We start from the raw sequence: 53,448 nt of genomic DNA, 5'->3' as shown, positions 1-53,448 counted from the left end.
AATATTAGCATATATAGACAAATCACATGTCACCTGAGAGAATGTATTGTCTACTGACTAATAAGAGGGGTGGCATTTTCTTCACTTAAACATATGTTTAAACAAGGACTAACGATAACATCCGTGGATATGCTAATTTTAAAAAAAAAATTTATTAGTGATCACTTTTTATATATATAAATTATGTAAACATTTCAGTGCAAGATCAAGCCTGGTGTAAACTTTACACAGAATCATCGCCCATCGCTATTTGTATTTATGTCTGAGAGATTTTTAAATGCCTATGCGTTTAAAGAAACTTGGTACGTTAAAATAATGAGGAATTTGTAAAGTTTCATATTTCCATTTTTGGATGAATATAATTTAAAAGTTGTTCTATTTATCTCAGTATCAGAAAAACGTAGTAACATACATGGCGCATAGCGTTTGTAGTGATGCTAGTAAGAAGTATCCCTGGCTATTATGAAGCCGAAATGACAAATAATAAAGACTTTAACGCGAGTCATGTCAAAAAACCCTTTCCATATTCATAAAAAATCCGACCCGTGAAGATCCGGGGTAGAATAGGTCTTCAGCAACCCATGCTTGCCGTAAAAGGCGATTATGCTTGTCGTAAGAGGCGACTAACGGGATCGGGTGGTCAGGCTTGCTGACTTGGTTGATGCATGTCATCGATCCCAATTACGTGGATCGGTGCTCATGATGTAAATCACTGGATTGTCTGGTCCAGACTCGATTATTTACAAACCGCCGTCATACAGCTAGAATATTGCTGAGTGCGGCGTTAAACAACAAACCAAGCAACCAAATCATAAGAAATCTCTACTAAAAGCAGAGTAAATTATACGATTCCGACTATGTCATGAGCATGTGGTTATGAATCACTATCAAATTGTGATGCAACCAGATGTTCGCGAAACGATGAGCGTATCCTTCCCTGCTCACAAACACATGCAAAGGCAAGTCAAGTGTTCACTTAAAAAACACGGGAACATATAGTACAAGTCTAAAAATAAAAGCCCGTGACAACTAACTTACAACAAGCAGGGCCCGTGAAGATCCGGGGTAGAATAGGTCTTCAGCAACCCATGCTTGCCGTAAAAGGCGACTATGCTTGTCGTAAGAGGCGACTAACGGGATCGGGTGGTCAGGCTCGCTGACTTGGTTGATGCATGTCATCGATCCCAATTGCATGGATCGATGCTCATGTTATCAATCACTGGATTGTCTGGTCCAGACTCGATTATTTACAGACCGCCGTCATATAGCTGGAATATTGCTGAGTGCGGCGTTAAACAACAAAAAAAACAAAACAAAAAATACAACAAGCAGACTGTCACATGTTGGCACCATTGTGTTGTTGGAAGAACAAGGTTTGGCATAGCACCTGGTAACTGTTTGTTCGTCAGTGAATTGAAATGTTACCTTAAGCATACTGAAAAACCAGCTGCTACTCAAAGGCTTTTACAAAAAACAAAAGTGTACCTGTTCTTGAAGGTAAGCTTAGCAATCCCAGCATGTATACTCTTAAGATGACGGTTTGACTAAGTCCGTTTCCTTATCAGATAAATAAAGAGGTTCAAACACACAACAGTTGAAAGAACAAGGACATACTATTTTGGGTGAATACAGAATTGTTTTTCACGAGGAGCGGATTTTCTTTTGTTCGTATCTAATTTGAATTTAAAACAAAATCAACCTGACACATTCTTGCATGGTTTATTTAAACCAAGGCTTGTCAAAGCACCTGACAAATGTATGTTCGTACGTGTACCTAAATGGAACGTATGCACTTAAACGAAGAGTTTCTTTGCCGTTTAACCATCACGAATCATGTACCATGTTCTTGACGTCAAACCAAGCAAACAGGAGGTTAAATGCATAAATGTCGTGCTATTCTCTAAAGGTAACAGTTGCACTGAGGTGTATCTACCTACGTTTGTCCAAGGATGTATCTTTTAAAACGAGAAAATGAGGATGATGATATGTTTTAGCTCAAAAGGAGTCCCAAAAAGTGAAAGTAACTATTTTGAAAAGCATAGTTTGGTTCACGTTTCAGAGAGAGTGAACATGGCCAAATTCGCGAAGCTCCGAGACAATGTCATATCATAAATCAATACTGCGGAAAGTGGCATTATCTGGTGTTAGAATCCCGCTGAAAAATAGAAGCATTGGCAGAGGATGACATTTCGGATATCCATGTTAATACGGCGGATCCAGACCACATAACTATAGTGTTGAGTGAGATGGTGTGACACAGACAGAGATATTGTCAAGAAGATCACAGTGCCGTGTCCTTGCTAAACCTTCAGCTTTTAATGGGATCTTACATTACAATTTGTCCCACACGTTTTCTCTGCAGGACATGTCTGGAAAGGATTTGACGTGTACCATATGTTCCCGTGTTGTGTTCAGGTGCACAACAGACTTGCCCTTACACGTGTTTGTGTCGGATGGGGCAGGGTACGCTCACCCTTTCGCTTGTTTGTTTGTTGTTTAACGCCGCACTCAGCAATATTACAACTATACGACGGCGGTTTGTAAATAATCTAGTATGGACCAGACAATCAAGTGATTGACATCATGAGCTTCGATCCACGCAATTCGGATACGATGACATGCATCTACCGAGTCAGCGAGGCTGACCACACGATCCCGTTAGTCGCTTCTTACGACAAGCAATGGTTGTGGAGACCTATTCTACCCCAATCTTCACGGGTGCTCACCTGTTTGATAGTGATTTAAAAACATATGCTTGTGATATAGTCGTACAATGGACTCTGCTTTTAACAGTGATTTCTTATTATTATGGAAAGGGGTTTTACCTAAATCTAGATGTGATTCAAGAATTATCTCCGCTATTGGCGGAGACTTCTTATGATTATGTTTCCATCATATTATAATTTAAATGAGGACAAATTTCTATCATGGTTTTCAATGTGCACACAAGTGTGGCTTACCGTGGCTTAACATGGCTTTGGACGCTTATGCTAACGAAATCTAACATTTGGTTTCATATTACCTGCTTAGAGTGTGAGTGCATATTTAGATGAACACCAACATTCAATGAGAATGGTTGAGTTTTGAAAAAAAGGATTGAAGTTTTGTCTAAAGTGTAAATTTCATGATGAAACAAAGTCGTAGAGGTTTTCTTCTTTGGTAAAACTCAATACTTTCATGTGCATATTGACACTGTGCGAGATTTTCCCCCCACAAAAGTTATTAAAGTTTTTATTTCGTCTTGTTCTGCGCTTAGCGCATGGAAAACAGCGATTGTTATTTAATTGGATTTAAATTAAATTGTTAGGATTTTTAAAATGCCTATTAAGAAAAAAACTCTTAACACAGATCACCGGACATCCTGAATACATAGTTCGAAAATTAAAATTTGAGTTTACTTTGGCAAACATTTTCTGATGTCAAGCTAAGCTGCTGATCCGAAAGAGAGGCGAAACAAATAAATTGACTTTTTCTTTAGTAATTCCTATTTGATTAACAATGTTTACACGGTCTTACAAACACTAAACAATGATGCTCAAAGAGCGCACTAAAAGGAATAGATGTTCATTAGATAAATATAAAAATGCAACGCCTGAGAATAATCAGTATGGAATATCTGCCGAAACAGAATCCAAAGGCAAAATATCTGTGAAGAATTATGCGAATGGATCACTGTAAATTATTGATAACACCAGGTGTTCCCATATTACAATGTGCACAAAGAAGTAAGTCTTGAGACACCTTGTTGTCTGAATGCACACAACAGAACTTCTGCCATGTGACGGAAGCCAGTAAACTACCGAGTCTTGACCAGACAACCAAGTGATGGACGAGACAATCCAGTGACACAGTAGCGCATTTGCTGATTTTATTCAAATTTGAAAACGATACGTTAACTTAGAATTTCGTCTTCTGTGTACAAGTGCAAAAATGTACGAAATCTGATAATTGATCATTAGTTATGGTATAAACTGTAATAAAAAATAAGCACAAGGACATTCGGTATGGAACTCAACAGTTGTACTAAAACAGATGGTCACTTCATTGTTCAAATACTAACTTCTTTATGTAAAGCGTCCTAAAACTATGGCAAAAACACTCGATAAAATCGTTAGTTAAGAAACTTGGAATCTGCAACAAACTACTCGATTGTCCCACGTGTGCAGACAGGAATGTTGTGGTTCGCCTTTCATAAAAAACGTTAGTTCACTAAGTCCGGCCAGGACTGAGCAAGTGCAATTTACCGGAGAGCATTTTTGTTTATACACGTTTCAGATGACGAATGGTGGTGACAAGATGTCCAGCGACCTTGACCTCTGACGGACACGATGTGCGATGATTCGTATTAACAGTTCATACCTGTTTATAGCGTATGATACTTTTTAAAATAAGATTAATCAACAAGATGTTCACGTTATTTGTTTAAAGCATTGTAATATTACACTTAACATTAACTGTAACCTGTTTCAGACCAATTTATTTAAAGCAATGTAATGTTACACTTAACATATAATTGTAACCTGTTTCAGATGTGCAAATCAGTTGGAGTCAGTGTTGAATAAATGAATTAATTGATATAGATTGGGAAGGAAATATATGTACTAGTTTCTATCGTGTTTAATATACTTACTTGTCTCAGGTATGCTATATCTTTTACAGTTTTAAAGACGCTGGATTTTCAATAAATGATATAAAACAGACAGATTTGTTATAATTTTAGCTATGTCTGGCGTAAATATGTATGCAAAACGCCTGAACAAATTCAATATAGTTATATGACATGGTTCTTCGATTGTTATAGACGTAATGGATAGTTAACAGGGGTGAAATATTGTGAAGTCGAATATTATCTTTTGTGACTGTTAAGAGATGAAGCATCAGTATTGTTTTCTGTGTTTCGGGAAATCTTAAATCATTAATATGCATTACAGTAAACTACGGTTATAACGAACTCAAAGGGACTACTAATTTTAGTTTGTTGTAACCGTAGTTCGTTATAAGCATATATACTGCATAACTACAGCAAATAGTCGGGACCAAAAAATAAGTTCGTTATAAGCGTGTTCGATATAACCGTAGTTTACTCTATTTGAAAACACTGGATTTGTCACATAGAAATTCACAACGACATGAACCGATCTGTTAACCGAAAGACATTTCATACCAAAGATGAATGTAATATTTTTAGAGCTTATATTAATTAATATTTTTTGATTACATTTCCCATCATATCTTATATATATATTTATATTATACAGCTTATATTTAATGCTAGGTTGACATAAGGGTGTCTTTGGTCATAAAACGCCACCCAGATGGGGATACCCGGATAAAATATATCCACACCAACAAAGTTTAATCCATAGATTATTATGGGTCGGGTGGCCAAGCTTGGTAACGTGGCTGACGGCGTGTCATCGAACCCTGTCCTTGATCGTAGCTTAGCAACAAAATATACAGAGCCTGTTCACCCGTGTACGCTTTAAGTGAGTGAGTGAGTCGGGCCGCTTCGTAAAACAATTTAGTTACAACTGAATCTGACAAAACTGGACTTATGTCTGATCGAAGGTTTAGTCTGGTTTAGACAGAGGTCAAGATTTGTAAGACTTTAGCAGGAGTCCTTTGCTCTAACGATATGACCACACAAGATCAGAGACAATATTTAGTGAAAAAGATGAGTTTAAATGATGTATCATGGCGTGTCAGCCGAATGTGTGAAGTAAACAATTGCTGGATGTTTACCACTTTCGTGAAATCCATGACCTCATGTTTGACATGACCAAGAATCACAATCGTGCAGAATCTTGAATTCGAATTTATCACAGCACAGCACAGCACAGCACAGCACAGCACAGCACAGCACAGCCTACCACAGCTAGGAAACGCATCCGTATCTTATCAGCAGAAACTCCAGACAATCGTTTCACGAGTTTGTTTGCTTGTTCATTAACACCTAACTCCAGCTATATGACGGCGGTTTGTACATAATCAAATTTGGACCTGACGAGCAAATGATTGATATTATGAGCAACGTCCTAGGCCGTTCGGGTAGAATTGTATGCACTCAGCCGAGTCTGACCGCCCGATCTAATTAATCGCCTCGTACGACAAACATAGATGGCCTACTTTAAACCGGAATCCCCGACAGGGGGCGTTTGCCACACAAACACGATGATAAAAAAACTTTTCATGCGTAGTGCCGCATACTATATACACTAAATCAAACACTGGTCGTTTTTTCAGTTTTGAAGGGACAAATGTATACAAAGAGAAAACATTTTGTTATTTAAGCTTTTGCAACGTTTCGAAATGAGCTTCTGTAAGCAGACCCAGGCTGCCAGGAGAGCGGAAGGTTGGGGGTACGATCCCCGGCCGCGGCATACCAAACGACGTTAATAGATGGTACTTGTTGTTACCCTGCCTTGCCCTCGTCAGTAAGGGACTTGTACAAGCAGCCTGAGACACACGTACACACGCACGCACGCGTCGCTGTATAAAAACAATAATCTGTAACGTGACGTTAAACCCCATTTCACCTCACCTCACCTCCTGTGAGCTAGAGTTGGTTTAAGACACATCCATGTCTGTGTCTGCTGATACAGATACTTAATTAAGAAATACAACAGGTTTTGCGCACACATTGCGCCTAGTAAGTATAGAATAACTACCACCAACCTTTAAACCAAGAGCACGTGTAAAAGATGTCTCGGATCTTCTGAAGCGAAACGCGGAATGAAGGAAACACGACAGTGGCTCTGCTATACACTTAACCTATGTTGACTTTGAACCCGGGCCAATTCCACATGACAATTCCAGTTGTAAGAAAAGCCAGTATTCCTCTCACATCCACAGCTTGAGGATAAAAAACGAGTTTCACAGGATTATGGGGATAAGCCACGCTGTAACGTGACTGGGAATGAAGACGGAACTTGTGTTTACATGGCGACCGTACACGCCGGCATTTTGATTTCCTCTAGGCTAAAGCTGCCATTCCGGTCAATTTTTAGGATTGTATTATAAACCAAATTGACGTTAAGGAGATAAGGGTGAATGTGTTCATTGCATTGTGAAAGGTTTAGCGTGCAATTATTAATTATGAACTTCAACGTCTCGCTGAAACAGACGTAATAGATACAGAAAAAAACGTTCTTCAAATAAACATCTTTGTTCAGTGTCGTCTGTTGAAATGCACTTCTAGTTATTTGCGTGGGAAGCGTAAGAGATTTTTGTGTGATTTTTTGTGTGTGTAGAACAGAACACTGTGACGTTACATAAATGTGTGCATCAATCAAATTAATAGCGCTCTGTCACTAATCCTAAAAGTAATAGCATAATAAGAGAGAGGATAAATTATTTATGGATGTCAACTTCATGGAACACAAGACCCGTGAAGATTCTGGGGTAGAATAGGTCTTCAGCAACCCACGCTTGCCGTAAAAGGTGACCATGCTTGTCGTAAAGGCGACTAACGGGATCGGGTAGTCAGGCTCGCTGACTTGGTTGATTGTCTGGTCCAGACTCGATTATATTACAGACCGCCGTCATATAGCTGGAATATTGCTGAGTGCGGCGTTAAACAACAAACCAACCAACAAAATCATGGAACACAAGGTTTCGGAGATTTTGCTAACTCCTTCACAAGGTGAGTGTTGAATGAAGGAGAAAGCATATACTCCGAAACCTTGTGTTCCTCATAATAAAGAAGTTGACATCGATGAATTATCTTCTTATGTGTATCACTACTAAATGTCATATAAAGACTTAATAGCATAATGATGTTGTAGTGAGTGAGTTGGTTTTAACACCGCTTTTAACATTATTCCAGTTATATCACGGCGTGTCAGCTTAATGTGGGAGGAAAGCCCGAAGTGATGCAGGTCTAAGACGTTTACCACTTCGGTGAAACCCACGAGCACGGTTATGGTGCTGACAAGCCTAGAAACATAATCAGGTCGAATCGGGATTCGAACCCACAATCCTAGGTTTCTGGCGTGCCCAAGGGACGCAATTCCGCACAGCGAATCGCGGCGCCTTAGACGACTGGACCACCCATGCCCCGACTGTAGGAGGAGAGTTACACAGACTTAGGTGAATTCAAAGAACACGGACAGGTGTTGACAAATCAATGCTCATGATCAGGGATAATCTACGATTCGGACCTACGATAAGCAGATCCTGGCACGTTAAAGGGGCGCTATAGTGCACAACGAATAGCGGTGCTTGGCCAAAAGTGCCACGTCGATAAATATATTTTGGCATGGATACACGGAGACAGATATGACTTGCTGACACAAGAATATGTCAAAACTTCAAATTATGTTATAAGTGTATATATCTAGTGTATGACTATATACTAGTATATGTCGGTACCCACAAAGATCCGAGTTAGAATTGATCGTCAGTTACCCATGCTTATGGTAAGAGGCGACTAACGGGATCGGGTGGTCAGGTTCACTGACTTGGTTGATGCATGTCATCGTATCCCAATTGCGTGGATCGATGCTCATGATGCCAATCACTGGATTGTCAGGACCTTATATTTGATATTTCGTGCTTCCTAAAAGATTTAATTATTTATTACTAGAATTGAACTGGTTTTCAAAGAGTAATATATGTCTTGGTTTGTCAAATTCAGAGCATATTAACAAATAGTGGTATCCGTCATCGATGCCTTTTAGACCATTAAGTGCATATTCTTTCATTATATGGAGTACATTTCAATGGGCATAGGGTAATTACCTCATCCATACGTAAGACGATAAAGCCAATATAATTCTTTCAATAATGATAAATAATCCAGTGGAAACATTTATGTTACATTTCTGTAAACATAGGTGTGTTAACGTAAGCTTGAAGCTCCTTCTGACATGTTTTACTGACAAATGATAGGTTGTCCCAAACGTAGTTTTGTCTTTTAAAGTCTGTTGGTATGAAGGGGCCGAACCCCTGAAGTGAAATGGGGTTTAACGTCGCGTCCAAGATTATTGCACTTATATAGGGACGTGCATGCACGTGTATGTATGTGTGTGGCTGCTTGTACTAGTCCGGACTGATGCCGATTTATAGTGCTAGCTCACTGAGATACCATGCCGCAGTTTAACATGAATACCCCACTCAGACACAGTATACTGACCCCGAGCCGACCAGTCCTTGTTTTAGCCCCTTAATGCCGAGCGTCAGACAGGGTAACAACAAGTACCATCTTTTAACGTCTTTTGGTATGACGCGGTCGGGGATCGAGCCCCGGACCTTCCGCTCCCCGGGCGGACGCTCTACCATTAGACCACGGAGGCGGTCCCGATCTCTTTAGTAAACATGATAAAGTAAAGACGTGACCTGTCTTTCTTGTTCACACTGTAAACGTATTCAATACTTAATCATGTAACTATTTACATCAATAGATGTTACGGTTTTTCCAGTCCCCATTGTTGAGTAGTGAGTGAGTATGGTTTTACGCCGCTTTTAGCAATATCCCAGAAATGGGCTTCACACATTGTACCCATGTCGGGAATCGAACTTGGGTCTTCGGCGTGACGAGCGAACGCTTTAACCACTAGGCTCCCCGGCCGCCCCGTATCCCCATTGTTAAAGCATAGAGGTCACTTAGCGGTGATAATGAACAATAGGGGGGATAACGATAGTCTAATGCTGAATGAGATGCTAAATTGTTTTATATTTGTGTCGCAAGCATCCACCTTATGATTATTTGACTGACTTTCTAGAAGTTGGTGAGTGAGTGAGTGAGTGAGTTTGGTTTAACGCCGCTTTTAGCAATATATTAGCAATATCACGGCGGATGACACCAGAAATGGGCTTCACACATTGTACCCATGTCGGGAATCGAACTCGGGTCTTCGGCATGATGAGCGAACGCTTTAACCACTTGGCTACCCGACCGCCCCTGAGTACATTAGAAAACGTACAACTTTCTTGATAACAACTTCTGTTTTGTTGCATTTAGCAACGTTTTGATGTAGTTTCTTACACTATTATATCATGAGAATGTGTTTATAGAACACTCTCAAAGAGTGATGCTACCAGGAGCTCGCGAAAAGATGAGCGTATCCTGATCCACTGATGGCAACCGTCACAAACACACGCAGTGGCAAGTCATATATTCACCTTAAAAAACACACGGGAACATACGGTACAAGTCCAAATAGAGAATTGCATCGGACATAATCTTTGTCACTAATGCGTCAATTTTGGAAAAGTCATCCACATGTCTACCATAAACATTTTCTAAAGCTTTACCGAGGCCTTGAATGTTGTAACCTTGATCACACATCTTCTGAGCAAGTCGTATGGCGCTCTTTGAAATCTTGATAGAAGGTAACACTGAGATAATTGGATGAAGTCAGATGTACAGTAAGCATGACAAATAGCACACAGGTAATGAAGCCATGTGTACAGTGGGGTATGGATTAAAAAGATTAAACAGTTGTGGCAAGCTGATTAGATACTAAGTAAAAAAAGCCATTGCTTGATCAGATCTTCATAGGCAGACGGGATGCAATGCCCTTGATCTCTGTTGATCAAAGGTTTGTGATGGCGGATTTCTGTAACGTCTGCGAGTTTTCTTTTGGTGAAGTCTTGATGTTTGGTTGAGAGGATTTGGACTTTGCCAACCTGAATTTGAAAGCTAGGGAAGTTGTGCTGGTTGTCTGAGAGGGCTGATTGTCTGTCTGCATTGGCTGTTGAAGTCTTATGTTCTTTGATACGGGTATCTACTGGGCGGGGTATTTTACCAATGTTCGAGCCACCACAGTCAAAGTTAATCTTACGGATCACTCATTTATGGATCAAACATTAGTGTCATACAATGTACAACATCAAACATTACGCATTTATATTCATACGTAACAGTACTTGTTAGACCCGTGAAGACCCGGGTCAGAATAGGTCTTCAGCAACCTATGCTTGCCGTAAAAGGCGACTAGGCTTGTCGTAGGAGGCGACTAACGGGATCGGGTGGCTCGCTGACTTGGTTGATGCATGTCATCGATCCCAATTGCGTGGATCGATGCTCATGATATTAATCACTGGATAGCTGAAATATTGCTGTGTGCGGCGTTAAACAACAAACCAACCAACCAACTAGTTTTTAAAAAAAACTGTATTATTGTGGTAAATCGGAAGTGCCTGACATATTGACAAATATTGGTTTACGCGTAAATCAGATAATTCACTGCAGGTTAAGACAAGGATGCAGTTATCTGAACGGCCACAAATTTGAAAGATTTATTAGTGATAATGTTTACACTACCTATCAACTGGTCCAAATTACACTGAGATTTGATCTGAAAGCTATGTTTATAGCTATGACCTTCGAACCATCCTGTCAACACGTCGCTATATAAGTGCAATAATCTTGGACGCGACGTTAAACCCTATTCCACCACCACATCCTGTCAACATAGACAAAGAAATACTTCTTGCTAATCGATTCTGTGTACCATTTCCTCACTATGACCATAACATTGTATGAACACGAACTCTTATATATATTTCACCAACAACTGTTTACCTTTGATGTACCTTTGATGGCACAATATCAATATTACTACCGTATAACATATATACTACTGCTGTTTGTTCGAACTTCAGCGGGGAGAGATATTTATACAGGCTTTGCCTATTTATCAATCCCCTTTCATTGTACTAAATGGGTGGGTTAGAATAGGTCTTCAGCAACCCATGTTTGTTGAAACAGGCGACTGTGCTTGTCGTAAGAGGCGACTAACAGGACTGGGTGGTCAGGCTCGTTGACTTTGTTGAGGCATTTCATCTTATTCCAATCGATGCTCATGATGTCAATCACTGAATTTTCTGGTCTAGGCTCGATTATTTACAGACCGCCGTGATAAAGCTGGAATATTGCTCAGTGCGGCGTTAAACAACAAACCAAACCAAAACAAGTGGAAATCGATATTGTTTGAAAAAGATACTGATGATGCAAGATATTCGGGAAAGGCTTTGCATCCTGCCCCACCGGTGGCACCCGTTACAAACACATGCAAAGGCAAGTTAATTGTTCGCCAGCAAAAAACACGGGACCATATGGAACAAGTAAAAAAAGGGAAATAAAATGAGTTCTTCAACCGACTGCGTGATTGTCACGCACGAACAACGAGTATATCTCAATTAAAACTGTTCACAAAATACAACAAGGAGAGAACAGTACAGTGATCACAACTCCGTTCTGTCTACTGGTAAAATGGGAACAAATCCTTACAAGGATTAAGTCGGAACTACAATTTACATCGTCTTAAATACAAATATATTAACAGTGGAATTCGAGTCAATGGGTTTGATTGTATTATAATACTTGACATTGACATGATAGTTGGAAGGTTAACACAAAGGCAAGACTGATCGTTTCAAATAATCACATTGTTCAAAGCATACAGTTCACGAGAGTGCTTATTCGGCTCCAACCATCGAGATTTGAGACCAAATATAAAATATCATACCCTTCTGCAGTTAAGTCTCGCTCTTTTCTGTTTGCATTACGCGTCCTCCCTAAATCGTTTTTAAAACTCACATTTCTGATTTCTTTCATTGGGGCTCACATTTCAACAATCCTTGAAGTAGTGACCCACAAGATGTACTTGTCAATTTCCAAATAAGATTTACATTTCTGTCATTTATATAAAAAAGCGACAGATGAGATGTATTACTTGAGTTCCAGTAGAAGTACGTGACATTAATTAGAACAAATATTCGCAAAACTGATCATTTTTTATTTAACACAACATCCCCTATTCTTTATTGACAAATAGCGGAACATGTTTTTGAGAGTTATGTTAGGATAAGCCAGGCATGCAGTTATATTTTGGATGAGATGAGCTTTTTATTCAAACACGTGCCATTTTTGTTTGGCAATGTATCACGGTTTTTAAATGACAAATGCATAGCAATGCACGAGCTTAAAGTAAAAAATATGTGAGATAAAAAGTGTGTTCTATAAACGTCATAACCTTCATCTTAAGTGCATATATAGCATGTGAGAGGCATAGTGATGAACGATGACAAACATGTTTTAGGCGTTCAACGACACATGGCAGGGTGATAATAATAATAATAATAATAATAATAATAATAATAATAATAATAATAATAATGATAATATTAATAATAATAATAATAATAATAATACGACCCAGAATATGTACAGGGCGTCATGGAAAATGATAAATACAAAATTCTTTGGAACAGGCCCGTATACAGCCTCAGACATATCCAGGCCAACAAACCTGATCTTGTCATTTTTTGATAAATCCAAGGAAATCATTTATATCACTGAATGTACTGTACCTTTTGACACTAATGTGAGTGACAAGATTGAGGAAAAACAAGGCAAATATGCAGACCTCGCCTTCGAAATTTCACGCCTGCATCCCAAGTACCAAGTTGTCCGACTCTTCATTGTTCTTGGTGCCTTAGGTTTGGAACCACCCAAATCTTTTGACTAACATTAGGAGAGTCGCCGGGTTTGCTACCAGGAATACAGCCCTTCTGACAATCTGGGTAATGCAGAATGCTGTAGTGTTGGGGAGTCGTCACACTTTCCGGACAGTTCTGGGTGGGTTTGACTAGGCAGCGCTTCCTGGGAGAAGTCACATTCGCTGTCTGGGCTGCGTGTAGAGGGGGCAAAGGCCCTGAGCTGATGATGAGCCTAACCAGACTGACCGTGCCAGCATCACCCAGACCCTCTGCTGCATTTATTAATTTTAATCTGTATATGGGCATGAAAGGCACAATTCCTAATTGAACAGGAAGAAAATACATTGAGGTGGGATAATCCTTACATGATAATAATAATAATAATAATAATAATAACAACAACAACAACAACAATAATAATAATAATAATAACAATAATAAAGCGACAAAACCCTTTATATATCCAATAAAAATATTTGCATAGAGCAGAGCCGATTGTACGATTCCGACTATATCATGAGCATATATCATGAATCTGTATCAAATAGTAATGCGAAAAGCAACGTGAAGAATACGCATTTCACAAACGTGCACTGTACATTCGTTGTGTGAGACATGTCCAACAAATAGTCATTGTTTACACTTCAAATCAGTTTGTTTGAAATCTTTCCATTCATATAAGTAAATGGAATATTATTTTTTTATGATCCATATTTCCTAAAAACACCTAGCGAACATCAAAACACTAAACAAAAAAGAATTACGCCCTGATGTTTCTATTTCGGCAGAAATTCAGAGTAATTAGTCTCTGGCGTTGACGTTTTGAATGCAAATAATGTGGGAAAAGAATCTTCAAAGTTAACACAATATGTTTAATAAAAAATGCGCACTAGATATATATAGACCCGTGAAGATTCGGGGTAGAATAGGTCTTCATCAACCCATACGTGCCGTAAAAGGCGACTATGCTTGTCGTAAAAGGCGACTAACGGGATCGGGTGGTCAGGCTCGCTGACTTGGTTGATACATGTCTGAGACCTGCATCACTTCGGGCTTTCCTCCCACATTAAGCTCACACCGTGATATAACTGGAGTACTGTTAAAAGTGGCTTTAAACCAAACACATTCTTGACGTTCTATATAAAACAGGACTATAAGCTTCGTCACATCAAATGTGTGAAATTCTGAATGAACTCGACCGTACATACATGAACATAGAAAAAATTATACCTTTGGGCGAAACCACACGTGTCGTATGTGGCAATCAAACATTACTACCTCGTAACACCTTTTGATTATTTCCCCACGCGGAATTATTCAAACGCAATGCTGAAGCAGGTGTGTGAAGAGGCGGCTCGTGCATTCAGTATCACTCCGCCATGTCAACACTCAAGTGTACAGTCGAACTTTCCAAGTTAAAACTATTTCGAGTGTGTCACGTGATACAAGTCAGACGAACCTGTAAAATAAACGTATGCAGAGCTCCAGTGTCTACTTCAGCAAGTTAAGTTGCCAACGTTGTGTTTAAAGTGTTTAAAATGCATCACAGTGATTTTTGATTTCACACGAGAGTGTTGAACCTCCTCTTCACTTTTCCTGTGTAAGTTGAAAATGCTTGATTTTTTTTACCGGTGATTTACAACTAATTCTTTTCTCGCGCGCGTTTACACACAGTTGACTAAATACTACGACATGGTGACACGCTGTGAAGGTGTTAAAATATGCTGTACACATACAGCTTGTCTTTCTTTGCATTACGATTTGAATAGTTTAAAGGAATTAATTCCACGAATCGCGAAAAATCAACAGTTCCCCCACACATCGGGCAATTAAGTTAAAGTTGAATCATGGAACAGGGACGGGTCCAGCATTTTTAAAAGGGAGGTGTCCAATATATCAAACTCCTCTCTCAGTCAATTTTACTGCCTACAACATAATACATTTGGTTTTGACAAGGATGGTGGTGGTGGTGGTGGTGGTGGTGGTGGTGGTGGTGTGTGTGTGTGTGTGTGTGTGTGTGTGTGTGTGTGTGTGTGTGTGTGTGTGTGTGTGTGGCACACGACGAGGCAGGCGATCGAACCATCGACAAACAGGTCAAACGTTCTATCCACTAGACCACGGAGGCGGTCTAACCAATATGTCATTACTGGTATTCATGATTCGTTCACCAGTGTTGAAAGGCGACCCGATCCGCTGTACAGAATTACATCCCTTCGTCGTGCCAGGATCTGCTGGTCATGATTTCCAATTCCCGATTCACACAAGTTACAATATGTCGTGCTCGTGGGTTTCATAAGTGCGACAGTTCAAAGCTGGTTTAAACCCAGTACATATAAGCAGTAAAACACTTCCATATTCACCAGACATCTCTGCTGAAATCGATTGTACGATCCCGACTTTATCATGAGCATCAAATAGTGAATCACTATCAAATTGTGAGGATACCAGGTGTTCGCGAAAAGGTGAGCTCATCCTGTCCCACAGGTGGCTTTCGTCATAAACACATGCAAATGCAAGTCAATCGTGCACCTGGGAACAATTGGTTTATTAACTTCACAACGCCCAAAAGTCTCCTGGTACATGATCTATCAACTAGAAAGTTATGAGGTGTATTTGACTTCGTTTCCAGGCTCTCGTAAAACAGATTTCGTGATATAACTATCAGAAATACTGTTCTTATCGGCGTTAACACAGACTCGCTCACTCACTCACTCACTCACTCACAATGACTATCAGGCCAGACTGAACGGGACAAAAACATACGCCAATATACTCTTTACACTTTTTTTACAATGAATTCAGACCGATTCATGTCTATTGTGTATTTACTCGTGATTCGTTAGTAGATTCCATCTAGGTGCTGCCGGTATGTCAGGACATACTGACCCTTTTCGCGAAAACCTGGTGTCCTCGATTGTTTTCAATGATCCATTCGTATATTGTTTATCACAATTTCTCATTCTTCGCAAAATGGAATCTGTTTCGGTAGACTTCCACGACTGCTTATTCTCTGGCGTTGTCGTTTTGAATCTACATGAGACACATTCTTGAGTTAAAGTAGGAGGGGTGGTCAAAAAGTTCTAAGCCTAACAAACAAAACCAACAATTGTTAAAGTGTTTTTAATATAAAAATTCAACATAATCTCCCTGCTTTTTAATACACCTCTCATATCGATAGTGAAGCTCTTCAATTCCAGCCAGGAAGAAGTTTTCTGAAGCCACCCTGAAAAACCCATTCACGGCCTCTTTGAGGTCATCGTTGTCGTCACAACGCTTTCCACGAAGGTGTTCTTTCAGTTTAGGAAACAGGTGGAAATCACTTGGAGCCAGGCCCGGCGAGTATGGAGAGTGGGGAAGCTCTTCGAACCCACATTGTTTCACAGAAGCATTTGCAAGTCGAGAGGTGTGAGAAGAGGCATTGTCATAAAGTAGTAGAATTCCAGGAATCAGCATTTCTCGCCGTTTTCTTTGATATAATCTCTCAGGCGATGAAGCAAATCAGCATTGTAGGCATCGGTAATCGTCTTTTGACTCTCAACAAGGATCGCATCCTTTGCATCCAATAATACAATGGCCATAATCTTCTTCACTAATCTAGAAGACTAGAATTTCTTTGGTGACGGAGAAGTGGAATGGTGCCATTCCATGGACTGACGTTTTGACTCGGGATCATACTGGTAGACCCATGTTTCATCACCAGTTACTAATCTCATTGTGAATTTGACGAAATCCTCCTCAGTTAGCTCTTAATTTTCTCTGGCAATTTCTTCTTTCCTTAAGAACAGGAAATGAGTAAGAATGAGTAGGTAGATATCTTATTCATCTGTAAATGTTCATGATTAATAGTTTCAATGGATCCATGGTTTATACCCGTGTCTTCCAATGTTCAGCAATGGTAATGCGTCTATCTGACAGTATATGTTTAATCTCCTTGACTGAATCAAGTTGAGGGACGTCCAGACCTAGGGTCATCATCAAGGCTTGTTCTCCCAGCCTTACACAGAGCAGTCCAACGTGTAACAGTGGAATAGCTAGGGGACTCTTCCCCATACACTTGTGACATGCAGTAATGAATTTCTTGGGGACTACTTTTCTCTGAAGTAAAAAAAACTTGATGACTGCTCGGTACTCGTTCGTTTCCATTTCTGTGTCCATTTGGACACTTATCACGTTCAACTGGCTGTCACTTATATACAACAGCCTGATCAGACCAAATACACTTGCAATGAACTACTCAAACAATGCACTACATTGACTAGTTCACTTTGTTATGGCCCATAGTTAAAAGTTAGTCAGGCTTAAGCCTTTTTTACCAGCCCTCGTAAATGCCGTTTCGGCATTTATTTAGCCATATATCGAAGGGCATAGTTTCAGATAAACCTTCGTCTTCTTCCTGTTTTCTTTGACGAGGAAGCGACTCCGGTATTAGGAAGCTACAACACACAAGGGACTTAAGTCCTGCAACCACAGACACAGGAAGTAAAACGTCAGGATCAGAACAGCTTCAGTTTAAACTCGCGTCAAAACTAGGTAAATCTCGCAATCTTTTCTGTTTCATTTGCCACCTCTGCACCTTTCAGGCGTTAAACGCATCTGTGTCAAACAAAGTTGTGTGTTTACCGTACCGGATGATCAGACGGAACGGGGCATTTGAAGTTGGGTCGCCCAAACAAGGACAAGGTATGATACGGCCCCTTTTAGTCCAAATGATCTGCACTATCTAAGAAATGAGGATACTAACCTGACGGGCCAAAGAAAGTATACACTTGAAAACTGAATTTGACCAAAACGTTTTTACAAACGCTTTTAAAACGCTACGAGGCCGCAAAACAGTCGCCGAAACACTGCAAACGTAAGGTCCGAAACACTGAAACGTAAGGTCCGAAACACTGAAACGTAAGGTCCGAAACACTGAAACGTAAGGTCCGAAACCCTGAAACGTAAGGTCCGAAACCCTGAAACGTAAGGTCCGAAACACTGAAACGTAAGGTCCGAAACAAAACTGTGATACCCTTCAAGTAGATCGCGATCGAATGACCATTTCTTGTTTGGGTCATTTTCAGCGCCACCATCAAACAAGGCAGTTTATTTATAAATTGTTATGCTCGTTACCAGCTGTGTTCATATGAATGAGGAGAAGACTTTGTTCTTTTCAACACCTGCCTGCTTTGATCTTACAGAAATACTACATGTTAATTTAAGGATAAATATGTCAGAGAAGGTGTCTTTTAAATGTGTTCAGGAACACTTTGTTAACAAACAAAATACTATAGACTCTGTTTTATGCAGAGATTTCTATTGCATATGGAAAGGGTTTCCTCGCTTTATCAACTACAGTAAATTACGGTTATAGCGAACACAAAGGGACTGCTAATTTTAGTTCGTGATAACCGTAGTTCGTTATAAGCATATATACAGCAAATAGTCGGGACCAAAAAAGTAAGTTCGTTATATCCGTCAGTTCGTTATAAGCGTGTTCGTTATAACCGTAGTTTACTGTTTTCAAGTCTGTCGCCTAATCTGGTCTTCTTCGGAGATGTACTTAAAGACAGTACATATACACTAAGTCTTGCTTATCATTTCAATTCCTCATCTCAAGTTGGTAAAAATAAGTTTTTTAGATATTTTTATTCGTTTTTGTGTATGCCATCATGCCAGAAGTGCAGGATGTGTTAGTGTAAGGCAGAAAAAATAAGTTGATATTTGAACAAGAACCCGGATGTATAAAAATATACTGGTACTCTAACATGTCAATAAACCTCCATCAATTGACAGGCCATTAAATTCGGTTGTATCAAACGTTTAATGACATCATCCGTACCTTAACGGACCATTAACTTAATGGATGTTTGGGGTATAATTAACCCGTCATCAAACCAAACATGCCTAATAATACGCGCTAATATTTTGATAAAATTCAGGGTGCGGTGAAAAAACAAACTTTGTGTTTTGCATTGGAACACCCAAAGAGTGTAATGTACGTCGCAATGAACATCAGAAGTGATGGATTAAGGCAATGAAAGCTTGACAAACTTTAGAGGCACGAGAACTGCTACCACTCAAACCACTTGGCAGATGACGGGAAGGAGAAAGTGGTTGTTTGCTGAAAGCAGAATTTTGGGGAAATACTTGGGAAATACTCTAAGTTTTGTTTGTTTGTTTGTTGTTTAACGCCGCACTCAGCAATATTCCAGCTATATGACGGTGATCTGTAAATAATCGAGTCTTGACCAGACAATCCAGTGATTGATATCATGAGCATCGATCCACGCAATTGGGATACGATGACATGCATCAACCAAGTCACCGAGCCTGACCACCCAATCCCGTTAGTCGCCTTTTACGACAAGCGTAGTCGCCTTTTACGGTAAGCATGGGTTGCTGAAGACCTATTCTACCCCGGAACTTCACGGGTATGCTCTTATTAAATGATAACACGTTAAAGGACGTTATACACTTACATTATACACTTAAAGTATCATTAGGTAATGGTACTTTAATGATAGCTTTGTACAACCCACAGTTTGATTGGCATTAGTGAGTAAATACGTAAAACGGTGTCACAATCAACATCGAAACATTATTAAATGCAATGACCAGAAGCTGTTACCCATAATGTTAACGTTTTTCTTTTCTGATTTTAATTCCGCCATAAACCAATGAAACTTTAAGAATTTAATGATCCATTAGGGTTTAATGTACCCATTATTTGAAGCTGACATACAACCGGCTCCAGGGGGGCCAAAACTGGCCTCATCATAACTCATCCATTAAAGTATACAGTAAACTACGTTTATAACGAACACGCTTATAACGAACAGACAGATATAACGAACTTACTATTTTGTCCCGACTATTTGCTGTAGGTATGCTATATATATGCTTATAACGAACTACGGTTATAACGAACTAAAATTAGAGGTCCCTTTGAGTTCGTTATAACCGTAGTTTACTGTATTTCTGTAACAAAAAATTAGATCGAATCTTTTCTTTTGTAGATTTGCAGGTTTGTATTTATTCGTGTCTCGTGGGGAAATTCGCTCCGCTGTGCATATATGTTGTGATTGGCCTTTGTTGTGTTTGTGGCGTGTTAACGTTGAATCAGATAATCCCTTTGATGCTGTTTGGATGCTAGAGGTATAACTCCCGAAATATACCACTAAAACCTACATGCTAACAATACATCCTTCTTTTTCAGTCGCACAGTTATTTTGGAATCCCAAAGGCAACATAGTCGCGTTAGAAAAATTAAAACGTTAAATAAGAAATATTTACAGTAATCCCTCGATAGTCCGGACCCTGTTAAACTGGAAACTTCGCGTTCCGGACAATTTTTGTTGAAAACGTCTATACATGATGAAAGTGGCCTTCCATTGATTCATCAATGTCACGCCGAAGACCCGGGTTCGATTCCCGACATGGGTACAATGTGTGAAGCCCATTTCTGGTGACCCCCGCCGTGATATTGCTGGAATATTGCTAAAAACGGCGTAAAACCATACTCACTCACTCACTCACTCATCATCATATGAACACACAATGACATTTAGAAAGTGGTCAAATGTAACAAACTTTATATTTGGGATAACACTTTCTTTGTACAGTAAATGTGTGAAGCCCATTTCTGGTGTCCCCCCGCCGTGATATTGCTGGAATATTGCTAAAAACGGCGTAAAACCATTCTCACTCACTCACTTTGTAAAGTACAGACTCTCGTACTTTTGGGGGTTGAGTCCCGTCCGGGATTCGAACCCACATTACCAGAGTGGTAGTCTAGATCACGTACTTTGTGTACCGCTCTGGCAAGTGTAAAGAGGGGTACACAAAGTACGTGATCTAGACTACCAGTTGTCGGACTTTCATTTTGTGGAAGCCTCGGTGGCTGAGTGGGTTAGATCGCTGACTTTGTTGCTGGCCACTTGGTACCTCACTCTGGCAGTGTGGGTTCGAATCCAAGACGGAACTCAACCCTAAAAAGTACGAGAATCTGTACTTTAGTGTCACCGAGTCAACGAGTCTGACCAACCGATCCCGTTAGTCGCCTCTGATGCCAAGCATAGTTTGCTGAAGATCAGTTCTAACCCGGATGACAATCTTATGAGAAGCGTAATGTATCACCATTAAACGACCTTATGGTGCATTAGATGCACGAATGAACGTTATAACCAGTGAATGAACGAGAGTATCAGCGAATGAAAGAGCCAAGAGGAAGTATGGATAGGCAGATCATGAATGAATAAACGAGTGGATGAATAAATGAATGATGAAGAAATCAAAGAGAAGATATGAGTACAGAAGAGAACGATAGGATGACAGCGAAAGGGGAAATAAAATGTCGGACGACTGATAGAGCCATATTTGCGCATATTACACCTACCGTAAATAACCCAATAAATCAACGCACCTTCCCAGCCGGCTCCAGCTTCTCGCTGCTGTAGTCGCCACGTGCCGCCTGCTTCTGTTGACTTGAACTTTTCTTCTGTTCTAATTCCGATTTAACGGATTTCGCCGGCGCTTTTGTTTCAAAGTCGCCGGGCTTAATGACGCCCTTCACCGCTGGGGATTAACCTTCCTACAAACACTGCTGTCAGCTTTTTTACTTTGAATTTCTACTTTTTAATCAAGTAAAAACGGGGTTGTTTTACAATATTTTCTCATGGCACACACGCTTGTATTACGGATATGCTTTTGTAAAGTAGGGCCTGTCTGAGAATGGGTATATTTTATGCAGTCAGATGTCTTAAGCAGGGTTTATAACAGTGTGGAATATATGTCATGGGGTAAAGATGATAATATTCATGATGTTTCATGATATTTCATGATACAAATGACCGCCTCCGCCTCCGTCGATCCCCGTCCGTGTCATACCCAAAGACGTCAGAAGATGTTATTTGTTGTTACCCTGCTTGGAACTCGGTTTTAAGGGGCTTAAAGAAGGACTGGTCGGTTTTGAGTCAGCATACTGTGCCTTAGTGGGGTATTCATGCTAAACTGCGGCATGGTGTCTGCGGCTATAGCACTATAAAACGGCATTAGTCCGAACAAGTACAAGCAGACACACACACGTGCCTGTACGTCGCTATATACATTTGTAAGTGTAATAAGTTTCTCTGATTACTGCTTAACCTGTTTTTGTTAGTGAAGATAGGCACTGAGTGGACAGTGAAATTCACAAAGTCAGTAAACTTTAGGTACTATATATGTCAGTGTGGCGTCCGACACAACAGTACAAACAGACCAGTGATTCCATACATTAAGATCTTCCATGACCACAACCCTTGACGTACGACGAGACAACAAAGCAGTCCGCTTTTATGCCCGTTGTGTGGTACAAGAATTAACTAGATGAATGATCTTATACGGCATCACCAGGATAGCTGTCGAAACATCACGGCGCTACGCGGTGCTGATGCGTTGTGTTAATCTTGCTGTTGAATTACTGACGCCAATGTATAATGTCGACGCGGCGTTTTAGTGACTCGATTGTCTTCATCTCGACGTGCCGGGCTCTTGGATGGCGCTTTACTGACGCAAATGTTTTAATGTTGACGCGCCGCTTTACTGACGCATATTTAATAATGTCGACGCGCCGCTTTACTGACGCAAATGTAATAATGTCGACGCGCCGCTTTACTGACGAAAATGTAATAATGTCGACGCGCCGCTTTACTGACGCAAATGTAATAATGTCGAAGCTACGCGCCATGCGTCGGTGTTTAACTGACGTGAATGTATCAATGTCGACGCGGTCTGGGGCGGCGTTTTAGTGACTCGATTGTTTTATCTCGACGCGCCGGGTTCTGGGATGGCGCTTTACTGACGCAAATGTAATAATGTCGACCCGCCGCTTTACTGACGCATATTTAATAATGTCGACGCGCCGCTTTACTGACGCATATTTAATAATGTCGACGCGCCGCTTTACTGACGCATATTTAATAATGTCGACGCGCCGCTTTACTGACGCATATTTAATAATGTCGACGCGCCGCTTTACTGACGCAAAAAAAATAATGTCGTATACACGCGCCATGGGGCGGCGTTTAACTGACGTGAATGTATTATTGTCGACGCGCTCTGGCGCGGCGTTAAGAATGATCTTATGCTCAAGGCCGTTGGAGTGTGATGATGCTACAGCACAGCCACGGGTCCACAAGCGTTAAAAAAACCCGAATTACCCTAGCAAGATTTCGATGTTGCTCACATGATTTATTTATTGAAACTGGACGTTACACGGGTATTAAAAGATAAGAACGCATTTGTCACTTGTCCGCCCTAAATGACATTGAAGATGAATACCACTTCCTTTTTACCATTTTATGCAACATTAAGGGCTAAGTATATACCTGAATATTACCATGTCAATCCAAATTTCTTTAAATTCACATCGCTGTTAAACAACTCTAAGTATCTACTTTTACAAAATGTATCTATGTACATTTACCATGCAATGAGACACAGAAATAATATTATGTTATAGACTATACTACTCTGAATGTACAACTCATAAATGCACTATAGGCCTATGGCCTCCATCAGTACGGAAATAAAGAAATTGAAGTGATCGTCTTAGATTCATAGCTAGTCACATGACCACACATTATATCAGCATATAAACAGTGTAAGAACCTGACAATTTTCAAACTAATAGTTTCATGTTTGTCCCTGAGTTTGAAATACACCTGATGATACACGTTATCAGGGGAAGGCTGAAAGAAGCGACAGTAAAATATCCCTTGAAATCGTGTTACTGTCATTGTTACATCAAATGTCCAGAATCTGCAAAGACCCGATGATCGTGAGGGACCAATCATTTGATATTCGGGGCGGGGGAGCTGGAATGTTGTCTGGAGATAAGACATTATTTAAGTTAGTTACAGCTGTAAAAACATATATGCGTTTTTTGTAAACATGTTGTGCCTCAATGTTATTTTTTGGCAGTTTTCTTTCAATAGTCTTAATCCATTTTTTTCCACCACGTTTCTGGGACAATATTTTCGAAAAAATCCCAGATTAAACTGCAATAACGCACCTACTCACATAGTTAATCTGCTTTCTGGTTCTCATAGCGAGGGATCCACTGTAAATGTTCTCAGCTCCTCTTCAAACAGATGAAACTGTATTTTATTTTCGTTATTTGTGGCACGAATTATGATGTAATTAAATTTACCAGATTATACAACTATTTCCTCGCGTATCCTATTTACTTAGTTAACACTTTTATTATTCCACTGCGAATATTTAACAATATGTGCATATTATTGGAGTGTTGTCAACAGACATAAGATACTCATGTCATTACTATTTATGTATTCTAATCATTGTCGACTGTAATTTGATTTTTTAACAATGATCGTAACTGTGTTACACTGTTTCTTTTGATATTCGGTAGCCTTTCATTGCATTGTATTTGGACAGTGGTCGGTTACTACATATTTAGATGCTAGTGTCGTGTGTAAACCTCTGGTCCGATATACCGCGGACGATGATAGTATGTTATAGAAACATAGAGAATGTTATATGTTGTGAGGGCACAATATGGAACTTTCCAGTACATGGTTAGAGCGTGTCTGCGTGTCTCTCATGCATGTTCATCACATCGGAGCCAGCTTTCATGTGAGGATCGCTCATCATCCCTGATTCCCTGCCTAGCCCATCTCAGAAGCTTGACCACTGTCGCCGCTGAGTGAATATATATAGTTATCACTTTTGCTAATCACCACTGTGTGGTTTGTATTTGAGACTGACCACAGCCATCATTGTTTTATACTGTCATTGAAACACGATACTTTCGTCAATTTTGCTGTCTCTTTCCGTCTGTGGTGTGTACTGTGGCGTATCTCCGACGGTGGCCAATTCTTGAGGATACAGACGTAAAGAATCTTCCACCAGAAGTACCTTACCTAAAAGCTCTGGGTGGCATGGGTGGCCCAGTCGTCTAAAGCGCCGCGATTCTCTGTGCAGAGTTGCGTCCTTTGGGCACGCCAGAAACCTTTGATTGTGGGTTCGAATCCCGGTTCGCTCCGATTATGTTTCTAGGTTTGTCAGCACCATACCCGTGCCCGTGGGTTTCACCGAAGCGGTAAACGTCTGAGACCTGCATCACTTCGGGCTTTCCTCCCACATTAAGCTGACACGCCGTGATATAACTGGAATACTGTTAAAAGAGGCGATAAGCCCAACTCACTCACTCACACTAAAAGCTCTGCGAATATCATTTAAAATACGATCGTTTATAGACTGCAATTTGTGTGTTATTATGGCGAAATAGATGTAGGTATATATTCATTTACCAACGTTTTGATACTTGCCCGTGATTGTTTTTTTTCTTGATGTCTGGTAGGATTTAAGTGACAAAAATATATGTGGGGCTCCAAATTTGGTGTTGTAGATCACTGTTTTAAATGGAATTTTCGTGTGCGATATTCAAGTCTTTTATGCTATCAAATCGAACACTCGTCTAGCCAACAATGTTGCCCATTTCACCATTGTCACCTAATGCAAAGCTTCATGCAGCGATATAGGAATCGGTTATGCACAGTGAGAGATCGCATGCAGTGCAGAGTATGCGAATCGTTTCGATTGACAGCTATTGACAGCTATTGACGATTGAACTATCGTATGACTATTTATTGAACTTTGGAAGAACAGTAATAATTTGAATTCAAGCAATGTGACATTTTCAATTTTTGTAGGAGCAAATGAGAGCGTTAATGCAGATGAAAGTGTCAAAGTTGGATTTTATATCGCGCTGAATGAATGTTGATTCCCTATCTGTGGCAACTATGCGAGAATATGGCTTCCTAAGTCAATCCCTGAAAATTCATCAATGCCACTGAGCACGATCTTCATACGACTGAACACGACTGTCATACGACCTTCATACGACTGAACACGACTTTCAGCTCGGCTTAAATCGTGTTATAAATTTTTGCATTTCAACTCGATTTAAGACGAGCTGCGACGTCCATACGACCGCGCGCGACAGACCACGACTTTACACGAATGAACACGAATGAGTGCGCGACCTTCATACGTTCTAACACGATTTAAGGAAAAACATTAAATCGAGTTCATTCGTGTTCAGATTCGTGAATGTGAGATAGGGGCTTTAGGAAAAGGTTTTGTCGCTTTTATTTGACTCTCCTACCGCATTGAGCTGACAAGTAATTTAGCGGTTATGTTGTGCTAATCACTCGGCAGCCAGGGCAGCACTGCCTTCTCAAAGAGCTAACCTGATAGTTACTAAGGAACTAATTCACGTTGACCAACTGTGTGTGTGTGTGTGTGTGTGTGTGTGTGTGTGTGTGTGTGTGTGTGTGTGTGTCTGGTGTGTGTGTGTGTCTGGTGTGTGTCTTGTGTGTGTGTGTGTGTGTGTGTGTGTGTGTGTGTGTGTGTGTAGTTGCTTGTAATAGTCTATTTTATGTTTTACACACATTACATTGTACATTGTATCCGACCTGACCAGCCCCTGTTTAACCCCTTTATATCGAGCGCCATACAAGGTAACTACAGGTACCATTTTCAAACGTCTTTTGGTAAGGCGTGGCCGGCCTTCCGCTCTCCGGGCACAAAATCTACTAGACCAGGTGGCGGTCTGTTAACATATAGTGAGAAGAATTATAATGGTACTTACAATACACCTTAACATATATGTCAGTTGCATTAATATAAATATGGTTTTAAACAAATTGGAACAATTACAATGAAAATAATTCGGCATTTGCATGAATATTCATCTGTTTCATCATACATGAGTTGCACAAGGTACCTGTAATGAATTACTTGATATTGAATACATTATTTATAAAACTGCTTCCAACCTTTTCAGACGAGAGGTGTCGTGTGTGTGTAAATGGCACCAGCTGCTGAATTTGATCACGTGACAATAACGATATATCCAAACCAGACGAAATATGTTTGTTTCAGTCTGTGACGAACAGTTTGAAAGAAGATCAGTTTAAAACAGCAATGGCGGCAGACAATGGTGCTCATTTGCCGTATGGAGAGACTGGTACTGGCCACTATGGTGCCAATATCGTTTCGATCTATGACAATTACCAAATTCTGTTGCGATCTGAATTCTTCCTTGATGTGGCTAAGACAGTTCCATTTCCAGATAGAAACTCGGTGTACAACATCGGCGACTACGGAACTGCTGATGGTGCAGCTGCCATGAAGCTCCTGAAGAAACTGATAGAGTGCCTGAAGGAGCACCACGGGCCTGATGTGCAGTTCCAGGTCATCCATGAAGACAAAGTGGACAATGACTTCAACTCTCTGTTCAGACGCCTCGGTGGTTTAATCCCTGATCCACAGTCGTACCTCCAGGACCTTGAGAACGTCTATGCTCTGGCTTCTGGAACTAATTTCTATAAGCAGTGTGTTCCAGCCGATTCAATGCACATAATACTCTGCATTGCAGGTATACATTGGCTTTCTGGAAAGCCTCCTGTGAACAAAGATTTCATCTACTCTTTCCCAGGGACAGAAGCTGTTGTCAGGCAAAGGTTGGAGAAACTGGCGTCAGAAGACTGGGAGAGGTTTCTGATCTTCAGGAGTCGCGAGCTGAAGAAAGGGGGATTGATGATTGTAGCTGCACCTAGCGATAACGCAAATAGATCAGGAGGGGTGCAAATATGTTCCGAATCGTTTTTACAAACCTTGAACTCCACATGGAAGGAGTTTCGTGACAAAGGTAGGATATCAAAAATAGAATTCATCAATACGAATCTAGCATGCTTACAGAAAAGCCTGGATATGTTGAAATCACCTTTTGAAGATCCGAATTCAAAAGTAGTTATGTCCGGATTGCGTCTACTATCAGCTGAATTGGTCACTATTCCTTGTGGAGCCTGTGATGACTGGTTACGGCAGAAGGAGAACAAGGGTGTGGATGACAGGGCTGGATATGCCAGACGGTATGTGGCAGCTAATCGATGTTGGAGCAACAGTGCCTTCCTCACAGGCCTTTCAGAGTCAAGGAGCAGGGAGGAAAAGGAAGAAATAGTGAACGAGCTGTATGATCAAGTAGAGGAGGGCATTCGAAACATGAATCCTGAAACATTAAAGAACGACAAGCAATTTGCCTACCTATACATTACCAAGAAATAATCAGGCTGTTCACTGATACTTACATGCTGAAGAGCAGTTCTCCTGTACAGCATCTATATAGAAATGATTCATAAGGAGGCATATTGAGGCAATGCATTCTTGGGCGATAACAGTTTGGAAATATATTATGCAAATGGATGTATATAACACCGATAAATATGTTTTTTTAGTAATGCTGTTCATGTAAAAATACAAACAAATGAAATATTCTAATGAGGATTACTGGGATAGCGTTTCTGCGTATTGTAAATTTAAAAAAGAAAGAAAGAATAATAATTGTGTTTTGCGATCCAAGATGATTTTCAAGGAAACGAAGATAAGGACAAACATTTGACATGTTTGCATGATCACGTTCATTACTAAATAATTTCATACTTTGAAGTTACACTGTTTCTTTCATGCTTATTGGCTGAATGAGTAATCACGTGATCTGACATTTGGAGTTCACACACCTGTTAACGGACAGAAAAGTTCACACGATGTGAACAATTGTTTGTGAAGTTGATCGTGTGAACTTTTGCTTGAACTAATTTCCCAGGTTTCCCCGAATTCTCGATCAGCGTTTACGATCAACTCGTTTTTCTATTTTCGTTTTAATCCCTGCATTTATCAGCAATATAATTAATTTAGTATTTTTGCCTTGTCTTGTAACATTTCATCTGATTTATAAATAAATGCTTCTGGTGTTTGATGTCGTCTTGCTGCTAGATGAAACAAAATGGATTGTCCTTGTGGTGATTTGGTTATGGAATGGCTATCTATCTATAAATCGGGACTGAGGGCAGGCCACTGCATGGTTCTGATGCCATTCTGCTGGAGGAAGTCTCCTGTTGCTCTCGCTGTGTGAGCACGGGCGTTATCATGCTGAAACTCGTTGTTGCGGCGACGTGCCAAATGAGGTATGGCATGTGGTCTCAAGACTTGATCAATGTACCGAGCTGCTGTGACACCATTGCCTCTCCCTGGACCGATGTTCTGGAAGACCACAGGGTCAACCCTCTGTGCAAGACCTATTCCACCCCACACCATGATGCTCGGACCTCCCCAAGAGTCTCTCTCAACAACACAAGCATCTAAATAGCGTTCCCCACGGCGTTGCCAGACTCTCTCTCTGCCATCTGCTGTTGAGATACAGTAACGGCTCTCGTCTGAGAAGAGGACTCTTCTCCACTGCTGGTGGCGGTCCCGGCGATGACGTGGTGTCAGAATGGGTTCTCGGTGTGGCCTGTGGCAGTGGAGGTGTCAGCTCGTCAATCGTCGACGCACGGTGTCCGCACTGATGTGTCGCTGATGTGTCCCCATGGTCTGTCGAGCAGTTTCCGCAGCAGTAACAAAGCGATCTTGAAGATGCTGCCGCTCAGTCTGACGATCCTGACGTTGGGTGGTGACCCTTGGTCTTCCACTACGTGGTCAGTCATCTGTAGTGTTGGTGGTCTGTTACCGTTGCTGGAGCCTGTATATGGTCCCTAAGAGGACTTCAAATGCATTGGCTACTTGCCAGGCGGTTTGTCCAGCTGGCAATCGTCCAAGGGCTTGGTGTCGCTGATTTCTTGTCAATCTTTTCACGTGGTAGCAATAATAACGAATGAATGTTATCCGATCTGGGTGGATATTTATGGGGCAAGAAATGGGGGAACTCACGTGCATCGGGTTACCATGGCCGTTGCCTTGATGCGTTCATGCAATGTTACTTGGGGTGACGTTTCTTTTGCGGTTCAGTATATTACTACTAAGGAGTGAAAATAGCCAAAGTAAAAAGTGTGTTTGTTGTTTAGCGCCGCATTCAGCAATATTCCAGCTATATGACGGCGGTCTGTAAATAATCGAATCTGGACCAGACACTCCAGTGATTGACAGCGTGAGCCTTCATCTTCGCAATTAGGATACGATGACATGCATCAACCAAGTCAGCGAGCCTAACCACCCGATCCCGATAGTTGCCTCTTTGGACAAGCATGGGTTGCTGAAGACCTATTATAACCCTAGATCTTCACAGGTACGATTATAGGTATGAGCAATGCAGAGATGCTCCTAAGGCTGATTGCACACCGGATTAAATGTGACCCCCGCCATCAGTAGATTGCTGCAGGAACCGATGGCGATAACGTCCAGAATAGAGCTGATAGGGGTGAGTGATGTAATGTATCGTGCGTCCGGTTACAAAAGATTGCAAAATCAACAAACTGTATTCAGCAACTGCAGACACTGTTCGATACATGCATAGGTGGTGACCCGTGAAGATTCCGGGGTAGAATAGGTCTTCAGCAACCCATGCTTGCCGTAAAAGGTGACTATGCTTGTCGTAAAAGGCGACTAACGGGATCGGGTGGTCAGGCTTGGTCAGACTTGGTCAGACCTGGTTGATGCATGTCATCAATCCCAATTGCGTGGATCGATGCTCATGATATTAATCACTGGATTGTCTGGTCCAGACTCGATTATTTGCAGACCGCCGTCATATAGCTGGAATATTGTTGAGTGCGGCGTTAAACAACCAACCAACCAACCAACCAACCCTAGGTGGTATACTAGTCTGTTGTAGCAGACTGTGTCAGCTGTGTGACATCGTAATAATAAAAGGTTGCTTAATTAAGTAGTAGCATATAAGCAGTGTATTATGTATTGAAAAACGACTATACGTGTTTGAGGGATCAAATCATGGTTTATATGTTGTAGCTGTACTTGGATGGTGCAGCATCTCAACTTAACCGAATAACGCTTATGTAGGTATTTCGAATGAATGGGCAGATAAACAAATAGCAACATGAATCATGTTACGGAATGTACATTTCATATAGGTCTATTTTCAAGATATGCTTGTCGTAAAAGGCGACTAACGGGATCGGGTGGTCAGGCTCGCTGACTTGGTTGATGCATGTCATCGATCCCAATTGCGTGGATCGATGCTCGTGATGTTAACCACTGATTGTCTGGTCCAGACTCGATTATTTACAGACCGCCATCATATAGCTGGAATATTGCTGAGTGCGGCGTTAAACAACCAACCAACCAACAAATGTAACCCCCATACCCTGGTAAGGTATTCAACGTGTGCGTCTGGAATATTGACGTAAAAATGTCGCCAAATATGTTGACAAATTTAATCATTCTTATTTCATTTCAAATGCAGATGGTTTATCATTACAGGTCTCTAATTTCAGCCGGTGTTGCCGAATATTTGTATGCTTTTGATTTTCTAATTTTAATTCTGTTGTAACGTGTAAAAATACACCTTTTTGACCTTTTACATGTTTGTTGTTGAGATAATCTTTGAATCTGGAATTTATTTGTAATTCAGGTGTGGTACGCCGCTCTATAGTTTTTACATGTTTTGATGCTAAATTTTAGTAGACTTATTCTTCCCTCACAGTGTTCCAAACCTTCCAACAGCAACTTCAGAGTAACACTGTATGGCCTATGTTGTAGGTATGAAATGGTTGGTTGCTGTAAAAATTACAGCGACCTGTACCTGATCATGCACTTAACCACACAAACAAGTTGATATCATGAGCAACATTCCACGTAGCAGCAGTAACAGCAGCCGAAGCGGCGGCAGTAGTAGTAGTCACCGACTGCCCGATTTCTTAAGTCGCCTCTTACGACAAGCATGGGGGGCACGGGTGGCCCAGTCGTCTAAGGCGCCGCGATTCGCTGTGCAGGGTTGCGTCTCTTGGGCACGCCAGAAACCTATGATTGTGGGTTCGAATCCCGGTTCACACCGATTATGTTTCTAGGTTTGTCAGCACCATACCAGTGCTCGTGGGTTTCACCGAAGTGGTAAACGTCTGAGACCTGCATCACTTCGGGCTTTCCTCCCACATCAAGCTGACACGCCGTGACATAACTGGAATACTGTTAAAAGCGACGTTAAACCCAACTCACTCACTCACTACGACAAGCATGGGCTGCTTGAGATCAATTCTAAACCGGATATCCACGGGGAGGCTGGATTCAAGGCGACTTATGGGTAGGTGATCAGGTTTACTGACTTGCTTGATGCATGTCATCGTATCCCAGTTGCATAGATTGATACTCATGATTTCAATCACCGTCGGTTTGGAATATTGCCGAGTGCCGTGTTAAACAAGAAACAAACATACGATCAAGGAGTATGATTTTACGCCGCTTTTAGCAATATTCCAGCAATATCACGGCGGGGGACACCAGACACACATTGTACCCATATCGGGAATCGAACCCGGATCTTGGGCGTGACGAACAAACGCTTTAACCACAAGGCTACCCGACCGCCCCTACGATCAAGGAAGAACTTTCATGAAATTCAGAAAACTCAAAGTAGACTAGTGATGCTGCTTCATATTGTGATCTATGTGTACAGATTGAGAGTGACAACAAACTATCCACAATTCTGTATGAGGTTAGGTGAAATGGGGTTTAACGTCGCGTCCAAGATTATTGCACTTATATAGCAATGTGCATGTACGTGTGTGTGTTTGTGTGGCTGCTTGTACTCTAGCTCACTGAGATACCATGCCGCAGTTTAACATGAATACCCCACTCAGACAAAGTATATTGACTCCGAGCCGACCAGTCCTTGTTTTAGCCCCTTAATGCCGAGCGCCAGACAGGGTAACAACAAGTACCATCTTTTAACGTCTTTTGGTATGACGCGACGGGGACAATTCTGTATGAGAAGAGCGATGACTTCAACTTAATAGTCACATGTCCCTTCATGTCGGTTAGTATTCCAGCAGGAATTGTCATCAAAGTTATAATTCCATACTGTTCATGCATACATGCAAAATCGAAACCATTTGTTTCAAACTTTATATATTTGAAAGAACAAAAAATGCTACAAAGGAGTGATGCCAATTCATCAAGCTTTATTGTAATGATAGTTTGGAGCTTATATAAAATAAAATAAAAAATGCTTTCAATTTAAATTCATTCATATAATTTCTTTACAACAAAATAACATATTTAAATATGTGGATTGACATTTGCATTTACGGTGCACACTTTCTTTGGAAACATCCATTCACATGCTTAACGAAGCACACATGTACTTATTAGTAGGTGATCTTCTATTCGAATTGAAATGCTGTCGCAGCTACAATATCATTTACATTTAGACAAATTTGTTTGGATATAAAGAGGAAACAATAACCCCTTATTTACAGTCATCTTTTTAGAAAAATACTTTGTTATGTCTCTTAGGCGTGCTAGAAACCTATGGTCGTGAGTTCGAATCCCGCATTTGCTCTGATTACATTTGTTAGCACTTAACCGTGTTCGTTGTTTCACTGAAGTGGTAAACCTGCAATGTCTGCATCGCATCGGACTTTCTTTATAAATCAAACAGACACGCCACGATAAAGCTGTAATACTGTTCAGAGTCGCGTTTAACCACTCACACACTTTAAAGAAAGAAGAAAAACAAGTTAAACTTTACTTTTTACAGATACCAAGAGACAAAAACAAATCATTTATCATGAAGTTACCAAATATATTTCAGACTTCATTCGATAGGTTATTTGGAAGCAGATAATAGTGATTTCATTTAAGTGAAATAATATATAGGTGTAAACGTATATCATATTCACTAAATTTGCGCAGCACCACATGCAATGTAATATACATCAATATGTCCGTATAAATGAAAAGTATTAAAAAAATCATAATTATATGCGATAAAATATTTACTCATGAGAAATATCTGCTGAAAGCCGAGACCATGTGAAGTGTTAATGAATAGTGAAACAATGTTTCCTTGTCTTTTCAATTGTGACATGTTGGACACCAGATTCAAGAATCTGGTTCAACAACATGTATCAAAAAGGCTGTAGGCTGGTCTTAGAGGTTTTCGGGAACTTGATCAAATTTAGTTTCTCAGAAGTGGTAAGTCATGCCAATACAAACATATACATCTGTGTGCATCTCTACTTTTATATGCCGTAGGTCCAAAACTTGCAGTTGACAAAAAGCAAACATGACCGTGTTCAATTCAATAATGTCGTTTTTGCCTCTATTAATGCGTTGTTTGCAGTGGCCTCAAATATAACAAGGAATACGTTATGATGCTAAAAGTGGATTAAACAACTCATTTTTCATATTGAACATAAATTGTCACACTATTAGGCATTATCGTCCAGGAAATAACTGCTGCCATATATAGAACCTTTCTTTTCTCGACGTCCAAGATTTGGTACAAAACTCAGCTCTTGTTTGTAGTAATTCATTTGGGAAGTTTCAAATCATCGACCAAATATTAGAAACGTAAAAAAACCCAGTAGGATTAGACTTCAACACATCAAAGTTACATTGATACTTATGTTTCATAAGGAATCTAAGAGTCACATTTGTAGAGATAATAAATATCATGATAGATCAGAATCTGTTTGCAATGTGCTTTACGTATGTAGCGGTCTCAACACCATAAAAAGCACCATTAGATCGAATGATACCATTCCATTTAATTGTTCAAAAATAAAATATATTACATAATACTGTACTACACACACACACACACACACACACACACACACACACACACACACACACACACACACACACACACACACACACATACATACATACATACATACATTGTCCACGAGTATGCACTTGGACAAATAGTATCTGGCACAAGGAAATGACATACTGTATTGTCCACATACTATCAGACTCAGCAAATTTATACAGTAGAACGACAGTTTCTCATGACGTTCCTCGACTTAATAGAGTTACAAAATAAGTAATAAATGAAGTACCAATACTAAGAAAGTGTTATCCCAAATGTACCATTTGTTACATTTGATCGTTTCTAAATGGCATTGTGTGTTCATTACAGTATAAGGTATATTTGCACGTCATGGTAGCATTTTATACATATTTTATTCACAATAGTGAAACGAACTGGACATAAGTTGGCCAACTTTAAACACCCTCTCCATAATATTTACATCATCCAATTACACTATGTACAATAGGCTGCAAGAAGGGACGTATATAAATATTACAAAATATTGAAACATTTTGTATGAACAATACACATTTGAGCAGCATTGAATATACATTCATTTTCAATCACTGATAGCTCCGCATTCAAACCTCATATGATATCTTACGGAAATGTGTTACATTATTGAAAGCTTAACAGGTCACTGAGTTTGACAGTGAGTGAGTGAGTTAAAATGTAAAGTGACATCGGCAATATTTCAGCCACATTGTGACTATCAAAGGTTATACATAATAAATACATTTAGACTATATAAAAGCCAGCCAACAAGGGACAGTAAGATGACCAGATTTATCACAGAAAAAGATTAATTTTAAAACTGGCATGTAACCATAAAAACGATATTACTATACATAACAATACATGCTAAAAATGTGCTACAGGTCGCCAGAACTGAAGGTAGATCATCAAACAAGGGACCATGTGGACTAACAGTGCCTTTGCTACTTGCATGGACCCCAGCAGGATTTACACCATCTCTTTAGGTGCAGGCGATTATTGACAAATTCAGCTTAACATTAAAACAACACTTATACTAAGATTAAAAATATGAGTTTTACAGCATATAGGTTACATTACAAACGATAATGACGTTTTCACATCAATCAACACAATGACACTTTAAATCTGTATTAAAGTCCCTCCTTGATGTTGGCCACCAGGTGTGAAATCTTTGGCACAGAACAAAGGCATGTGCTTTGTTCTTTGTCTTTGATGAATAAGGACAACAGTCATGACATTTTACAAAGTGGTATTCGTATTATTCGTGGAAATATCATTCAATGTATTACAACTCGCTTGCCAATGAAAATCTAATCAAGCTATAGACAATTCTAATTAGGAATCACAATTTTTAATCCGTTTGATGCTTATCCTTACTGACTTCATTACCCCTGTTCATTACCTGTGTACTTCATTACTTGTGTGCTTCATTACCTGTGTGCTTCATTACTTGTGTGCTTCATTAACTGTGTGTTTCATTAACTGTGTGCTTCATTACCTGTGTGCTTCATTACCTGTGTGCTTCATTACCTGTGTACTTCATTACTTGTGTGCTTCATTACCTGTGTGCTTCATTACCTGTGTGCTTCATTACCTGTGTGCTTCATTACTTGTGTGCTTCATTAACTGTGTGTTTCATTAACTGTGTGCTTCATTACCTGTGTGCTTCATTACCTGTGTGCTTCATTACCTGTGTACTTCATTACTTGTGTGCTTCATTACCTGTGTGCTTCATTACTTGTGTGCTTCATTAACTGTGTGTTTCATTACCTGTGTACTTCATTACCTGTGTATTTCACTACCTGTGTGCTTCATTACCTGTGTGCTTCATTACCTGTGTGCTATTTGATATTCTTACTGTACATTTTGCTTCTTTACCCGTGTGCTTCATTACCTGTGTGCTATTTGATATTCTTACTGTACATTTTGCTTCTTTACCCGTGTGCTTCATTACCTGTGTGCTATTTGATATTCTTATTGTACATCTGACTTCATTACCCGCGTGCTTCATTATCTGTGTGCTTCATTATCCGTGTGCTATTTGATATTCTAACTGTACATCTGGCTTTATCCAATTATCACTATGCAATTTTTTTATGTATCACCTGTTGTTGTCTATGTTTATCTGCTGGTCATCACAACATGTCATATATATATATATATATACCTCTCATCACTTGCTTGTTGTCACTCCAGCTTCATAACGGTGTAAGAATCTACATCGAAACGTCGCTATGTGCAATAAACCAGAGGTTGTTATCCATAACGTTATACTACTACTACTACTACTACTACTACTACTACTACTACTACTACTACTACTACTACTACCAATCAAATACACAGTTATACTCAAAATTGTTAAATGACTATAATATCTCAATCCAACAAAAAATATGTTTTTACAGCTTCAGCTCATACAATGATATATAAAGCATACCACACTAATTTAAATTAAGGATGGCAATAATCAGCCCAACAATAATATAAGTTCATGGTTTTCAAAATAATAACAATAAATCGTGATAACATGTGTAATTCTAATACATTGCTAACGTTCAAGTGGGTGATTGAGTGAGTATGGTTTTACGCAATATCACAGCGGGGGACACCAGAAATGGGCTTCACATATTGTACCCATTTCGGGGATCGAACCCGGGTCTTCGGCGTGACGAGCGAACGCTTTAACCACTAGGCTACCCGACCGCCCCTTTAATGTTCAAGAGGCTATTAAACTTAGTAACATCACGTCTTACCTAGCATGTCTATATCTATTTCTGTATGGGCACATAGTATATAAAGATATTCATCACCCAAGTTGTTTCTATTGCCTAATAAACACAGTCAGACCTGTATCCATCTACCCTTCTCAATTGGTAGTCTATGATGAATCTATAAACTTAACAAGAGACACAGCGAATAGTCTTCAATTACAGCATTCTCTTTGAAGAGCCTGTAAAATATACCTTCATCAGAGTTTATTACAATAGTAGTTCACAGCTGATCAGAAAGAACCTGCTTCATTGTACATTTTTACCATGGGAGACCAGGAAAAGACCGTTCATTCGATACACAGCTTACACCAATCTTATTAGACAGTTTTTATATGTTCCACCAATTAGATTAAAAAGAAATAATTCCACACAAAACAGCAAATAATTAAGTGGATTTGGCTAACTTCCTAGTTCGCCATATAGCATATAGTGAGCAGTACTAATCTTTAGTTTAAGTATATATTTTAAAAACACTGTGTGAATTTTTTCAGGTATATCCAATTTTCCAAACCCATATTTCTGAGACATGAGTCAAAATTGATGTTAACTGCCTGGTCAAATAAACTTCATTTACTTTAACTATAAGTAAAGCCAAATTTCTTATTCTTACATACAATAAATACAGCTATTTTGGGCCTCTGCTACATGTGCAGTGTTAGGTGTTAGAAAGATAATCATTGAAAATAATATTCCAAGATAATTGTACTGGTTATTATACTTGCAGCTTCAAATTAAAGCCTGTTAGTTGATTAGCCTGTTCTAGTGTACACCGGTGCCAGACTTCACATGTACATTCCGTCTTCACTGTATTTCTATTTAACATTCCTTACAGTCATCGAACAAGTCATTGTTGAAGTGATCTTCGTCATGCTGCTTTTGTGATAAGACCATTTGCCAATCAATGAAAAAATCAGTTTCCAATGTTAATAATCATTTAAATTGTTTTGTCTTCAAAAGTCAGTATTATCTCGAACTGTGTTTCAATGAGAATATAACTTATTTTGTTTTATCGGAATTACATGAGATCAACTATTGTTTTGCCCAGCTGCGTAAAAAGTCTTGTTCATTTCCACTTAAAGCTTATGTTGTCATTAATAACTAAACCAAGATATTATCATCAGCAAAGTGTCTAGACACAAAAACAATTCTGTCAGCTATATCATTCACATACAGTAAAGTACGTTTATAACGAACTGACGGATATAACGAACTGATTTTTTTGTCCCGACTATTTGCTATAGTTATGCTGTATATATGCTTATAACGAACTACGGTTATAACAAACTAAAGTTAGAGGTCCCTTCGTTATAACCGTAGTTTACTGTACACAATAAAGAAACACGGCACTAAATCAGACCCTTGAGCGACTAAATCCTCTAAATTTCTCGGTTTGCATAAAGCTCCGTTTACAAAGACCTGTTTACGTTGGTTACGAAAATTATCAATTCACCTTCAATGCCAAACATTTCTAATTTTATCATGAGCCCCTTACGGCAAACATCGTCAAAGGCTTTTGCACATCACAAAACACTAAACAATAGCTGATTTTGTCATTCATCACAATACAAATCTGGCGGTATGTTGAACGTATTCGACATCGCACTGCTACATTGCTGGAAAAAAAATATGACATCATCCAGTGTTCATATCATAAATTGTTAACATTATGTCACCAGAACAAAAAGTTGATTTCAGTGAAGCTTTTGTAGCTTTGGCATATATTACAATTTCAATTACAAAATCAAACTCGCGTATCTGAATCATGAGTTATCTGCCCAGTGTGAATAAAGAGTGTGAATCCAATACATAAGTGTACATAATTCTTTCACAAGAAACAGAGAAGTCGCAATTCCTCATCGTTCATCGGTTACTTCCTTAATATGATGGCAGTAAAAGCTAAAATGTATCACATATGTGTTACAACTAGTTAATCCAGTAATTGGATTATACAACCTCTGAATATTCAAGTACAGAAAGAAAAGTTCAGTTCTACTCAAAAACTGGAATAATACAAGTAAACTATTGTCTTCAAACAAGGTTGAAGTGTCATTATTGCTCCAAGCACCACAATGTTCCAGTGCACATAAGTATCATCAAGAATTACTGACCAACCAGTGGACAAGCCTAGAATTGATAGAATAGAACCAACCTAAGATCAAACAGAAAATTATAGAAATTTAAAAAAATATATTGTTACACTGGTTAGACATTTAGCACTGTGATAACACATAACTGCCTCTTTCAATGAATATGTGTAAAATAGGTGACTATACAGAAAACTTATACATTCATGTAAAACATTACATTTGTTAAAACATTTTTTTACAACAAGAATTCAGCTATTTACAGATCCCCAATACATAATATGTCTTTTTGTACAAAAAAGCGACACACTACATTCCATCTGAACATGTCTCATATCAGGACACTTCTATATATACAGTAAAACAAGAATTACTGGATATGTATGCTGTCATCAGGGAATGTAGGCTCCCCAGGTGTAAATTAAATATGTTGACCTACAGTCTTGAACACAAGAGATCATATTTACAGGAATATGTTGCAGTGTTGGGTCCTGGAAATTCCTTTTTAATCAATTACATTCGAACCTATTCTAGGACATACGGTTTTCTTCGTCTTAGTGATTAACTTTCCACGGTTGGTCACCTCTTGTTCATTATCTTGTTTTTCCGCTCATACAAACATTGTGCCAGTTTATATCTGGTCCTCTGTGATTTCTCCATATGACAGTTGTCTTCTTTTTGTCAATTGCTCAGCTGTCTCTCCTCTGCCGTTTTCTACATGAATATCAGCCCCATTGTCAGCAAGGAGCTGATATAATTCACGATAGCGATCATCGTGGCGAGTACCAAAAGCCACATAGAAAACACAATGCAAAGGTGTGTTACCGTCGTAATCCTGACAGTTTACATCTGACATAGGTAGCAACAGACTGACACCTTCTCCACACTGTTCCCTTGCTGCAAAATGCAGAGGTGTCTGTCCCCTCTTGTTCTTCACACGTCCATCAGCTCCCTTAACAGAGAGGAGTTGGTATAGTTCACGACAGTTACTTTTTTCTTTAAGACTCGAATGCGATAAGTAATGTATATAGTGGACAGCTGTGTTGCCATATTCATCCCGAACATTTACATCTAAAACATGTCGCAACAGTGTGACGCATTTTGTACATTGACTTCTTGCTGCCCTGTGCAGAGCTGTCATTCCCGTCTTGTTCTTGAGCTGTACATCACTCCCTTTATCCATAAGAAGTTGGTAAATCTTATCACACCCGTCCTTACAAAATGACACAGAATGCAAATAGTGCAAAGCTGTGTCGCCTGTATTGTCTTGAGCATTTACCTCCGACACATCGAGTAACAATTCGACACCTTTTCTGCATTGCTTACTAGCTGTTACATGCAGAGCTGTCTGCCCGCTGTTGTTTCTGATATGCCCATCTAAACCCTTCTCAATAAGGAGCTGTAATATGTCATGGCAGTTATCTTCCGCTGTTGTAAAAGTAGATGGTTTATGTATACAATGAGCTGCAGTGTTACCTTCATCATCTTTGACATTTGCGTCTGTCACATGAAGCAACAATCTCACACACTCTACACACTGTCCCCTTGATGCCACATGCAGAGCTGTTTCTCCATATAGCTTGTCTTTAAGGTTTCCATCGACCTTCTTATCAACAAAGAGTTGGAGTAATTCATGACAATTATCCTCTTGATGCGAATGAAACGGTGTGTGGCGCACACAGTGTAAAGCTGTCCTACCATAATCATCCTGAGCATCTACGTCAGACACAGTTAGCAATAGCCTGACGCTGTCTATGGTTTGTCTTTGTGCTGCCCTATGAAGAGCGGTCTGCCCCAAATTATTTTTTATGCGTGCATCAGCCCCTTCAGAAATAAAGATTTTATATATTTCTGTACGACGTGAACCGCGACATTTATCATGTATGCAATGCAATGCTGTATCGCCATCTTCATCCTGTGCATTTATATCTGAGACAGGCAGTAAGATATTTGCACTTCTTTCACACTGCACCTCTGCTGCAAAATGAAGAGCTGTCTTTCCATGGTTATTTTTGATTTGTGCATTAGCCCCATTTTCAACAAGGACATTATGTATTTCACAACAGTCTCCATCACATTGTTGACCAAACACTCTTTGATGTACATAATGTAAAGGTGTGTTACCGTCTTTGTCCCGCGCATTTACACCTGTCTCATTTATCAAAAGTTTTACTCCTCCTGTGCACCGTCCTCTCGCTGCCAGATGTAACGCTGACTGTCCATTGATGTTTGTGATATGTTTCTCACTTCCATGCTTGATAAGGAGTTGATATGTTTTAAGACAAGAATCGTCAGACGAAGCAGACATATGGGTGATGGTAGTGTGTCTACAATGTAAAGGTGTGTTACCCCTGTCATCAAGGGCGTTTACATCTGACACAGGTACCAAAAGGTAAAGACACTGCACACAACGTCCCGCTGCTGCCACATGCAGGGCTGTCTGCCCCATTTGATTCTTGATATGAAAGTCAGCCTTCTTATCAATAAACAATTGCATTAGCTCATGTCCGCCCTGTTTGCAAGGTGTATCATCCCAGCCATAAGAATACAAACAATGTACAATTGTGTCACCATTGCAATCCTGCGCATTTATGTCAGTAACTGAAAGCAACAAACTGACACATTTCACACACCTGACAATGGTGGCGACATGGAGAGGTAACTGACCCTTATTATTAGGCTTCTGCTTACTAGAGGCCGTTTCCTTTAGAAGCTCCAGTATTTCATGGCAGTGTTTTTCACAAGAACCGACCATATAGTGAAATACTGTGTTACCATTGTCATCAGTTGCAGTTACACCAGACTGTGACAGGAAGATGCTAACACATTCCTTGCACTGTTTCCAGGCTGCTCTCTGAAGAAGAACACTGACTGTCTGGGGCGGCATCTGTACTGGACCTTCTCTGTCTCGTAGAGACTTTAAGAGCTGGTGATGTTTCTTACTGTGACACCAACTTTCTTGGACATCATCTACAGCACAATCAGGAATTTGAAAAACCTCTTCTAACAACTCCATTACTGTATCAGGATCATGTTGACATGATGCAAGAATCAACATTTTATCAAGATCCATGGTCCCACCTGCTCTCAGAAGAAGTGATATGACACCCACAGCTTCGGATATGTTAGTTGGTGCTCTCCTATCCTCATTAGGTATACTTGGTGGACCTGGAATACAACACTTCTGAGTATGGCCCTCAATACACATTCGTAGATACTGACTGTATAAATGTTTGTGGTCTTGTATGTATGTATTGCATGAATCAAGTATGTTTCTGAGACATATCACGTTGCAGCTCTGCACTGCAATGCCAAGTAACTGCTTCAGTTCGTTTGTTTCTGGCTTCACCATTTGTAATAGTTTAAGGCAATTACTACAGTTGATAAGTGGCCTTCTGGCTAGAACTCGAAAACATCCATGTGAAGGTTGTGCTCCATTGATGAGTAACTTTTCTACTAAATCATTTTGACTCGTGTTTACAGCACATGTTAATGCTTCATCCAAGACAGACTGGGAATCATCTGCAGCAGCACTGAATGTTTGAATAATTCGTCTAGCAAACGCTGGCATTGTGTTCATGATTATCCGAGATAAACAATATATACCAGTCCCTTGATCAAACATATCATGAAGGAGACTATTCTCTGACAGGTGTTGTGGAGAAATTAGATAAAATGGCGTCTTCATCCTCTGCATTGACATCCTGTGAATATCTGTAACATCCCATTCTCTGAACATCTCCTCTAAGATGTCAGCATCATTCAGAGAAGGGTGAGACAGCACTATGTCCCGACTGTCCTCTTCTGATAAATATTCCTTTAGTTTGTTTGCCAGTTCAGGATACAGATCTTCACCAAGGACAACCTCATTAACTGTTTCACTTTTCTCAACTTTATTGTCTTTCGTTCTGACGAATTCTAGCAACATTGATGGTGTGCTTAATTCGATTCCTAAATCTGGGCATGACTGACATAAATCAACAAACAAGACATCGTGTATCGACCTGTGAGAAAACATGAAAAACTTGCCATCACACACAAGATAAATTCCACACAGAGATTCAGCAATTTCCTTAATAACTGGTTTTTCTTTCAAACTACACACTTCCTTTATTTGCTTGCATCGATGTTTAAAATCCCCAGAAGGACTTGCTGTCTTCAACTCTTTAATTGGAAGATACCCATTGTATGATAGAACTAATAGTAAAACATAAAAGGATCCACGTTGATCCTTCTTGATACTATTAAGTTCAAAACTGATGAATTCAAATGGCTTTTGAAAAAATTCCAGGCCTTTTCTTTGAACGTTCTTATGTACATCAAAATATACGCAACATTGAGGGAAGCCCAGGGCAGTGTTTATACTTGCAACCTTATTTCTTAACGATGAATGAACAGATTTTCCACAAAGTCTGGAAATAAATTCTAATTTTTCGTCTACTGTGAGACAATGCTTTCCCTCATCTAATATGATTTTAGACGATTTTTTTATTATTTCATATCTCTGTAGGTTTGGCATTGCCTGAATGATAATTTCAGGCCTTGATGTTATCACTATCCATATTGTACCATTTTCAACTGAAGGCCACACAAGGTCAAACTTCTGTCTCCACTGGTCCAGATTGTGTTGTATAAGATTAGAAGAACCAAATATATCATCAATCATAACCACATAGTTTGATGTATCCCCCGATTTCGGAACAGTGGGTTTGACAGAGGACACTGTCATATCATTACGTTTTGGTATATAGTTCCATTCTTCAGGGGAGGATATTTTTACCGGTTTCCGTGAGAACGCCTTTGATACTCTCTGTAACAGAGTGTAGCCAAGATGTGACTTGCCAGATCCTGATCTTCCCCTGATGACCACGCAGCCTTTCTCCGTCAAGTGTCTGTAGGTGACATCTTCTGTATGTGTTGAAACATGTTTGTTGATACTTTTGATTTTCTGGATTGTTTCAGCTGAGAAAAGACATAAACACAATCAACTCATGATATCATATGTATCGTTTCTTAACGATATTATAACGTGTTCTTTACATTGAAGGTACAAGGCGTGAGAAAATACAGAATAAAGTTCAAAATGTGTAACATCTGCGTACTGAGGCTGTATTAAAATTTGTTATTATCAATTGGTTTTATGAGAAGAAATATGTTGTGTGCATCATGGTTATCTTCGTATGTAGTAGAAAATAACGCTATGGGATTATGCATAATGTATCTGCTCAACCATATTCCTCCTCTATACTTTTTACAGGAATTCCAACGCCCATAGTTAACAACTACAATGTAGGAAGCGTTTAATTTGAGAACGGCCTCAATGTCTATTTGTGTGCGAAGTTCAGGGTAAATTTATCACGTCATGATTGGCGGTATGTTAATGAATCATTAGTGCATGTTTCGCGTAGAATGTGTGAAGTGAATATATACATGAAAAACAAGAGGGTGATTTTACCTAAAAAATAAATTGTTTCAAAAAAATTCGCGAAACGAATAAATATGCTTCAGACTGTTGAAAAAAAACAAGTCTGTCGCAAAAATTGCATTGATACAGTACGTTTTTAAAATAATCCTGCAAATAGTTTTAATAAGATAGATATCTGATTTTGCAGCTGTACTTGAAAAATATCTAGACAGACAAAATGGTCGGTCCCTAAAGAAAGATCTTCATTGCATTACCACAATACCCACCTATCAAATTCTGAAGCGGGGACCTTCCTTCTGAAACTGAAAAAAAATAAAAAATTAAAACGTTATGGGAAATTTGAAGCTATTCTTTCTTAAACTTCAGGTGATACATAGAGACAGCTGTGGTCACTGGTTATAATCATGATTTTGAAATGTAAGAGTAAAACAGATAATTAATGTTTGTTGTTTGTTCAGCTTTAATCTTTGTAACACTAACCATCACATGCCATGATATAAACAAAATTGATGGAATGTAACAGCAACTATGTACCTAATTCAAACTTATTTAGACAAGAGAACGTACCATTCATCACACCTGCCACAATGCTGTTGTTAGCCGTTCCTCCGCTCATGCCCGTCTGTGAGTCTGGGAATTCACAAACATTTATTAGGACATTTCACACTTGTATCGTTATATGTATACTAGTATTTGATAGAGAATAGATTCGGGTTACTTGGCAGTCCTGAAAAATGTACGTAATTCAGACTAATTCAAACAAGAGAACGTACCATTCATCACACCTGCCACAATGCTGTTGTTAGCCGTTCCTCCGCTCAAGCCCGTCTGTGAGTCTGTGAGTTCACAAACATTTATTAAGACATTTCACACTTGTATCGTTATATGTATACTAGTATTTAATAGAGAATAGATTCGGGCTGCTTGGCAGTCCTGAAAAATGTACGTAATTCAGACTAATTCAAACAATTAAGAGAACGTACCATTCATCACACCTGCCACAATGCTGTTGTTAGCCGTTCCTCCGCTCATGCATTCACTCGACGAGTCCCCCAATGGCGATTTAAGGCAGACTGTCCCACAAACCCTTTAGCAGAGCCAGGCCAAGTTCACCAAAAGTGGTCGGCGGCCTATGACGTTGACGTGCACGTGTCCCTTTCATGTCCCAGACGTGTCCTTTGGGGGAAAGGTCTGGGCTCATTGCTGGCCATGGCATTACATGGATGTTGTGCTGATGGAGGAAAACACTGGCGATTCGTGCACGGTGAGCACGGGCGTTGTGCTCATGAAAGACAAATCGTCGACCCACACGCCTTGCAAACGGAGTTCGCTCAGTCATACAGATGCCACCCAACACCATAACCGATCCATCGCCAAATATGTCATGAGGTCTCAGGTTGACATTGGCATGACGTTCATTTCGACGTCGCCAGACACGACCACGCCTATACAGGAAGTGCAAAGTGAATCGGGACTCATCTGACACGTAAACAGCGACGATTACCCAAATGTCAACGTTGTGTACACCACTGACGTATGCTGGCAATACGACAATTTGTAAGGGGCGGCTCAACACGTGGCCGTCAAGCATGAAGATGAGCTGCAGGCAGACCATTTCTGATCATCTGGCCCGTAGCTCGCGATCGTACTCCAGTAGCCTGATGAAAGGTATTCACTACATTTCTACGCTATGGCATTATACATAAGTTATCAGCTCAACCATATTCCTTGTGGTATGTTAATGAATCATTATTGCATTCTTCGAGTTGGATGTGTGAAGTGAATAAACAAGAGGGGATTCTATCTAAAAAATAAATTGACCCAGACAATTTGCGAAAAGAATAAATATGCATGAGACAGTTGAAAAAAGAACTTATCTGCCACAAAAATTGCATTGATGCAAAGTAATTTTCTTCATAAAATAATCCTGCTTGTAGTTTTAATTAGATAGATGTATGAGTTTGCAGCTATATCTGAAAAAAATATCTAGACAGACAAAATGGTCGGTCCCTAAATAAAGATCTTGTTGTTTGTTCAGCTTTCATCATTGTAATACTAATCATCACATGCCATGATATAAACAAAATAGATGGAGTGTAACAGCAACTATGTACCTAATTCAAACTTATTTAGACAAGAGAACGTACCATTCATCACACCTGCCACAATGCTGTTGCTAGCCGTTCCTCCGCTCATGCCCGTCTGTGAGTCTGTGAGTTCACAAACATTTATTAAGACATTTCACACTTGTATCGTTATATGTATACTAGTATTTGATAGAGAATAGATTCGGGTTACTTGGCAGTCCTGAAAAATGTACGTAATTCAGACTAATTCAAACAAGAGAACGTACCATTCATCACACCTGCCACAATGCTGTTGTTAGCCGTTCCTCCGCTCAAGCCCGTCTGTGAGTCTGAGAGTTCACAAACATTTATTAAGACATTTCACACTTGTATCGTTATATGTATATTTAATAGATAATAGACTCGGGTTACTTGGCAGTCCTGAAAACTTAAGTCAAGCCATGCAAAACCAATTTTGGAAACTCCAAATTAATGATGAATACTCTTCAGAAATAGTAGGGGATACTCGAAAATACCTTTGATATCCAAACGTGTGAGAGATATTAGTTTCTAGTTGTATGATAATAATGAACGCATTGGGAACACACTACAACCGGTAGTGAAGTATGACAGTAGTGTGACCGCCAGCGATACTGAAGGATGATAGGGGTATGATGGGAAATTGCAAAATTGACGTTTTTTGGAACAGTAATTTGTAAGGGGCAGCACAACACGTTGCCGTCCAGCATGAAGATGAGCTGCATGCAGACCATTTCTGATCATCTGACCCGTAACTCGTACTCCAGTAGCCTAATTTAAGTTAACAGCAATTTGATTCGACGTTTGAGTTCCATTTCATGGAGACAGGTTTCGACCAACTGATCCTGTACAATACTCTTGTCGCTGACCTAGAAGGCGCCCTCAACCTCGTCGATCGTAAACACTTTGGGTTTGTTGGTACCTGTTCAATAGGCAGCTAGTCACAAACCGTGAAACATTGAACGTATTGACAACTGCACGCTGACTTCTGCCTGTTTCCAGTATGCCAGTAGCCCTTAGATCAACGCCGCGTTGCATAATTCATACACAAACAGGGAATGAAATCAAGTTAAGGTATTCCCTGTATAATGGGCAGTTTTGAAAATCATAAAACACTTTCTTTTATTATCATATACATCCTTCCCTGCATTTGATTTTAAAGTTTTATCAATATTCACCTTTCAGTTAATCTGTTTCATTAAATTGTATACGCCCACCCCCCTTTCTACAAAATTCGAAATCATGGAACAGGGGTATGTATGTTCAAATGATCATGAACTTGGCATTTATTTCTTAAATATTTCATAATAGATATATATCAGTAGGGAAATCATGTAAGTTTATAAATATAAGCAGTAAATTCAATGCAGAAGTAGTGTATTGAGGCATTCAACATGTGAACTTGTAATTAGGCTTCTGAAATGCTTGTTTTTTCCATGTCTTTTTTCAATTGAGACATTGTATCTATTGCTCTGGAAGTACAAACAAGACACATAGATATGAAAACACTTCTCTAAAAACATCTGAAGTGACTATAAAATAAAATAATACAAAAGAAAAACAACCCCAATGCTAATAACACCCCCCCCCCCCCCCCCCCCCCCCACAAACTTCATGCAGAATCAATAAGATTAACAGCAATAATGATCCACAAAAATTATTCGATCTTCCGTGAAAGTGTCAAAATCAGGAATGATTGTGGAACTATTGCGTGTGGCATGTGCAAACTATAGAAGGTGTTTTGGTGTCAAGCTTTACAGCCATAAACGTCGTTGTTTAAGATGTTTGTCTGTGTTCTTATACTTGTTAACATTTAAATTTCACGATACCTTACTTTTGTAAAGAACATATGTATCTGAGTTTGAGTAACTAAGTACAATGCCTAGACCAAGACCAAAATTGGGCAGCTGGTTGTGAAGCATAGTTCCCAACCATAAACTTTATGTTGACCTGCTATAGATGGAGTACTACTGAGTGTGGCGTTAAACAACGAATAAACAAATCTATATATGTACCTTATCGAAACGAACGTGAATTTCATACACAAAATCGCAATACTTACCTGATTGGCTTGGGTGGGCCCTTTCGGGAGAAGAATCTGCTGGGTAGTCTGATTGCGTCTGTTTTGCAAACACATCCTCAGGTAATGTCCGTCGCCGCTTCATCTCAAGAGAGAAAAAACTATAAAGAACAAGAGGGCTAGATTTTAGCCCAAACAACTGCTACTTCGAAAGAAACTGTTTACTGAAAACAATACCAGTATGGATTAACATGATATTGTATGTTTGGGTCCGAATTAAACACTTACCTGACAACTATAGATTTGTAATCAAGTTCCAAACACAATGATTATTGTTTTTTTCTTCACATCAATCATAATTGTTAGTTATAATTCCATAGAAAAGGGGGGCACGGGTGGCCCAGTCGTCTAAGGAGCCGCTATTCGCTGTGCAGGGTTGCGTCACTTGGGCACGCCAGAAAGCTATGATTGTGGGTTCGAATCCCGGTTCGCCCCAATTATGTTTCTAGGTTTGTCAGCACAATACCCGTGCTCGTGGGTTTCACCGAAGTGAAAACGTCTAAGACCTACACCACTTCGGGCTTTCCTCCCACATTAAGCTGACACTCCGTGATATAACTGGAATAATGTTAAAAGCGGCGTAAAACCATACTCACTCACTCACTCCTATTATTGGTGTTGTAAATGTTGGGCCTACGCTAGTGTGAAGTGCACATGCATGACATATACATGTTGTAAAAACAGACTGATTGATCATTTAGGCAGTAAACCTGTACTATGCGTTCCCAACGCCTGTAAGGGGAATAAACTTCTGGGCAGTAGTGTACAGCTTGCTTATCAGCGTGGGGCAGTCCATGACCCACCATTCGGTGCGCCATAGCTACCGTCAGAATCAAACTACAGTTACAATACAAACGTCACATCTTAAGAAGTAGCAAACTTTATATAAATAACTTGGTTATATGCTATCATGTAATCAGTACATAAGATGTTCATATGCATACAACTTCGCGCCTTAATTCCAGTGTTGACCTACTTGCTCTTGCTGTAGGAACATTTACACGAAGTTTCAAAATGGACGCTATGGCTTGTATCTATTACAATTTCGAACTTCATTCTTTATGGTGTGAGTTAGCCCTATTACACGAAGCCACTGAATCTCCTCGACCGATGCAATCAAATACAACATGGAAATTAAATAGCAGTATACTCACCAGAGTGTGTCAGGAAGATGTTTAGATGTGTCTATGCACTTCTGATCGGGTTTTGTAAAATGTCGCCGTTATCTGTGCTTCTTCTGACGTAACTTTAGGCGAATACCCTTTCTCCGTGACCACTCGTTATTTTCCGACTGGTGACGGAGATAACGATTATTAAGGAAGAGAATTTATTGATGACAACTTCTAGCTAGATTAACGTTGTTTTCCTCATAACAAAGAAGTTGACATCCATAATGTCTCTTCCTTATGTGCATCACTTGTAAATGCCTTCAAACACTTCATGAGGATTATTGTTGCCAAATGTCTGGAGTGTTCACATCACTGCACTGACTGTCGTTTAATATCGGTGGTGTAAGTGTTCGGCCTTTCGTGTGTCATGTATTGCGTTTATCAGTTCAAAGAGCATTTACATCAAGCTTGTTGCCCTGATAAAATAAACACGGTAAACAGGAAATAGTCCTGTCTCAACTCACAAAGATAAAGAACTTCACAAAATATTCAATTTATGGTAGCATATCAAGAATGATAAAACATAAAAGAGACACTAGGCTCGCATCTCATGGCAGTCCTATCAAATTTAAGTCAATAAATAAAAGCGATAAAACCCTTTCCTTATTCATAAGAAATCTCTGCTAAAAGCCGAGTCGATTGTACGATTCCGACTATATCATTAGCATTTGTTTACGAATCATTATAAAATAGTGATGATACCAGGTGTTCGCGAAAAGGTTCGCGTACATTGTCCCACTGGTGGCACTCGCCATGAACGGCAAGTCAATTGTTCAGAATTCAAGTAATTCAAAACTAAATTTGTCTGTAAACGCAAAAATTGATTTGTGAATATGTGAGCTTGACTCAAACCACTAATTACAACGTCTAGACAAAAGGCCTGTGTGAATTCACAAACATAAAGAATTTCACAAAATATTTGTTATGAACAATTCTGATATTGGTTTGTAAAACAATAATGTACATATATCAGACTGTTTCATAATCTAAATCGTTGGCATGTATGGCTACACAATATTACAGGCACACCAGTGACACCCTATGTCAGAAGGTTTCATAATCTAAATCCTTCAAGGCAGAGAAGAGCTTGAACAGCTGTGTCTTCCACCCTACTGGTGGTGGGGCGGTCGGGTAGCCTAGTGGTTAAAGCGTTCGCTCGTCACGCCGAAGACCCGGGTTCGATTCCCGACATGGGTACAATGTTTGAAGCCCATTTCTGGTGTCCCCCGCCGTGATATTACTGATTTGCTAAAAGCGGCGTAAAACCAAACTCACTCACTGACTACTGGTGGCACAGCATTGACAAAGACGGTGAAGGTACATGTGTTGTGTTTCCGTCTTGAGACAAACCCTGCTTGAGACAAAGGACCAAGTACACCGTGCATAACAGCCGAGTCGCCCATCTCTGTGGAGACAGTTGTGTTCCGGGCTCGCACACGAGCTTGCAACTTGGACCTCATCCATCATGAAATACTAATCCATCCCATACATGTACGATGTTAAGAACATTCAGTGTGTTGAGTTGTTTGTTTCTGTCCGTTTGATATTGATTTGATGCTCCTGGACTAACCCCAGTGTCAGAAAACCTGAGCAATATACAATTTAGGAACATCAAGGACACTGTTTCTCTGAAAGGTGAACCCAGCCCTTGCATCAACTCGAAATAAGAATAAATTTGCAGTGTCTTTGCAAGGGACAAATATCTTCCCTGCAGTATAACAATTGAACAATGGTTGACATCTCAACTCCCATTTTTCATGTACAGTAAACTACGGTTATAACGAACTCAAAGGGACTATCATTTTTAGTTCGTTATAACCGTAGTTCGTTATAAGCATATATACAGCATAACTACAGCAAATAGTCGGGACTAAAAAGAAAGGTTCGTTATATCCGTCAGTTCGTTATAAGCGTGTTCGTTATAACCGTAGTTTACTGTACCACTATTCAGCAGAATGATAGAGAACACTTAAAGAAACTGAAGGAAGGACAAAGAAAATCAAATGTGAGAAAGACATTTACACTATGGCTATATTTGAAAGCGAATTAGTCCTCCGAGTTCGATGATGAACGTATGTTACACTTTGCAAGCGTGGAGGTGGAAGCTCAGTCAGGGAATTTAGTACTATTTGGCACAAAAGAGGGTAACCACATCACGTAATGCTGATGTCTCAGACAGTCTAGACGACGACGTAAACAGATTCGGGAGAAATCAGAGAAAAAACATTAAACTTTTTGAGAGAATATGAGTGAACAGCAAGTCTGCTTGCATTGTCGAATAATGGTGGTGAAGATGTAAACATTAATTACAAAAGTAGCTATTCCATGCTAACAGAAACTGAGACAGAGACATCCCGTTCCCTACTTGTTGTGCTAGACAGATTTGGAGTTCTATCATGAAATGACCCAACTGTTCCCATCACTTCCACGTTCTAATTCAGTAATCATGGTGAAGAATGACATGACATCTAAGACAGAAGTTAAATGGATTCCAAGTAATGCACCAAAGGCCATACTAAGCATGCATCAAGCATGAACTGCTGAAGGTGGAAGAAAGGTCGAAAGGCGACATGAAGGCGCCACCTTAAAGGCGATGGCACCAAAGTAAGCGCGTCACGTCCAGCTTACAGGCGATGGTACCAAAGTAAGCAGCGCGTCACATCCAGCTTACAGGCGATGGTACCAAAGTAAGCAGCGCGTCACGTCCAGCTTACATGTGATGGTACCAAAGTAAGCAGCGCGTCACGTCCAGCTTACAGGCGATGGTACC

The 53,448-nt window shown here is 39.8% G+C and overlaps 2 protein-coding genes across 2 annotated transcripts; one reads left to right on the top strand and one right to left on the bottom strand.

The window, feature by feature from the left end:
• Positions 1–25,246: 25,246 nt before the first annotated feature.
• On the top strand, positions 25,247–28,560 carry LOC139446497 (uncharacterized; the record flags this gene model as incomplete). The annotated part of the gene is made up of 2 exons (XM_071227805.1): positions 25,247–25,268; positions 27,428–28,560. Coding segments are annotated over 2 exons (1,155 nt in total), but the record flags the coding sequence as incomplete, so codon positions are not given.
• Positions 28,561–29,810: 1,250 nt separating this feature from the next.
• Positions 29,811–50,718, bottom strand: LOC139446496 (uncharacterized). Its single transcript, XM_071227804.1, has 10 exons — positions 50,664–50,718; positions 49,492–49,610; positions 47,678–47,740; positions 47,472–47,534; positions 46,098–46,160; positions 45,892–45,954; positions 45,591–45,626; positions 44,469–44,861; positions 42,675–42,869; positions 29,811–30,013 (listed from the first exon to the last, which is right to left on the bottom strand). The coding sequence occupies exons 2-10, from the start codon at positions 49,592–49,594 to the stop codon at positions 29,811–29,813; spliced, it is 1,182 nt and encodes a 393-aa protein (XP_071083905.1). The 5' UTR covers positions 49,595–49,610; positions 50,664–50,718.
• Positions 50,719–53,448: the final 2,730 nt, after the last annotated feature.

Source organism: Haliotis cracherodii, unplaced genomic scaffold (assembly GCF_022045235.1).
Source record: "Haliotis cracherodii isolate W230 unplaced genomic scaffold, xgHalCrac1.p SCAF_6, whole genome shotgun sequence".
NCBI classification, from domain to species: Eukaryota; Metazoa; Mollusca; class Gastropoda; order Lepetellida; family Haliotidae; genus Haliotis; species Haliotis cracherodii.
Note: the sequence above shows the minus strand (reverse complement) of the source record. Positions and strands in the feature narration are given on the sequence as shown.

What these genes read in the sequence shown, in the direction of transcription:
- LOC139446496 (XM_071227804.1), bottom strand. Translation starts at nt 49,594, where the DNA reads ATGAAGCGGCGACGGACATTACCTGAGGATGTGTTTGCAAAACAGACG. An exon ending in TGTGGCAGGTGTGATGAATG is followed by an intron (nt 46,161 to 47,471) that starts GTACGTTCTCTT and finishes GTGAACTCACAG; the next exon opens with ACTCACAGACGGGCTTGAGC. An exon ending in AACTGCAACTGATGACAATG is followed by an intron (nt 30,014 to 42,674) that starts GTAACACAGTAT and finishes GACCATATACAG; the next exon opens with GCTCCAGCAACGGTAACAGA.